General features: G+C 38.1%; 2 protein-coding genes and 1 long non-coding RNA gene across 3 annotated transcripts; all 3 read right to left on the bottom strand.

Annotated features, from left to right (window-relative positions):
* Positions 1-33,853: 33,853 nt before the first annotated feature.
* LOC138875047 (secreted RxLR effector protein 161-like) lies at positions 33,854-34,546 on the bottom strand. Its single transcript, XM_070153855.1, has one exon. It carries the CDS (start codon positions 34,544-34,546, stop codon positions 33,854-33,856), a length of 693 nt encoding a protein of 230 aa, XP_070009956.1.
* An 11,080-nt stretch (positions 34,547-45,626) lies between these two features.
* On the bottom strand, positions 45,627-46,001 carry LOC138875045 (uncharacterized mitochondrial protein AtMg00820-like). Its single transcript, XM_070153854.1, has one exon. It carries the CDS (start codon positions 45,999-46,001, stop codon positions 45,627-45,629), a length of 375 nt encoding a protein of 124 aa, XP_070009955.1.
* Positions 46,002-54,468: 8,467 nt separating this feature from the next.
* Positions 54,469-55,507, bottom strand: LOC104216242 (uncharacterized). Its single transcript, XR_708424.2, has 2 exons — positions 55,225-55,507; positions 54,469-55,145 (listed from the first exon to the last, which is right to left on the bottom strand). It is a non-coding gene; the product is annotated as an uncharacterized lncRNA (long non-coding RNA).
* Positions 55,508-72,089: the final 16,582 nt, after the last annotated feature.

Genomic DNA, 72,089 nt, shown 5'->3' with positions numbered 1-72,089 from the left:
ATGATGAAGATTTCAAACAAAAAAAAAATCCGAAGTCCAAGTTGAGTTCGAGTCAGAATTTAATTAAAGTTCAGAGGTATTTTTCTATTTATTTTTGTGTATTCTACGTGTATTGTTGTCCGTATTAATAGCTTGTTAATTTTTCATCAATTCTGTCATTTCTGTCTATTTGATCCGAATGTAAATTGTTTCTGTTGGTTGCGGTTATTTACAATATGTGTAATCGACTCGATTAAGTTCGTCGATTAGTTATATTACGAATTTTTTCATTTCTGAAAATGTTGACTAAAACAGTCTGCTTCTATTTTAGACTAGTTATTGACAAATGTTGTAAATAGTCAATTGATTAATGCTCGTCAATTAAATCATGATTGTCTGTGAATCAGTGAATTCAAATGTATGTTGTATATGTTATTGTCTGAACATTAAAAGTTTCAGGGCATTGTCAGCATTGACAATGATCCTGTGTGTGTTTGATTTTGGTTTAATGTTAAGTCCAGTCTGAATGATTTTGATAATTTCAGAAATATGCTGTTATGATGTTAGTTCTGAATTCAGTGTTGTAATGTCCAGTTTGAATTCCAGTTTACAAAAGTTGGTCAAATACAATTGTGTTTAGGAGGTTAATAGGATTGATTTAGCTGTAAATCAGAAAGATAACTGAGTCTGTACAGATTTTAGAATATGTTTTGCTGAAGGTTCTGATTTTTCAGTAATAACATTAGGATTTCAGGGGCACTTATGGGAATGAAACAGTAAAAACAGGGTGTTAGTACTAGTATATTATAATGTAATGTTAGTTGCTATTAGTTAATAATACTAATGGGGAACAAGGGATAATGGGCTGCTGAAAATCAGGGAAAAGGTTTTACATAATGGGATTTTCTGTTTTTTTAAAAAAGAAGAAGGGGGTCCAAGAAGCACTTAAATTGCCTAGGACCAGCCCTGTATAAATACAGGAGCTGGACAGACAGTTGAAAAGGGCAGAATTTTTTGAGTGAGAAAAAAGAGAGAATTTTTGAGTGAGAAAGAGAGAATTTTAAAAGAGGAAAAAGAAACAGAAAAGGAACAAAAGAGCATTCACACACACACACACAGATATACAACAACAGAAAAACAGAAATCAGAAACAAACTGAATTTGAAACTGAAAAAAAAACTGAAATCTGAAATGTTGTTCTTTTGTTGAATTTGTTCAACTTTATGTGATTCCACTGTTCAGTTAAAATCTGAAGTGTCTTTCAAAGTATCTTACTGTGAATCTGGGCTCTTCGAATCCTATTCTTGATCAGATTTACTGTGTTATCAGTATATTCTACTGAATTTGTTACTGCTGTAACTGCTGAAACTTACTTCTTCTACCTCCATTTTCAGGTATATGTCTTTTAAATTTTAAGTCGGAAAGAGATTTCAGCATGACCCGTCAATGAAGCTTGAATTGAAATGTTATTTTCCAATTGTCCAAGTTCATTAGTTCTAATTTTCATTTTTATGTTAGTTAACTAATAGTGAATTCAATTTGATAGCTATGAGTTAAATTGTCTTATTTTGAAATTCATATAAAGTTTTGTAATAATGTTAGCTATTCCGAAATCTCATTGGTATAGATATACGTGAATTGTCAAAACAGGGAGTGAGGCATAAAAATGGGCCATTGATTACATCCCATAATACCATTAGTTGAATGTAATGATTAAGAAGTTACATTAGTAGAATATTTTGTAACAAATATGATTTTTTGTTTAGGTTGGTATAAGTTATTATATGGTATGATGACAGGTATAATCATATGAGTAAAGTAAGTTGGTATAGCTCATCATGATGTTAAAACGTTATGAATATTTACGCCAAATAGTTAGGTTATATGTAAGGTAACTTTGTTGAATTAACTTGCATAATAACGCCTTTTCTATAAATTTGATGCTTATCTACTTTCCTAAAATAAAGTGACCAAATAATTAGGTCTATTAAGATTAAAACGAGCATGTGAGAATAAGTTGATTTGTATATACACAAATGGCAACTTCTTAAATCAATGGTAATAAAAAATAGAATTTGCATTAAATAATCATGAAAATTCCCGGAAAATATTTCCTTCCTTTATGAATCATTTATTTTTGGTTTCAAATGCAATTTATTCTTTGGCATATATATATGTCACATTTGTTTTAAAGTTAGTATTAATCATATTTTTATTCTGTCCTTTGACTTTGAATAATTGGAATGAATATGATTTATATTCGGAAATTATAGTCAATGGTCAATATTTAATAAATTGTGGTTTACTTTCCAAAGTTTAAAGAATATCTTAAAACAAGATTTTTCGTGATATAACAAACATTTTTTTAAAAAAATTCCTTAATATCATTGCAAATATTTTTGCGCAATTAGGGATACGTTCGCGTACCCTGATTATATTTTAGAAGCAAAAATTCGGGTTATGCGTACGCGCAATTTCGAACAAATATTTAGTAAAAGGATTTTTCTAAAAGCATTAAATCAATTTCATAAAAACCCAATATGTATGGTTCACCATTTAAGAAAAAAATAAATATTCTTGATTCAACACAATTTCGAAAAAATGTGCTTAATAAATATATTATCAAAAAATTATTGTGTACACGTACGCGTGACACAATTCCGCATTTTTAAATTTGTAACACGAATATACGTACGCGTAATTCGATTCGAATAAGGGTCCTTAATCACGATAAGTATAAGCGGTAGCAAAATCAGATAACATCAATATATTTAATAAAATCAAGATGATTAAGCCAATAATAAAAACAGTTAAGCGACCGTGCTAGAACCACGGAATTCGGAAATGCCTAACACCTTCTTCCGGATTAACAGAATTCCTTACTCAGGATTTTTGGTTCGCAGAAAAATAAACAGAGTCATATTCTCCTCGATTCAGGGATTATAATTGGTGACTTGGGACGCCTCAAAATTCCCAGGTGGCGACTCTGAAACAAATAAACAAATCCCGTTTCGACTGTCCTTTAATTGGAGAAAACTCCCCACGCGCCCCGCGGGCGCGGGAAAAAGGAGGTGCGACAGCTCTGGCGACTCTGCTGGGGATTCAAGTGTTATCTTAACCCAGAACCATTGGTTCAGGGTTTAAAGAATTCGAGCTTAAAATATCTGTTTTATTGGCTTTACTTACTATATAATTTTCAACTGTTTATATGCTAATATGCCAAATGTTTTTTTTTACCGCTTTAATATTATTTGAATTGTGAATATATACAACTGCTACGAAACCCCCTTCTTTCTGAGTCTTCTGAATTTATGGTGTACACGTGCGCATGACCCACCTTTCTGTTAAAGTCATACCAAATAAGACGGAGTTGGGACAAGTAACTAGGCCGGGCAGACTTTCGTGCTCCCTGTACGTTACCCCCACTTCGGCTCAAACTGTCCGTTTGGGTAAGCCAGGTTTAGAACAATCAACCTAAGGTTTTACACTTAGAATAACTCAGCCATGTACCGGATCCCTAGTAGGAACGAATATTTGCATCATATGCATTTGCCCTTGGAGACTCAACACAGGGGTTGGGTCTGTCTAGGACAGGTGAACCAAAAAATTAAAAGACCATCATGATGCATCCTACTTGCTACTTGTGCATTCATTTGCCTCGAACATGCTTGTTGACCAGTTTAAATAAAATCATGGTAAGAAGCAAGGAATAAAATGGGTTGCCTTAAAATTTTCGAAAAAATATAGTTTTAATTTTTTTTTTTTTTAAAAAAAATAAAAGAAAAAATTTCGAAAATGATTTTAGTATAAATTTTGACTTTATTAAAATTAAATTTCAGATACAAAATGAGCACTACACAAAGCCCCTCATCCACAAGTACGGAGGAATTTTTATGTCAGCTTCAAATGTGGTGGTATGATTTGGGCGAAGACGGTCAAAAATGGGTCGTCAAGCATTTGGGAAATCTCACGGACATTATGAAAGTTGAGCCTCGGGATGATCTGATTACGGCATTAGTAACTTTCTGGGACCCTGTTCACAATGTTTTCCGTTTCTCTGACTTCGAGCTTACTCCTACATTAGAGGAGGTAGCTGGCTATGTTGGTTTTGACGGAAGTTTAAGAAATCAAAGCTTGATATTCACAAAGGCTCCTTCAATACATCGATTCTTCGGTCTTCTGAACATCAGCAGTCAAATTAGGAAAAGCAATGTCATCAATGGATGTTGTTCCTTCAACTTTTTGTATTCCAGATTTGGAAAGTCAGATGGGTTCGAAATTCATGAGAAAGGCCTTACTAATAAGCAAAACAAAGACACTTGGCAGATACACCGACGATTTGCTTTCATGGTGGCTTTTCTAGGAGTCATGGTCTTCCCAAATAAAGAGCGAACAATTGATATTCGCACCGCAAAAATTGTGCAAATCCTCACCACTAAAGAAAATCACACCCTTGTCCCCATCATTCTGTCAGATATTTATCGGGCTTTGACTTTATGCAAATCAGGGGCGAAGGTTTTCGAAGGATGCAAAATTTTGTTGCAAATGTGGGTGATTGAACATCTCCAACAACAACCCAAGATCATACAGTATGGGTCGAACAGAGCTAATTGCATCGAGAGCTATGAGGAAAGAACAAAAAATTACCAAGCTCCAGAAGGGATAGAAGCATGGGTATCTCATCTAAAGGCTTTAACGGCAAATCAAATTGAATGGACTCTGGGATGGCTCCCGATGAGAGAAGTAATACATATGTCAACCTCAAATAGTTATCTACTACTATTGGGATTGAGAAGCATTCAGCCATATGCACCACTAAGAGTCCTAAGGCAACTAGGGAGATATCAAATAGTTCCTGATGAGGAAGATTTGAGTATGCAAGTAATCGAATTACACCCAGAAGCCACTATTCCCGAAGCTCTACTTCAGCAGATGTGGAATGGGTGCCGATACTTGAAAAGTGATACTCAAGTCCTAGACGCTACCAAGGGTGAGATAAATCCTGGATATGCAAGGTGGTTCGAAAAGCGGTCCCGCGTGGATGATGCACCGGAACCTGAGCTAAAAAGGCCAACAAAAAGACCCCATGTTCAAAATTTCAATGATAAAATCCAAGAGCGGTTAATCTGGGGAGAAAAAGAAAAAGGGTACAAAGCCACTATCCATGCCCTAAAAGAAAATCTAAGAAGCCTCAGTTTGGAGAAAGATTTGCAAGAACAAGAAGCCAAAGGCGAGAAAAAGAGTCTAGCTTGTGAGAATGAAAATCTTCATGCTCGATTCCAAAAAATGAAAAGAGTCTCTGAAACGCCAAAGAGAAGCTGGAAAGATCAAAAAACCATCGCCAATCTCTTCGAAAAAATGCAAGATTTTGACTCCATTCTTGCAGAAAACGAAAGGGCATTGAGCAAAGCAAAAGAAAGGATCCAACAATTAAATGAAGAAGCCAGATCTAACAAGGAACGCCAGGATAGGCAATCCGAAAAAGACAAGGCTCAATTCAAGAAGGAAAAAGACTATTGGATGCGATCAGAAGACCAGCTTCGTGCACAACTAGAAGAGGCAAGAAGATGCAACAGAGAATACCAACAAGCAGACCTCGACAGGGAAAGATCACAAGCAAGATTAGAGCAGGCCAGACTCCGAGCTCTATTAGAATCAGCTTTAGATCGTGAAAACCGTGTCAGAGACATAGCCACCACTCGTCAGCAGCAATTGCAAGACCAAGACCAACGTCTCCAAGGTTTCAGGGCACAAGTCCACGACTTGGCAGTCTTCACATCTCAAAGTTATGTAAACTGCCAAGGAATGGATTATGAAAGGTTTACAGAGCATGCGCCCACTTTTGCTCGTCATCTAGCAATAGAGTTGGAAAGGATGTATCGTACGCTGGGAGGCCATCCAGGTCAAGCCCCACATTGAGCAGATAATCCAATATTAGAGAACAAAAGTGGAAAGTGGGGCATTTTGTGAGATGTTATGAATTGTATCTTTTATTCTGATTTAAGTGTGTGTGTTTCAAGCTATTTTCTTAAAGTTTTCGAATGTAATTCCATCTTTGTGTAATAAATAAACATGATTGACTTTGGTCCGAACTACGCAAGGTCTGATTCATGTTTGACATAATACATAGGCAATCTCTAAGAGTCGATCACCACGATAAAGATATCTGTAATAAATAAAAGTGAATAACAATAAAAAAAATTCAAAAGCTGGGACGATACAAGCAACCGAGCGAATGCATAATAGAAAGGGATTATTTGTCTAGGAGCATTGCATCTCAACGTGTGATTATATATGTGTTAAACTCTCGAAACTAACAAGTTTGTCCATTTTCAGAATTCAACCAGTTAGTTTCTCTAAAGAGTATACTGGCATATTATCACTATCACACAAGATCAAAAGGACCAATACCCGAAAGTATGTCTATCCCAGATGTTGACACAAGTATGGAGATAGAAGAGATGGATGTCGGGAAAATGAAAGAAGAAATGCTTAAGCTCAAGCAGCAAATGGCAGAAATGTATCAAGCTTGGTCTACAGGACAGTTGCCCCCATCTTACCCAAATAACCCTGCTCCATCAATAATCCAAACTCAGGATAATATCACCACTGAATTATCCCCAAGTTTCCCCATTTATCAGCACTACCGAGGCACCACCTCTCAGACACCACAGTCTCCACCTCCAAAACCAGTTCCGTACCTTCCTCCACCTATGACTCCTGTTTTTGTAGCACCTCCCCCTGCTACATTTCACAAATCTCCTAGTGAGCCTACATTTCAGGCCCAAGACAACCAATATTACCCCCCGGAGCCCACCTTCAAAGCCTCCGAAATCAATTCACCTGCTCCTCAGTTTGATCTCCCAACCGAAATTAACAAGCCAGCCAAAAATGCTGAACAAGAAGAGATGTTCAGGAAGGTCAAAAGTCTAGAACAGTCGTTCCGAGACATGCGAGGATTAGGTGGGCAAGTCAGTGTAGCCTACAAAGATTTATGCTTATTCCCTAATGTACAATTGCCATTTGGCTTCAAGATGCCCAAATTTGACCTATACAGCGGGCACGGCGACCCAGTAGCCCACCTAAGGGGTTTCTGTAGCAAGATGCGAGGAGCTGGGGGAAAGGATGAATTATTGATGGCTTACTTCAGTCAAAGTCTAAGCGGATCAGCTTTGGAGTGGTATACACGCCAAGACCATGGAAGATGGTACACCTGGGATGACCTGGCACAGGCATTCGCATACCATTTCCAATACAATCTGGAAATCATCCCAGATCGATTATCTTTGACCAAATTTGAGAAGAAACACAATGAAAGTTTCAGAGAGTATGGTTTTCGGTGGAGAGAACAGGCGGCAAGAGTGGATCCTCCTATGAAGGAGAGCGAAATGGTAGACTACTTCCTCCAAGCCTTGGAACCAACTTACTACGCCCACTTGGTTTCAGCGGTTGGAAAATCATTCAACGAGGTAGTGAAGATGGGAGGTATGGTAGAAGAAGGCCTCAAGACAAACAAAATCATGAGCTATTCAGCAATTAAAGCAACTACTCAAGCTATTCAAGGCGGGGTAGGAGGAATCGGAAGAAAGAAGAGGGAGGAAGCAACCGTAGTTGATTCAGGAATTTGGCCAGGACCCAGGGGTTCACCGCTTTACTATAATCAGCAACGACCTCGCCAATCAGCTTACCACCATGATTCATCCCAACATTACTATCACCCTTCAGAGCCTCATTTCGCCATTAACCACGCTCAAGCATACAATCAGCCACCTGTTCACACCAATTGGCGTGCTCCTGTCACACCAAATACCTACCCCCGAGCTTATCCCGGACCAGGTTTCAGGCCTAGACCAGCATTCAGGGGAGAAAGGGAACAGAAAAAGAAAACTTACACTCCATTGGGAGAGTCTTACACTAGTCTGTTCCACAGGCTAAGACAGTTAGACATGTTGAGACCAATACAATCCAAGCTACCCAATCCTCCACCAAAGAATCTGGATTACACAATTAGCTGTGAATATTGCTCCGGTACACCAGGCCATGATACAGAGAAATGTTGGCATTTGAAAAATGCAATACAAGAGCTGATTGATACTAATAAAATCGAGGTTCAAACCCCCGAAGCTCCAAATATCAATAGAAATCCAATGCCAGCCCATCAAGAGGCTAATATGATAGAAATCATACAAGCTGATGGGGAGACAAAGAAGCCGTCACAAACTGTCATGATGATCAAGTCTCATGAAACCAAGCCAGATAAGCAGTTAATGGAGGAGAAGCCGGTGTCTAAGCATAACAAGAATGGTGGTGAACCGTCTATGATAGTCGATGAGGGATCATCGAACAAAGTTGCCGCAAAACAAGAGAGGACAAAGGTGATAGTACCAGGGGTTGCTAACAAACCCGTCGTAATTGTGGAAGGAGCACGTACAGATCGGGTTATTATTGCACCTGTAATTCAGCTGCCAATCATCAACAACAAAGCCATCCCATGGAATTATGAACGGGTGACCGTAATGTACAAAGGCAAAGAAATCAAGGAAGAAGTGTGTGAGGTACAAGGTTTGACTCGATCGGGAAGATGTTTTACTCCTGAAGAGTTGAGAAAAACTAAAAACAATCCAATGCCCACGAAGAAAGCTGTGACGGAAGAAGAGGCGGAGGAGTTTTTAAGAAAAATGAAGCTCCATGATTATTCTGTTGTGGATCAATTAAAGAAGACCCCCGCTCAAATTTCATTGTTATCATTACTGATCCATTCAGAGGAACACCGTCTGGCATTGATGAAAATCCTGAATGAAGCTCATGTTCCTGAAAAGATCTCTGTAAATCATTTGGGCAAAATAGCCAACAGAATCTTTGAGACGAACAGGATTACATTTGCTGATGATGAATTACCTGTGGAAGGTACCGAGCACAACAGAGCTCTTTACCTCACCGTGAAATGTGAAAACTCCGTAGTAACCCGAGTATTGGTCGACAATGGGTCCAGTGCAAACATATGCCCTCTCTCCACTTTAAACAAATTAAAAATTAAAGAGGAGAGGATTCAAAAGAACAGTATCTGCGTACGAGGATTTGACGGTGGAAGTAGAGATTCATTTGGCGACATAGTGTTGGAACTAACTATAGGGCCAGTTGAATTCACAATGGAATTCCAAGTTTTGGACATGACTGTTTCTTACAACTTGTTGTTGGGTCGACCATGGATCCATGCTGCTAAAGCAGTCCCGTCAACATTACATCAGGTTGTCAAGTTTGAATGGGACCATCAAGAAATAGTCGTGCATGGAGAAGAAAATTTAAATGCTCACAACAGCACCATTGTACCAGTCGAGGGAGCAGAAATTGACCAAGGACCATGGGTATACCAAGTGTCAGACACAGTGTCGGTAGAGAAAATTCCAGAAGGAAAATACCTTGCGAATCCAAAGGTATCCTCTACATCAGTCATGGTAGCTTATGAAATGCTGAAGAATGGCTTTATACCCGGCAAAGGTCTGGGCTTATCTTTGCAAGGAATTGTACAACCAGTATCTCTCCCCGAGAACTGGGGAACATTCGGTTTAGGATTCACACCAACCGCCAATGACGTGATGAGAGCCAGGAAGTTGAAACACCAAGCATGGGTTCTTCCAAAACCAGTACCACAGCTGTTGAAGTCTTTTGTCAAGACCGGTGCTAAAAATCGCCCGATAACAACAATTCCTAAATCCCAGGTCAATCCTGAGGAGGAATTAATTGAAAGGTTCGAGAAATTGTTTAGTGATGTAAATATGCTGGAAGACGGAGAAGGGTGTAGCAACGCAGAAGTTCAATTCGTTGGACCAAAAACAAAGCTCAATAATTGGAAAGCCACTCCTCTCCCAATTCGAAAGGAGTCTTGGTAGTTTATTTTGATTTTTTTTTCAGTTTGTTTGGGATATTTCAAGGTTGTAATCCCAAAATTTATCTTACAGTTGGTTTGAAGCGTGCAAAACCTTGTTATTTTTCATTATCCAATAAAAAGCAGTTTCCTTTTTATTATCATTCCTAATAGCTTTCTTTTCTTTTTCTTCTTTTTTGTACAGTTCTTTTTATGCTGGCTCTAGTGATATGGCATGCATGAGGAATCTTCAGCCCAGTCTTAAAAATCAATCTGATTCCGAAATATTAATTCAAGAAACATATTGTGATTATGAATCAGAATATGATGAAGATGAGGTTTTTGAAGAGATTAGTAAAGAGTTAATTCACTTTGAGGAAAAAATCAAACCTAACTTGAATGATACCGAGGATGTCAATATAGGGGACACGAGTAATGTCCGAGAAACTAAAATAAGTGTCCATCTCGAGCCAAAAATCCGAGAGGAGTTAATTAAAGCACTCATAGAATTCAAAGATATTTTTGCATGGTCGTATGACGACATGCCGGGCTTGAGCACTGATTTAGTGGTCCACAAATTGCCCACCGATCCAACAGTGCCTCCTGTCAAGCAGAGGTTGAGAAAATTCAAGCCTGATATGAGTGTGAGAATTAAAGAAGAAATCACCAAACAATTGGAAGCAAAGGTCATTCGAGTCACTCGATATCCTGTTTGGTTAGCTAATATCGTTCCTGTGCCAAAGAAAGACGGCAAAATTAGAGTATGCGTCGACTATCGCAATCTCAACAAAGCAAGTCCAAAGGATAATTTCCCATTACCCAATATCCATATCTTGATCGACAATTGTGCCAAGCATGATATAGGATCTTTCGTGGACTGTTATGCCGGATATCATCAAATTCTAATGGATGAAGAAGATGCAGAAAAGACGGCATTCATCACACCATGGGGAACTTATTGCTACAGGGTAATGCCATTCGGTTTGAAGAACGCCGGAGCAACCTATATGAGAGCAATGACCACAGTGTTTCATGATATGATACACAAGGAAATTGAGGTATACGTGGATGATGTAATCATAAAATCAAAGCATCAGACCAACCACGTTGGGGATTTGAGGAAGTTCTTCTTAAGACTTCGCAGGTACAACCTCAAGCTTAACCCTGCCAAGTGCGCATTCGGAGTTCCATCTGGAAAATTGCTGGGATTCATAGTCAGTCGACGAGGCATCGAGCTAGACCCATCAAAGATCAAAGCCATCCAAGAACTGCCACCCCCAAGAAACAAAACTGAAGTAATGAGTTTGTTGGGAAGGTTAAATTATATCAGTAGGTTTATTGCTCAGCTCACAACAACCTGCGAGCCAATTTTCAAATTGTTAAAAAAGGATGCTGCAATCAAATGGACCGATGAGTGTCAGGAAGCGTTCGATAAAATAAAAGGGTACTTATCAAACCCACCCGTGTTGGTCCCGCCAGAGCCAGGAAGACCTTTGATTCTTTACTTGACGGTTTTGGAAAATTCATTTGGTTGTGTATTGGGGCAGCATGACCTCACTGGCAGAAAAGAACAGGCCATCTACTACCTTAGCAAGAAGTTCACAGCTTATGAGGTTAAGTATACTCATCTGGAAAAGACATGTTGCGCCCTAACATGGGTAGCTCAAAAATTAAAACACTATTTGTCATCCTACACTACTTACCTCATTTCTAGGTTGGATCCATTGAAATACATTTTTCAAAAGCCTATGCCAACAGGAAGACTTGCAAAGTGGCAGATATTGCTCACAGAATTCGACATCGTCTATGTGACTCGGACTGCAATGAAGGCTCAAGCACTGGCCGATCATTTAGCCGAAAACCCGGTCGATGAGGAATATGAGCCGCTGAAGACTTATTTTCCTGATGAGGAAACAATGCATATCGACGAGGTGGAGCAAATTGAAAAACCTGGCTGGAAACTTTTCTTTGATGGAGCTGCTAACATGAAAGGAGTCGGAATAGGAGCTGTAATCATTTCTGAAACAGGGCATCACTATCCTGTTACGGCTCAACTACGATTTTATTGCACCAATAATATGGCTGAATATGAAGCTTGCATTTTGGGGTTAAGGCTAGCTGCAGACATGGGTATCCGAGAAATCTTAGTCATGGGAGATTCGGATCTTTTGGTACATCAAATTCAAGGAGAATGGGAAACCCGAGATTTGAAGCTCATACCATACCGACAATGTCTACATGATCTTTGTCAGCGGTTTCAATCAGTGGAATTCCAACATATTCCAAGAATCCATAATGAAGTTGCTGATGCATTGGCTACTCTAGCATCAATGTTGCACCATCCAGACAAAGCTTATGTGGATCCAATACATATTCAAATCCACAATCAGCACGCTTATTGCAATATGGTTGAAGAAGAATTTGATGGAGAACCATGGTTCCACGACATCAAGGAATATATCAGGATGAGCATATATCCCGCACAAGCCACAGGAGATCAAAAGAGGACCATCAGGCGATTAGCAAATGGATTCTTCTTAAGCGGAGGAGTTTTGTATAAAAGAACACCAGATCTTGGATTATTAAGATGCATAGATGCCAGACAAGCTACAACTGTCATGACTGAAGTACATTCAGGAATTTGCGGACCCCACATGAGTGGATATGTGTTGGCAAAGAAAATCCTCCGAGCTGGTTACTATTGGCTTACCATGGAGAGAGATTGTATCAATTTTGTGCGCAAATGTCATCAATGCCAAATACACGGAGATTTGATTCATTCTCCACCATCCGAGTTGCACACAATGTCGGCACCATGGCCTTTCGTCGCTTGGGGCATGGATGTGATTGGACCAATTGAACCGGCAGCATCCAATGGTCACAGATTCATTCTGGTAGCTATTGATTATTTTACCAAATGGGTTGAGGCCAAGACATTCAAATCAGTGACCAAGAAAGCTGTGGTCGATTTTGTCCACTCAAATATCATATGTCGATTCGGAATCCCGAAGGTGATCATCACAGATAACGGTGCTAATCTTAACAGCAACTTAATGAAAGAAGTATGTCAACAGTTTAAGATTACACATCGTAACTCTACCCCATATCGGCCCAAGGCGAATGGAGCAGTAGAAGCAGCCAACAAAAACATAAAGAAGATACTGCGGAAAATGGTAGAAGGTTCAAAACAATGGCATGAAAAATTACCCTTTGCATTATTGGGATACCGCACTACTGTTCGCACTTCAGTAGGAGCAACTCCTTATTTGTTGGTATACGGCACCGAAGCAGTAATTCCTGCAGAAATTGAGATTCCTTCCCTTCGGATCATTGCCGAAGCAAAGATTGATGATGATGAATGGGTCAAAACCCGTCTAGAACAGTTAAATTTGATTGATGAAAAACGATTGACCGCAGTATGCCATGGTCAATTATATCAAAGAAGAATAGAAAGAGCATACAACAAAAAGGTGCGTCCCCGGAAGTTCGAAGTAGGTCAGCATGTGCTGAAACGCATTCTTCCACATCAGGTTGAAGCAAAAGGCAAATTTGCTCCGAATTGGCAAGGACCATTCATTGTGACCAGAGTATTATCGAATGGTGCACTATGTTTAACAGATATTGAAGGCAAATGCATAGATATGGCAATCAATTCTGACGCGGTAAAGAGATATTATGCATAACTTTTGAATGTTTGTATTTAGCACTATTTCAAAGATTGAAATGACAAAGGCAATTTATTCTGCTGTCCAAACACTATACCATTTGCTTCCCCTTTGAGCCATGCTTGTTTCTTTCCTAACCTCTCTTGGAATCAATAATAATAAATAAATAAATAAAAAAGATCTAAATCTTCACTATTATGTAGTGAACTACGTTTGACCTGATTCCTCAAAGAAGGATACGTAGGCGCCTCACGGCTCGGTCATAGGGTGCACAACATGCACAATGTGCACGGAAAAGAAATATCAAGAGACCCCAATCAAGAAACTGGGGCAGGAATTGTATTGGAAATAAGAAAAGATTCCAAGAGTTGTAATTTTAAACCCATACCACAGCTATTTAGCTTTTAATACCTTTTCCATTCCTAACCTTATACCAAAAAGACCTTTCGATCAATCTTAGAAAAATGCTGATGCAAGCAAATGAAGTGGTACAAACAAGGAAAGAAAGTAAAAATGAGAGAGTCTTATAGGTGAAAACCCGCACGGGCACCATAAGGCGACGGAAGTTGAGAGAAAAGTAAAATGAGAGAGTCTTATTGGTGAAAACCTTCGCAGGCACCATAAGGCGAAAGGGAAGTGGAGAAGTGAAAAATGAGGAAAATTGATCAATGAAAACTCCTTGAGACAATTGAAAGGAGATTGATTAAAAGACTGGGTTGATTAATCCGAAATGCATACCCTGATCATTGGTGCCAGTAATTCCAATCAGATAAGTCTTTTATTCCTTTTCCAACAGTCATCCAAAAATTGGATTTTTCTTTTCATTCTATAATTGTCGAAATCAGCGTATTTCGCTACTAATAATCTTACTTTCTCCAAGCTTTGAGATAAATTTTATTCTAAACAAATAAGAAAGAATGTCAAGGTATACTACCAAGATCCAAGGCTACAAAATACGGCCACGAAAGGTGGGAGATAAAATATGGGTGTAAGAAAGAGGAAATCAAAAGTGGATCAGCAAAGTCAGAAGAGGCATTTGATTACAGTTAAAAGGTTTTAAAGGAAAACATACAGAAGGAAATCCTATAGTCAAGGATCAATTACAAAGACAAAATAGTCTTTTCAATCATTCCAAGGCAATAAAGAAAGACGAAGAGAAACATCACCATCGGCAAGAATACCACAACCAGCCACCCTGCTTTAAACTAACGAAGTTTTCTTTGATTTTAAAACAGGGGCAAATACAATATTTGTGTCTGGAAATAACTGGTAAAGAAGAAGAAGTCAGGCGTCCACCTGGAAAATGAGGATGAGAAAAGAAGAAGTCAGGCGTCCACCTGGAGAATGAGGACAAAGAATTGAAGAATTCAGGCGTCCACCTGGAGAATGAGGATGAGAATTGAAGAATTCAGGCGTCCACCTGGAGAATGAGGATGAGAATTGAAAAAATCAGGCGTCCACCTGGAGAATGAGGACAAAGAATTGAAGAAATCAGGCGTCCACCTGGAGAATGAGGATAAGAATTGAAAAATCAGGCGTCCACCTGGAGAATGAGGACAAAGAATTGAAGAAGTCAGGCGTCCACCTGGAGAATGAGGACAAAGAATTGAAGAATTCAGGCGTCCACCTGGAGAATGAGGACAAAGAATTGAAGAATTCAGGCGTCCACCTGGAGAATGAGGACAAAGAATTGAATAAATCAGGCGTCCACCTGGAGAATGAGGATGGAGAATTGAAGAAATCAGGCGTCCACCTGGAGAATGAGGATAAGAATTGAAAAATTTAGGCGTCCACCTGGAGAATGAGGACAAAGAATTGAAGAAATCAGGCATCCACCTGGAGAATGAGGATGAGAATTGAAGAAATCAGGCGTCCACCTGGAGAATGAGGATAAGAATTGAAGAAATCAGGCGTCCACCTGGAGAATGAGGATAAGAATTGAAAAAATCAGGCGTCCACCTGGAGAATGAGGACAAAGAATTGAAGAAATCAGGCATCCACCTGGAGAATGAGGATGAGAATTGAAGAAATCAGGCATCCACCTGGAGAATGAGGATAAGAATTGAAGAAATCAGGCGTCCACCTGAAGAATGAGGATGAGAATTAAAGAAATCAGGCGTCCACCTGGAGAATGAGGACAAAGAATTGAAGAAATCAGGCGTCCACCTGGAGAATAAGGATGAGAATTAAAGAAATCAGGCGTCCACCTGGAGAATGAGGATAAAGAAAAAGAAGAAGTCAGGCGTCCACCTGGAGAATGAGGGCAAAGAATTAAAGCAGTCAAGACACCCACCTGAAGAACGAGGGAATACAATTGAAGTGTTGAAATCAAAAGCCCGCTCATATGATAAAGGAGCACACCTAGAATCAATAAAGCAGAGAAGTCCAACAGAATCCCCAACAAGAAACAACAAGAGTTCCAAAAGGAATACGGAATAAGCCAAATGCCCAAGAGTCACCAAGATATCAAGACAACAAGAAACGCAAGGGCATGATCTAGATAAGATTTTTATAATTCATGTACCATAGTCTAATTTAGCTTTTTGTATTTCCTTTAAAGTAAGGTGTAATAAGGAGGTCAGCAAGCAGTAAAAACAGCACAAAGCAGCAGTAACATCACAGTCCCATGGTAGTCCCAGCTACCAAAAATTCCCGAACTACATTGACCTGATTCCTTTATAGCCAAGGATATGTAGGAAACCTTTGAAGCAGAGGTTCGGTCAAATCTTTCAAAAAATGCTTCCCACGGAGTATTCGAACGGGCAAAAATCGCTCGTGTCCGCTCACTTTATCTTTGTACGAAAACTCTTCAAGTTTCCGCACAAAGAGGGGCAGCTGTGAGCACGTAATTTTTGCCTTACGAAAAACTACTCCAAAATAAATCAAAAAATAAAATAAATTTCTTTTACTGTGTAATTTCTGAATTTTGCGTGGTGTTAAATATTTGTTTATGTCCATAAAATGTTTGTTTTGTTATAATTAAACAAAATAAAAATAAAAGTACATGTCTCATGTATATCTAGGATTTAAGTACGCATTTAATTAAGTTAATTTAAATAAAATCACAAAAATATGCATTAATTCTATTTCAAATGTTTCAGTGTTTGATTGATGTTTTGTCTATGTGTTAAATAATTATTGTAGATTGATTAATATATTTTTGAGAAGTTAAAATTATATTATAGTTAATATTATTGTAATTTTGATTTTTTTTTATTAGGATTTTTTTTTAATAAAATCAGAAAATAAAAAATTGCATACAAGTTATAAGATTTGGACCTGGATTAAAATCCAGGCCCAAATCAATTGAATCCCTTTCACAGCCCAATCCAAAACAGCCCTGTCCGGTCCAATTCAAAGCCAGAACCAAACGACGTCGTTTGGTCATCTCTCATCAAGGGCCGTTGGATTAAATCCAACCAACGGCCAAGATCTCATCACCCGAACCCAAGACCCTTACCCGATCCATTGACCCGGTTCAACCCGTCCCCCAACTTAAACCAAACGACATCGTTTGGTTAAGTGAATAGATCCTAGCCCTCCATTCTAATTGATCCAACGGACGATACTAATCCACCCTACCCCTATATAAATCCCAAACCTTACCCAGCCCCTAACTGAACACCCCCCCCCTCTCCGCTCCTGTTCATCATCGTTCCAAACAGACCCCTAACCCTAGCCGCCCCTATTCCCCTTCGCCTGAAACCCGGCGGCATCAACGCCGCCGGTCACCAACTTAACACCCTAGGACCTCCTGAACCTCCCCTACACTAATCCAACCTTAGTTTCCTTCGAATCAGGCCACAACTCTTCGAATCTTAAATCGAAGGTTGGCCTGAAAACTTGATCTAAACCAATCAGCCCCAAATTAACACCATGGCTTCCCCTAGTCATCCTAAGTATGGATCTGTTGGTTGTTAGGTTCGAATCCGTTCGGAACTTCTCGAATCTTCTTTTGAAGATTCGGACCAAACAAAAATTTACCCAGATCTGTTTCAAACTCACACCAGTTACCCTCCTGGCCTCCCTCGTGCCTAGAATATCTTTGGTTCTTCTCGAATCTGACCAGAAATGGTTAAATCCCAAATCGAGTTTTTAAGAAACCTAAAAAATACCAAACTTCCGGATTCGGTTCAGATTATGATGAAGATTGAGGTTTAATCGACCTTAGTCGAAGTATTTTCAGTGGAAAATACTTCGACTAAGGTCAGTTTGATTTCAAACAAAAAAAGAAAAAATCCGAAGTCCAAGTTGAGTTCGAGTCAGAATTTAATTAAAGTTCAGAGGTATTTTTCTATTTATTTTTGTGTATTCTACGTGTATTGTTGTCCGTATTAATAGCTTGTTAATTTTTCATCAATTCTGTCATTTCTGTCTATTTGATCCGAATGTAAATTGTTTCTGTTGGTTGCGGTTATTTACAATATGTGTAATCGACTCGATTAAGTTCGTCGATTAGTTATATTACGAATTTTTTCATTTCTGAAAATGTTGACTAAAACAGTCTGCTTCTATTTTAGACTAGTTATTGACAAATGTTGTAAATAGTCAATTGATTAATGCTCGTCAATTAAATCATGATTGTCTGTGAATCAGTGAATTCAAATGTATGTTGTATATGTTATTGTCTGAACATTAAAAGTTTCAGGGCATTGTCAGCATTGACAATGATCCTGTGTGTGTTTGATTTTGGTTTAATGTTAAGTCCAGTCTGAATGATTTTGATAATTTCAGAAATATGCTGTTATGATGTTAGTTCTGAATTCAGTGTTGTAATGTCCAGTTTGAATTCCAGTTTACAAAAGTTGGTCAAATACAATTGTGTTTAGGAGGTTAATAGGATTGATTTAGCTGTAAATCAGAAAGATAACTGAGTCTGTACAGATTTTAGAATATGTTTTGCTGAAGGTTCTGATTTTTCAGTAATAACATTAGGATTTCAGGGGCACTTATGGGAATGAAACAGTAAAAACAGGGTGTTAGTACTAGTATATTATAATGTAATGTTAGTTGCTATTAGTTAATAATACTAATGGGGAACAAGGGATAATGGGCTGCTGAAAATCAGGGAAAAGGTTTTACATAATGGGATTTTCTGTTTTTTTAAAAAAGAAGAAGGGGGTCCAAGAAGCACTTAAATTGCCTAGGACCAGCCCTGTATAAATACAGGAGCTGGACAGACAGTTGAAAAGGGCAGAATTTTTTGAGTGAGAAAAAAGAGAGAATTTTTGAGTGAGAAAGAGAGAATTTTAAAAGAGGAAAAAGAAACAGAAAAGGAACAAAAGAGCATTCACATACACACACAGATATACAAAAACAGAAAAACAGAAATCAGAAACAAACTGAATTTGAAACTGAAAAAAAAACTGAAATCTGAAATGTTGTTCTTTTGTTGAATTTGTTCAACTTTATGTGATTCCACTGTTCAGTTAAAATCTGAAGTGTCTTTCAAAGTATCTTACTGTGAATCTGGGCTCTTCGAATCCTATTCTTGATCAGATTTACTGTGTTATCAGTATATTCTACTGAATTTGTTACTGCTGTAACTGCTGAAACTTACTTCTTCTACCTCCATTTTCAGGTATATGTCTTTTAAATTTTAAGTCGGAAAGAGATTTCGGCATGACCCGTCAATGAAGCTTGAATTGAAATGTTATTTTCCAATTGTCCAAGTTCATTAGTTCTAATTTCATTTTTATGTTAGTTAACTAATAGTGAATTCAATTTGATAGCTATGAGTTAAATTGTCTTATTTTGAAATTCATATAAAGTTTTGTAATAATGTTAGCTATTCCGAAATCTCATTGGTATAGATATACGTGAATTGTCAAAACAGGGAGTGAGGCATAAAAATGGGCCATTGATTACATCCCATAATACCATTAGTTGAATGTAATGATTAAGAAGTTACATTAGTAGAATATTTTGTAACAAATATGATTTTTTGTTTAGGTTGTTATAAGTTATTATATGGTATGATGATAGGTATAATCATATGAGTAAAGTAAGTTGGTATAGCTCATCATGATGTTAAAACGTTATGAATATTTACGCCAAATAGTTAGGTTATATGTAAGGTAACTTTGTTGAATTAACTTGCATAATAACGCCTTTTCTATAAATTTGATGCTTATCTACTTTCCTAAAATAAAGTGACCAAATAATTAGGTCTATTAAGATTAAAACGAGCATGTGAGAATAAGTTGATTTGTATATACACAAATGGCAACTTCTTAAATCAATGGTAATAAAAAATAGAATTTGCATTAAATAATCATGAAAATTCCCGGAAAATATTTCCTTCCTTTATGAATCATTTATTTTTGGTTTCAAATGCAATTTATTCTTTGGCATATATATATGTCACATTTGTTTTAAAGTTAGTATTAATCATATTTTTATTCTGTCCTTTGACTTTGAATAATTGGAATGAATATGATTTATATTCGGAAATTATAGTCAATGGTCAATATTTAATAAATTGTGGTTTACTTTCCAAAGTTTAAAGAATATCTTAAAACAAGATTTTTCGTGATATAACAAACATTTTTTTAAAAAATTCCTTAATATCATTGCAAATATTTTTGCGCAATTAGGGATACGTTCGTGTACCCTGATTATATTTTAGAAGCAAAAATTCGGGTTATGCGTACGCGCAATTTCGAACAAATATTTAGTAAAAGGATTTTTCTAAAAGCATTAAATCAATTTCATAAAAACCCAATATGTATGGTTCACCATTTAAGAAAAAAATAAATATTCTTGATTCAACACAATTTCGAAAAAATGTGCTTAATAAATATATTATCAAAAAATTATTGTGTATACGTACGCGTGACACAATTTCGCATTTTTAAATTTGTAACACGAATATACGTACGCGTAATTCGATTCGAAGAAGGGTCCTTAATCACGATAAGTATAAGCGGTAGCAAAATCAGATAACATCAATATATTTAATAAAATCAAGATGATTAAGCCAATAATAAAAACAGTTAAGCGACCGTGCTAGAACCACGGAATTCGGAAATGCCTAACACCTTCTTCCGGATTAACAGAATTCCTTACTCAGGATTTTTGGTTCGCAGAAAAATAAACAGAGTCATATTCTCCTCGATTCAGGGATTATAATTGGTGACTTGGGACGCCTCAAAATTCCCAGGTGGCGACTCTGAAACAAGTAAACATATCCCGTTTCGACTGTCCTTTAATTGGAGAAAACTCCCCACGCGCCCCGCGGGCGCGGGAAAAAGGAGGTGCGACACCAGTATTTTGATTTGCCTCGAATCCGTTTTGATTTGCAACCCCATTATTTGTTTCAAAGCCATCTGGAGTTCCTTCTCGTGACTGACGTTGTGAATCACGCGGTGAGGGAAGTGGTGTCCTATCACCCGCATCATTCTCCTAATGTTGAGGATCTTGTTGGTTGTTGTCATTTTTATTCGACATGGTAAGTTTTTTTATGAAAGAATTGATTAAGAAAGTAAACGATTATCAGATTTCTGGTAACGGAACCAACATGTTTAACCAAAAATATGAATTTCGGTCAAAGCTTTATTTTAGAAGAACTCGGGTTACTGATAATCAAAAAATAAAATGAATAAAGGAAATTGATTTTGATAATAAGAAGATGAACAGAAGAAAGCAAAGTAAATCAGTATATTCCGATGATATTTCGTATCCTTAAAAATGATCAGGCTTCTCCTTTTATAGCTATTTCTAGGTAATACGTTTCGTTTCTACCATAATTGAGTCATTATTGTCTATGAATGGCATTTAATGACATTTAATGTAACATTACAATCAACAATTATATTTTATTCAATACAGATTCCTTAACGTTTTCTGTATTTAATGCCCAATAGTATGTATCTATACCTTATTTACTATCAGATTCATTCCCTTCCATCATAAAGAGGTTCAAGTACCTATCTTCCTTGCTTTTTCTCTGAACATCTGCCCGTGCATGTTGAAGCTCGTGCCTTCTTTGATTATTTTTCATCACTTAATCTTCTTTGACTGGTCCATGTGTCATGATGTGTCATTTTATAATGAATTCCATATATAAACTTAATTTTTTCCAATACAATGTTAAGATCTTAAATACCAGTTAATTATATTAAATCACTAAAAATTTAATTTAATCAACTAATTAAATCCTTTACAATTCCGCTTAAACTATTTCATGTGACGAATACAAAATCCACCGACCAGGTTTTCACATGAAAACTTACAAGCTTACATAAAGGGGTATCATCAAACTCAAAAACCGAGTCATGGATTCTATCAACTAATTATTATTAACAAATGTTATTCATTATTGTCCAATCTGTTAGACATACATTAACTCTAAGTCGTACCTTTTGATAAATCAAAACAATAAACAAATTACACTGATCATAATAATTATATTAAGATTACTAGTATAAACTCATTTAATGAATTAGAGAAAATGTTTTACATATTCAGTACAAAAATATCTTTTCTCTACTTGGTCCCTTCAGTATACACTGAGTATACTAGCACAAGAAGTTGGAGTAAAACTACTCTCTTAATCAAGACAAATTATACTATAATCTTGTGCTACAATCATCAAGATATTTTGTCCAACAATATGTTTGATTGTGAACATAGTTTATTAATTGTGAGAATCAACAATTTAATCTTCTGTGCATGAGCTAAGACTCCATACACTAAGTTGTCTACTACATAACTAAAAGGACACACATGTAACAAATAATCTATTTAAAATAGTACTTTATTGAATTGAATAAATTAAATGAACAAATGTTCCATAAAGAATAAAATATAATACTATGTCTAAACCGCATGGTAAATAGTATATCCCAACATATATCTCACCAGTTAGTTTCCTAGACACAGCTCTCAACAGAAACTAAGGTCACATTTTTTTAATGCCATGGATACCAGAGACAATTAATTTTGACAGCATACGGCGATTAAGCCTGAGACCAACTTCCAATATCCACTAGCTACGCGCTCTCACAGTCCGGAGAACTTGACTGATGGGACGTCTACCGTTACCATGTATTCAAGAGGCAGAATACTCTAGGGGTTTCTAATGGCTAGGGAAAGAGGGTTAGTCTCTATTTATAAAGAGTGTCTACCAATCACAGGCCAATTATTATTGGACCTCACTTATCCACACACATAATATTTAATATTAAGAATTTTATTTATCCACCATTTGGGTCACGTCGCTATCCTTTTAGGCTATAACCAATTAACGTAAGTCCAAATTCCAACATTCTCCCACTTGGACACCAAAGTTAATTGAGAACAAGAGAAACAATTTTAAAACTTTTGAGTTTTAAGAAAAACATTTTAAAAAAAAGATTCTAGACTCTACAGTGGCCATGCTACGCACATAGCCAAGGATAGAATAATCCATATAACAAACAATCCAGTCTCAATAGAGAAGACTAACAATGAATCGTAGCAGGCATCACAACATTTAAAGGTATGAATTCTTTCTACGACCACATATGTTAGAATTTCCATCAACATGAATCAAACATGTGTGCTAAGCATATTATCCTTCTAATCAAGATGAACAAAATTACAACTCTTGAAAATAAATAATCCTCCAAGTGATATAATAACCTCAAGAGCCTCCAAATTAAATGACACTAAAATCATATCACCTTAGGAGGTTTTCCTTGTGCCTTACCCGGGATAATAGAGGCAACAAGCAGCAAAACTCAAAGATATCATGAGTTTATGCAATATCAATTGGAAATAAAAATATTATCACGTTAGTCAATAAGCATAATGAATATAAAATAACACAAGCTTCCATAAAACGAGAATTTATTAGAAGCAATATCTCAGTCAGCAGCTACAAAATAACTCCTATAGACTAAAGATGTAACGACCCGATCGGTCGTTTTGAGCTTTTGCACTTTGCTCTCCAGTTCTCGGGCATGACTTGCCCGTGTGGCATATTATGACTTATGTAAATCGTTGGTGGTGGGTTTCAAGTTAATCAGAATGAATTTGGAAGAACAGTCTCAGTTGAAAGCTTAAAATTTGAAAAGTTTGACCAAGATTTGACTTGTGAGTATTTTATCTCAGATTGGAATTTTTATGGTTTGGTTAGCTCCGTTATGTGATTTGGGACTTAGGAGCGTGATCAGAATGCATTTTGGAAGTCTGTGGAAGGTTTAGGCTTGAATTGGTGAAATTGAGATTTCGGCATTTTCCAGTTGATAGGCGAGATTTTGATATAGGGGTCGGAATGGAATTCCGAGAGTTGCATTAGCTTTGTTGTGTCATTTGGGATGTGTGTGCAAAATTTCAGGTCATTCGCACGAGATTTGATAGGCTTTTTGATCGAAAGCATAATTTAAGAGTTCTTGGAGTTCTTAGGCTTGAAACCTATGTTAAATTGGTGATTTGATGTTGTTGTGAGCGTTCTGAAGTTCTGAACAAGTTTGAACAATGTCATGGGATGTGTTGGTACAATTGGTTTGAAGTTCCGGGAGTTCCGGGTAGGTTCCGGGTAGGTTCGGAGATGTTTTAACCCGAAAATCATAGATGTAGCAGGTCCAGAAGGGTTGCAGGCCTCGGAACCCACCCGCGCGGTCCGCACAAAAAGAAGTGCAGCCGTAGTATGTGTTGTATGGACCGCACAAAAATGAAGTGTGGCCGCGGTAGGTGTTGTGCGGACCACACAAAATGCAGTGCGGCCGCGGTGGGGGACATTTCACTGGTCCTACTTCGGAAGCTCATATCTTTTGATCTACAAGGAATTTTGGGATGATTCAAAATTAAAAGTTGTAGCTCTTCGTGTCTAGTTTTCATAAGAGTAAAGATATCGCAATTTGGAGATCTGTAGCGAAAGTTTTGGCCAAAATACTAAAGCCTATCACTGTAGAGGAAAGCTTGTGCGGCCACGGTCGTTTTTGTGCGGACCGCACTGGTTTTGTGCGGACCGCACTGGTTTTGTGCGGTCCGGGGAGGTGGAAATCTGTGGGGTACTCTATAAATACGAGGTTTTGGGTTTCATTTGATATTTTGACCTAGAGAGCTCGGATGTTTGGCGATTTTTCGAAGGTTTTTCAAGAAATTCATTGGGGTAAGTGTTTCTAACTCAGATTTGGCTAGAGTACATGAATCTATCATTTAACTCATCATTTAATTCGTCATTTGGGATGGAATTTGGGAAGAAAATTGTGAAATCTTTCAAAAATATAAAATAATAATTTGAAGGACCAAATGATATCGGAATTGGATAATTTTTGTATGGTTAAACTCGTGAGAGTATAAGGATTCCAGTTTTATGAATTTTGTCAAATTCCGAGATGTGGGCCCGGGGGTCGGGTTTGACCAATTTCGGGAATTTTGTGGTAATTTGATTATTTTCGAGTGGGCTTTGTTCCCATAGCACATTTTGATGGTTTGGTACTGATTTCGGCTAGATTTGGAGTATTTGGAGGCTGATTCGAGAGGCAAAGGCAACGTGGGCTAGAGTTCGGACCGGATAGAGGTGAGTAATAATTGTAAATGATGTTCTGAGGGTTTGAAACCCCGGATTGCACATCGTAGTGCTATATTGAGGTGAGGCACACGCTTGATGACGAGCGTGGGGTCGTGTACTATTGGGGATTGTGACTTGGTCCATCCCGATTGATGATTTTACCGCGTATTTGATTGAAACTTATTTGTTATCATCATGATTTGGGCTGATTTCCATATTTGGGTTTCGTGCTAACTATTTGAACCCTTCAGGGATTTTTATTACAATTTCCTCACTGCTTTGACTTATTAATTGAACTCAGTCACGCTATTTTCCACTGTTTTACCACTCAGCCATTTTACTCCGTTTTGAGACTTAAATGATATTTTAAATGATGTTTTGGGCTGAGAAATATTGTTTTACTAATGGCCGAGGGGCTTGTGAGTACTTCTGACTGAGTAAGGCCAAGGGCCTAGTTGTGAGGAAACAATGATACTGATTGAGGCCGATGGCCTGAGATATGTACGCCACGAGGTGGCTTGACTGATATAAGGCCGAGGGCCTAGATTTGATGCCACGAGATGGCTTGATATTGCGTCGGGGCTATAAGGGGCCCCTACCGAAGTCTGTACACCCTCAGTGAGCGCGGGTACCCATTGTGATATGAGAGATAGCCGAGGGGCTGATATTGTTCTATGTGATAGCCTGAGGGGCTGGTATTGTTCTATATGATTGCCCGAGGGGCTGGTACCATTCTATGTGATTGCCCGATGGGTTGGTATTGTTCTTAGATATTGCTCGAGGGGTAGAGTTGTTGACATTGTGCCCGAGGGGCGAACCTTTATTTGTTTGTCTTTCATATTTACTTGTCATTTTACCTGTTAAACTATGGTATTTGTGCCCGAGGGGCGAATTTCTGTGCTTCTCTGCACTAACTATTTTGCATTCATTTGCATAACCGTTGAAAAAGCCATTTTCAAAGAAGTTTAAATTGAGCTAAGATATTTTAAGAGGTTTTTACAGCTTCAGTGCTTTCTTACTGGTTTTGAACTGCTTCTATACAGCATCTTGGTATGCTTTACGTGATTTCTTATCTTCAGTATTTATTTACATTTGTTACTTACTGAGTTGGAGTACTTACTTTACTACCTGCACCTTGTGTGCAGATTCAGGTATTTATACACCCGGTAGCGGGTTTTGGCTGATCGGAGGCAATCATCAGATTTTAGCAAGGTAGCTGCCCGTGTTCACAACACTGCTTTTATCTCTCTTCATTTCAGTAGACTTTATTTGTACACTCCAGGCTTTCAGTTGTATTTATACCCTAGTAGATGCTCGTGACTTGCGACACCCCGGTTAGGGCTATGTTGGGTTGTATATCCGCTACTCATTATCATTAATTCATGATTAGACTGCTTTTATATTTGTTTAACTATTTAAAAATTGAATTGGTACTAGCTGGCTGGCCTTGTCTACACGAGAGGCGCCATCACGACCGGGTCCGGGTTTAGGGTCGTGACAAGTTGGTATCAGAGCCTAGGTTACATAGGTCTCACGAGTCATAAGCAGGTTTAATAGAGTCTCGCGGATCCGTACGGAAACGTATGTATTTATCCTTGAGAGGCTGCAGAACCTCTAGGAAAACTTCACATTCTTGAATTCGTATTGTGCGTCCTTTGATTCAGCTTGAAATATAACTCTTTGAATTCCTTCCACGCGTTTGCGTGCGTGTATGAGCGCTCAGTATCAGATGTGCATCAATGGTTTGTGATTCCCCCATCGAGGGGCGAGACATGATCTCTGTGAGTTGATGTTGGGCCAATCTTGAGGACTTGAGACCGGATCTTTGCCTTTAGCTTGAGCACCAAGGTGCTGATTGTGTGAGCAAGTGTCTTCGAACTGATATGTTCGGTAGTGTCCCTATTAGGGGAAGTGACGACTGCATAACTATGTGATGAGTATGTTAGTACTGCGAGATGTATACATATGATTTGGAAGCGACGAGAAGGGTCTGCTAGAGGATAGAAGAACTATTAGGTGCTTGATTTTCATTTTTGATTTGAGGTATAGTCCCGAGTTATGGGTGTGCGAAGAGTCTTTTCATGTGTCCTAGTTGGGAGTGAAGTAAATTTCATGTTGCGGTATGAGTTCAGACTCAGGAAGGCTAAGTGACTGCGTAATGTTTGTGTAATGTTTGTGATGGTGGAAGGTATACAGAAAGGTTATTTGAAGACAAGGCAAGTGGGTTATCTCCTGCGAAGTGTTCCTAGGTTGTGTGATCCTTATGTATCTTTTAGAAGGTCTCATTTACAAGTGAAATATAAGTGTTGAAATTTGAATTTTGAGTCGCTTAAGAGAGTGGGCTTGACTGTTGCAAGGATGAATGCGAGATTTGCTGAAGATTTAAAGTACTAGATGGTCTGTGTTTTCACAAGCTTACAAAGGGATTTGAGTTTAATCTCACTATGGTATTATGGCAGCAAGAGAGTATATGTGTTATGAGTTATTGGGTGTGTGATGATCTATGCCTTCGAGCCAAGTGGGGGAGTCTGTAGTTGATTAGTTGATTGCACGGTTATGTGCTATGTTGATTCCAGTTTGAGGTGTGCTGGTGAATCAGTTATGGCTCGCGAAAATTGAGATCGAGGATGGCTCGAGTAAAGGAAAAATTTTAACAAAGGTTATAAGATGCTTCACAGGCGTGTGAGAATCGCAGAATGTCTTGAGTTGTTGTTGGTAAAGGATGCTCGGTGCATAGAGCAGGAAGTTGTTTGGTTGTAATGGAATGATATTATATTCTGCGGTGTCAGAGTGCCAACGAGGCATGGGTTGTTCGGTTCGTTTGATCAGGCTAATTGCAGTTTGAATAGAGTGAATGACTCTCCAGAATGGTTCCAATGTGTTCAAGATTCTACGTGTAACAATGGGGTATTTTAAAGTCGTATATGTGGTTAAGAACTGAGTTTTCATTTGGAAGATGTCAAGGCTTGTGGTACTTTCTACATTAAATATGGGATTCTATATATCAGTATCAGGAAGGTAAAGGTAACGGATTTAGATTCGCAAGAAGTTTTCTCAAAGTAAAGTATTTTGAATGTGGTGCTTTTGGGAATATTTGAGAGAGTACTCAGCGGCTTGTGAGCCTTAAATAGTGTAGTTTTATGCTTGGGTCTCGTGTGGTAAGTCTGGGTTGAGGAATTGTGGTTCTACAGCAAGAGGGGATATCAAGTTGAAGATAAATCAGAAGGAAACTCGTATAGATGGGATATCTAGGTAGTAGGCCGGATCGGTATGGTAAGGATATGATTAGTTCCTTGGGTATGCAAGGGGTAATGAGTTCCTACAGGTATTTCGCGGCAATGCTCTTAGGTTTTGATGGCTTGCGTAGCTTGGTCGAGTTAGAAGGATTCAGTCCTGGTAGGTCTGGCTTGTGCAAGGGGAACTCGGAGAGTTCTTGATGGTTTCTACTTCGATTGGAGATGTATAATTTCTATGGGCATGAGTAGCATAGGATGCATAGTGATTTTCTTCAAGATGGGATCAATGGAAAGTTCTTGACTAGTTGAGTACGTAGATGTTTGTGGCTCGGAAGGGAGATGAAGTTCTCATGTTATCCAAGGATGGTATGGTATATGCGGTATGTTGTGGAGGATTGAGATTTGCGTGTGTAAGGTTACGGTTCAGTTTTTAACGGAAAGTCATAAAATTCTTAGGCAGCACGGGCAGTTTCAGATGATTAGAGAAATGAACTTCAGATGATTAGGGGATGATCTCCAAGTGATTAAGGAAATGGTATTACTAAATGGGAGTGATTTGACGAGGGTATATGTTTCAGAAAAGGCAATGTGATTAAGTTGATGGTACTTCGGTGGCATTGCGGCGCTTTCTTGTTAGATCAACTACTAATATTCGAGTTTGCTTGGTGACAAAGAGGAATTTTAGAGTATCTTTCGTGGAATGATTGGGTATTCGAGGTGCGGTATGCATTCGGACGACGAAATTGGGGTCAGATGTGTTGAGTCATTTGCCATATGGATTTGGAGGCAGGGAAGTTCTCACATTTAGGCTATATTGTAATTGTGAGTCATGTGTATCGGCACTGTTTAGTGATTATTGGGGGTTTGGTTACCCGAGCGGATCTTTTGTTGCTTGGTATGTTAGAATTTGGATGTGATATTGGGTTCAGACTGGTTGTCTCCGTGTTGCGTCATTTTGGACTATTGCACTAAGGCGGCGCTGTTGGCTATGCTGGAAATGCCATGGATTGAGTGGCGAGGTTCGACGGATTATGTCCTATTGAAGTGGTTTTATATTTTGAAGACCCAGTGGACGGCTGGGAAGAATTATTTTTCTTATGTGGACTTTCGTGATAAATGTCAATGTAGAGGCTCCTACCATTGATTCGGTTCTAGTCGGGATAGACTTTTCGGATGTGTTTCTTGTGGCCGGGCATGTCGTCGGGCAGGGTGGTTGATTTCGGTATTGATTTGATGTCGGGCACCGTATAATATGGCACCGGCAGAGTTAGAGAAGTTGAAGGAATAGCCTCAGGATTTCCTTGATGAGGAGTTCATTGGCAGGCCAATGTGGATGCGTGTTCTAACTTGAGTCGGCTTGGTTGGCTCCGAATTGTATTGCTGAGAGAGGTGTTGTGATTTGTTGGTTATAGGCACCTAGAGTGCGGTTCTATTGGGGTTTCATAGTGGAATTCGAGCGGGAAGAGAAATTGGGTATTACTCGGTGAATGGTGTATTGGTTATGTCCTTTCGGGTTTGTTGGTGTAGGTTATTTGCTCTACCGTGGGTATGATGATTTGTTTTGGTCCCAGATATCAAATTGTGTGTGGTTGTCGATTTCGAGCATAGTAACTTGAGGTGGTTCATGTAGAGTAGTGTTGGATGGGATCGTGCATCGCAGCAAAGTTATGTGGAGGTATGACCTTGAGGGTTAGATTCATGTATTTTGTTCCTATGATGCGAGATGGGTTCTCAGCCTTGTGTTGTGGTGGTACTGGTGAGCTTGAGGTACAGCTCTTTCATTTGAGTCATTTCATGATTGGAGGTATGTTCTGACTGTTGCTTATTGGTGTGCGTATTATGCAAGTGGTGGCTTAGGCCTGTACTGATGTGCCATGTCACCAAAGTAGTGTGTTGGATTAGAGGAGATCGTTGGGATCATTAATGAATATGAACGGATTCGATTTCAGCATGTTGGAAGGATAATATCGAGCTTCGGCTCAGAAATTTGCTATGGTATCTGCCAAAGGAGGAGTGGCTTCTTGAATGATTGATCTGGGAAATGGTTATGGCTTACCGCATGTTTTAGTGATCATTGGCAGTATATGAAAGTGTTGGGGTGAGACTTTAGTTTATAAGAGTTTTTCTATCGGTGTTCGGGCGTTGTGTGCAGCTGCTGTAATTAGAAGTTATCACTACGAGTGTTTGAGTCATGTGGTATATCAAGCAATTGCACCTGAGATTGCAAGTATGAGTGACACAGCTTGTTCGGGCTTATTCTGAATATAGATGTGAGATTCTAATCTTGTGAATGATTTCAGAAGTGGAAATGTGGTTTTAAGGCTTATGGGTTAGATTGGGTTGTGAAATTTCAGTTACTATGTGTTATCAGACCATGTGAGATAGGGTGACGTGGGATCACCCCCAGGTATGTGCATGGTGAGGTTATTCAGCAATTGGTTGGCTTTTGGAACAACTCCAGGCACGTTCGAGGACGAACATATGTTTAAGTAGGGGAGGATGTAACGACAAGACTGGTCGTTTTGAGCTTTGCACTTTGCTCTCCAGTTCTCGGGCATGACTTGCCCTTGTGGTGTATTGTGACTTATGTAAATCATTAGTGTTGGGTTTCAGGTTAATCAGAATGAATTTGGAAGAACAGTCTCAGTTGAAAGCTTAAAATTTGAAAGATTTGACCAAGATTTGACTTGTGTGTATTTGATCTCAGATTGGAATTTTTATGGTTTGGTTAGCTCTGTTAGGTGATTTGGGACTTAGAAGCGTGATCGGAATGCATTTTGGAAGTCCGTGGAAGGTTTAGGCATGAATTGGCGAAATTAAGATTTCGGCATTTTCCGGTTGATAGGCGAGATTCTGATATAGGGGTCGGAATGGAATTCTGATAGTTGCAGTAGCTTCGTTGTGTCATTTGGGATGTATGTGCAAAATTTCAGGTCATTCGCACGAGATTTGATAGGCTTTTTGATCGAAAGCATAATTTAAGAGTTCCTGGAGATCTTAGGCTTGAATCCTATGTTAAATTGGTGATTTGATGTTGTTGTGAGCGTTCCGAAGTTTGGAACAAGTTTGAATAATGTCATGGGATGTGTTGGTACAATTGGTTTGAAGTTCCGGGAGTTCCGGGTAGATTCGGGGATGTTTTAGGCCAAAAATCATAGTTGTAGCAGGTCGAGAAGGGTTGCAGGCCTCGGAACCCACCCACGCGGTCCGCACAAAAAGAAGTTCGGCCACGGTATGTGATGTGAGGACCGCACAAAATGAAGTGCAGCCGCAGTAGGTGTTGTGCGGGCCGCACAAAATGCAGTGCGGTCGCGGTGGAGGACATTTCACTGGTTCTACTTCGGAAGCTCATATCTTTTGATCTACAAGGAATTTTGAGATGATTCAAAAACAAAAGTTGTCCCTTCGTGTCTAGTTTCTAGAAAGGTAAAGATATCGCAATGTAGACATCTGTAGCGAAAGTTATGGCCAAAATACTAAAGTCTATCACTGCAGAGGAAAGCCTGTGCGGCCACGGTCGATTTTGTGCGGTCCGCGGAGGCGAAAATCTGTGGGGTACTCTATAAATACGAGGTTTTGGGTTTCATTTAATATTTTGACCTAGAGAGCTCGGATTTTGGCGATTTTTCGAAGATTTTTCAAGAAATTCATCGGGGTAAGTGATTCTAACTCAGATTTGGCTAGAGTACATGAATCTATCATTGAATTCATCATTTAATTCGTGATTTGGGATGAAATTTGGGAAGAAAATTGTGAAATCTTTCAAAAATATAAAATGATAATTTGAATGACCAAATGGTATCGGAATTGGATAATTTTTGTATGGTTAGACTCGTGAGAGTATAAGGATTCTAATTTTGTGAATTGTCAAATTCCGAGATGTGGGCCCGGGGATCGGGTTTGACTTATTTCGAGAATTTTGTGGTAATTTAATTATTTTCGAGTGGGCTTTGTTCCCTTAGCACATTTTGATGGTTTAGTACTGATTTCGGCTAGATTTGGAGCATCCGGAGGCCGATTCGAGAGGCAAAGGCAGTGGGCTAGAGTTCGGACCGGATAGAGGTGAGTAATGATTGTAAATGATGTTCTGAGGATTTGAAACCCCGGATTGCACATCGTAGTGCTATATTAAGGTGAGGCACACGCTTGATGACGAGCGTGGGGTCGTGTACTATTGGGGATTGTGACTTGGTCTGTCCCGATTGATGATTTAACCGCGTATTTGACTTAAACTTATTTGTTATCATCATGATTTGGGCTGATTGCTATATTTGGACTTCGTGCCAACAATTTGAACCCTTCGGGGATTTTTATTACTATTTCCTCACTGCTTTGACTTATTAATTGAACTCAGTCATGTTATTTTCCACTATTTTACCACTCAGCCATTTTTACTCCGTTTTGAGACTTAAATGATTTTTTAAATGATGTTTTGGACTGAGAAATACTATTTTACTAATGCCTGAGGGGCTTGTGAGTATTTTTGACTGAGTAAGCCGAGGGCCTAGTTGTGAGAAAACATTAATACTGATTGAGGCCGAGGGCCTGAGATATGTACGCCACGAGGTGGCTTGTTGATATTGTTTTTGAGGCCGAGGGCCTGAGATACATATATACGCCACGAGGTGGCTTGACTGATATGAGGCTGAGGGCCTAGATTTGATGCCACGAGATGGCTTGATATTGCGCTTGGGCCGTAAGGGGCTCCTCCCGGAGTCTGTATACCCCCAGTGAGCACGAGTACCCATTGTGATGTGAGAGATAGCCCGAGGGGCTGATATTGTTCTATGTGATAGCCCGAGGGGCTGGTATTGTTCTGTGTGATTGCTTGAGGGGCTGGTACCGTTCTATGTGATTGCCCGATGGGCTGGTATTGTTCTGAGATATTGCCCGAGGGGCGGAGTTGTTGACATTGTGCCCGAGGGGCGAACCTTTATTTGTTTGTCTTTCATATTTACTTGTCATTTTACCTGTTAAACTATGGTATTTGTGCCCAAGGGGCAAATTTCTGTGCTTCTCTGCTCTAACTATTTTGCATTCATTTGCGTAACCGTTGAAAAAGCCATTTTCAAAGAAGTTTAAATTGAGCTAAGATATTTTAAGAGGTTTTTACAGCTTCAGTGCTTTCTTACTGGTTTTGAACTGCTTCTATACAGCATCTTGGTATGCTTTACGTGATTTCTTGCCTTCAGTCTTTATTTACATTTGTTACTCACTAAGTTGGAGTACTCACTTTACTCCCTGCACCTTGTGTGCAGATTCAGGTATTTATACACCCGGTAGCGGGTTTTGGCTGATCGGAGGTAGAGTCATCAAAGTTTAGCAAGGTAGCTGTCGGCATTCGCAGCACTGCTTTTCTCTCTCTTCATTTTAGTAGACTGTATTTGTACACTCCAGGCTTTCAGTTGTATTTATATCCTACTAGATGCTCGTGACTTGTGACACCCCGGTTAGGGCTGTGTTGGGTTGTATATCCGCTACTCATTATCATTAATTCATAGTTAGACTGCTTTTATATTTGTTTGACTATTTTAAAAATTGAATTGGGACTAGTTGGCTGGCCTTGTCTTCACGAGAGGCGCCATCACGACCGGGTCCGGATTTAGAGTCATGACAAAAGCACATCAAAAAACTCTAAAATACCCATATTTTTAGCATGTTCATCAAACACTACAGGCCTAAGACCTTTAGTCAAAGGATCAGCCAACATAGATTTTGTGCTAATATGCTCAATATGTATATCACCTTCCTTTACTATGTCTCTAACCTTAAGAAACTTAAGGCTAACATGCTTAGAGCCTCTTGTTCTCTTGTTATTCTTAGAGAAGAATACAACTGCACTGTTGTCAATGAAAATAATCACCGTCTTAGATATAAAATCTATAATTTGCAATTTAGTAAGGAAATTCTTCATCCAGACAGCATGTGAAACAGTCTCAAAACAAATAATAAACTCAGCTTCCATTGTGGATGTAGCAGTGATACTCTGTTTCTCACTTTTCCAAGAAATAGCACCTCCAGCCAACATAAAAATATGCCCATAAGTTGATTTCATAGTGTCTTGACAACCTGCAAAATCAGAATCCGAATATACTAGCAAGTCCAGATTATCAACTTTTTTGTACACAAGCATGAAGTCTTTGATACTTTGTAGATATCTCATCACTTTCTTTGCAGCCACCCAATGTGCCCACCCAGGATTAGAAGAAAATCTTCCCAACATGTTAACAACAAATGCAATATCAGGCCTTGTACAAACATGTATGTACATCAAACAACCAACAACTTGCATATGGCACATCTTTCCTGGTTCTCATTTCAACTTCATTTTTCGCACATTGATCCTTGCTATGTTTGTCTACTTTTATAACAAGTGCAACACCAGGTCTACAGTCTTGCCTGTTAAAAGTTTTAAGAACACTCTCAATGTAAGAACGTTGTGATGAACCCAATAAACTACGTGACCTATCTCTTTTAATTTTTATCCCAAAAACAAAAGAGGCTTCACCAAGATCTTTCATGTCAAAAGACCTAGACAAAAATTGTTTGATCTCATTCATCAAGCCCAAATCATTTGTGGCAAGCAAAATGTCATCAACATATAGAACCATAATAATAAAATTGTCATTAGTTATTTTGAGATAAACACATGGATCAAGCTTATTTTCCACAAATCCAAATTTTGTAATAATTTTATCAAATTTCAAGTATCACTGCCTGGAGGCTTGTATAAGGCCATATATGGATTTGTTAGGCTTACATACTATATGTTCTTTACCAGCTTCTTTAAACACTTCAGGTTGATATAACGACCCAACCGGCTGTTTTGAGCTCTAGTGCACCGTTTAGCAGTTTGAAGTCATCAGCAGCTTCATTTCAGGTGTTATGACTCGTAGGCGTGGTCGGAGTTGAATTCCGGGAAGTTCAGAGTCAAATTGAAAAGAAAATTCTCATTTCAAAAGCCTTAAGTTGGAAGAATCGACTATGATTGGATTTCAGAGTAAATGACCTTGGAATCGGGATCTGAAGGTTCCAGTAGGTTCGTATAGTGATTTCAGACTTGGGCGTATGTCCGAATCGGATTTTGGAAAACCCGGGAACGTTTTGGCGCCTATTGTGGAAGTTAGCATTTTTGAGGAATTTCATCAGTCTAGGTTGAAGTGCATTTCAGTGATATTGATGTCTGTTTGGGATTCCGAGTCTAGGAATAGATCCGTATGGTGATTCTGGAGTTGGGAGCGTGATGGGAACTGAATTCGAAGGTCCGTAGGTCATTTTGAAGTTATTTGGCTAAAGATAGAAATTTGAATATTTTTGAGAAGTTTGACCGAGAGTTTGACTTTTTGATATCGGGGTCGTATTCCTATTCCAAATTTTGGAGCAGGTCCGTAATGTCGAATATGACTTGTGTGCAAAATTTGAGGTGAATCGGATGTGATTTGACGGGTTTCGGCATCGAATGTAGATGTTTGAAATTTCAAAGTTCATAAAGTTTGGATTGGAGTGCAATTCATGATTTCGACGTTGTTTGATGTGATTTGAGGCCTCGAGCCAGTTTGTATCATGTTTTGGGACATATTGGTATAATTGGTTAAGGTCCCGAGGGCCTCGGGTGGATTTCGGAAGGTTAACGGAATGAATTTCGGACCACAGAGTTGCTGAAATTTTCTGCAGAAAGCTATTTTGACAGCAACTAGGGCAATCACAGAGATGAATTTGGAAGCTTATATCTCGAAATATATAAAGAATTTGAAAATTTTCAAACCATAAAAGTTATTGCCCTTGCATTCTAGTTTCCAGAAAGTTAAATCATTCATGATTTGGACATTTTATTAGAAATTTATGATCGATTGAAGATGGCTGGTGGAGCAGATTCGACAGAATATTCTGATGCATGGAGCCGACTTTAGAAGCTCATATCTCGTAATATATAAAGCATTATATGGTGTACAACCTATCAAATTAAAGATCTTCAAGTCTAGTCTCTAAATCTTCAAACCGTTTGTCATTTGGATATTTCTACAAGGAGTTATAGGCGTTTTAGCAGAGAGGAAAATTGTTATAGGATGTACATCCTGCACAGCGCAAGGTACAACTCGATGAAGCCTGGGCAGAATGTTTTAAAAGGCTATTCCGCGACTTTGAACCTAACTTCCACCATTTTTGAACGGGAAAAGAGCTTTGAGGCGATTTTGAAGAGAAGAAATCATTGTTCTTCATTTAGGTAAGGATTTTGGACCCTAAAACTTGATTATTTGTGATTAAGGAACAAAATATCAGTGTTTAATTCATGAAAATCAGTAAAAAAGGTGGAGTTAGGGCTTGAGATTATGAGACATTCTAGGGATGATTTGAGGGGTCAAACGAACTCCGATTTTTGAGTTCATTATATGTACGGACTCGTGAGATGATGAAGAACATTTTGGTATAAAGTTGTCCAGTTCCGGGACACAAGCCCGGGGGTCGGGTTTTGACTGATTTCGGATTTTGTGCTTAAAATCAATATTTTTCATTTGTAATTTGTTCGTTTAGCATAATTTGATGATAAAAATCTGAACTTGGTAGATTTGGAGCACTCGGAAGTTGGTTCGAGAGGCAAGCGTGTTGCAGAGTAGCTTTTCGCGCTAGTTCAAGGTGAGTAATAATTTTAAATGTTGTTCTAAGGGTATGAAACTCCGGATTACACAACATTCGGCTTTGTTAAGGTGACGTACATGCTAGATGACGAGCGTGGGGTCATGCATCGTTGGGGATAGTGACTTAGTCCATCCCGAATGACTATTTTTCTATATATCTGGTAGCTAATTGTTTGATATTATTATACTTTGGGCTAAATGTCATATTTGGGCTTTGTGCCAACTGTTTGAACCCTTAGGGGATCGCTAATGATATTTTCCTCATTGTTTGATTTCATACTTGTGCTCAGTCATGCCATATCTTTCAATGTTTTGAAAACTCTGCTATGTTAATCTGTTTTAGAAACCTTAAATGATGTTTTAAAGATATTTTGAGTTGAGCTGCATATTTTACTATTGCTCGAGGGGCTTATGAGATTCTGACTGAGTAAGGCCGAGGGACTGTATTGTGAGGATACTTTTGGGTCGGGCTGCACGTAGCAGCAATGATATACTGATTATGATAATGAGGCCAAGGGCCTGAGATTGTACGCCACGAGGTAGCATGATATTTATATGAGGCCGAGAGCCTGTTTATGATGCCACGAGATGGCTTGATATTGCGCTTAGACCGTAAGGGGCCCCTCCAGGAGTCTGCACACCCCCAGTGAGCGCGGGTACCCAGTGTGATATGAGATATAGCCCGAGGGGCTGGTATTGTTCTGTGATATTTCCCGAGGGGCTGATACTGATGATTATTGTACCCGAGGGGCAGTTCTTATGTGTTTAATATTCCTAGTTGTTTTCCCTATATATTGTTTAACTGTTTAAGAAGGTGTTTTATGAGATTTCATTGTTAAATTGTGTTTACTGATTTTTGTTATGCCTATGATAGCTAAATGTTGTGTTTAACATGATTTTACATCGTTCAGTCCTCATTTATTTTTATTACTCACTGAGTTGGAAGTACTCACTTTACTCCCTGCACCTCTGTGTGCAAATTCGGGTGCTACATGTCCTGCTACTATTGAGGGTGGATAGTTCCAGCAGATCTTCGGAGGTTTACTAGGTAGCTGCTTGGCGATTCGCAGCCCAGTGCAACCTCCCTCTATCTTATTTCCTTTCTGATTCAGTTATTTAGTAGTGGAGTGGACTTTCAGATTTGTAGTATTGTTTTAGATGCTCATGACTGGTGATACCCCGATGGCGGGTTGTGTTGGTTTTTATTTCCCCAAATTATACTGTTAAATGCTTATTTTGGGATTTTAATTCTGATTAAAGACTTAGTACTTATTATTTTAATTGCTTAAAGTGAATTGGAGATGTGTCGGCTGGCCTTGTCTTCACGAGAGGCGCCATCACTACCGGGTTGGGTTTAGGGTCGTGACAAGTTGGTATCAGAGCACTAGGTTCCCTTAGGTCTCACGAGTCATGAGCAAGTCTAGTAGAGTCTCGCGGATTAGTACGGAAACGTCAGTACTTATCTTCGGGAGGCTATAGGGCTGTTAGGAGTAATTCCCTTCTTGATTCCTCATCGTGCGATCTGATTCCTTGAAGCTTATGCCCTTGGTTCCTTCCTACTCAATCTTACGCGACGCGAACCGCTGGTTATAAATCGAGAATTGAAGGATTGTAATGGCACTACAGATGTGGTGTGGGATGTTTCTCCCAATATTGTTGATTGAGCTATTGTCGTTGCCTTACGGGAGAATATCTTGTCATTTCAGCTCAGTAACAGTATTCCTAAGAGCTTTGAAACTATGCATAGATCACTATGATTGCTCATGATTGGTTATTGCACAGTGTCAATATGATAGTAGGATACTTGCCTATATGTGGGGCAGTGAATGATTTGGAAGGGAGTTTTCTCAGTGCATGATTCTGAGATTTGGTATTTCATCTCCGAAGGGGGAAAAGCAATTGGCCTATGCATGTCCAAATTTGGATCGATGGAGTAACGAGACTTGGTGTTTTCAAGTGTGGTGGAACTTTCATCTACGACGTGGTATCGTCGTCCTCGATTGAATGTGTTAAGTTCGTCGGTGTTATGGTCTTCTGCTATTCGCCTTTGGGGCAAGATATTGTGAAATAATATTGGAGAAATGGCTGTCAAAGATCGCGGGGTGCGGTGGTTCAAGATTGAATGTGTATTCCTAATACTGACGGCTCAAGAAAGATGATCTTCGGAAAGGTTTAAAAGTGAGTCGTGGTCTATTGGTTCAAATGCTACCGAGATAAATTTCGATCTAAGGCATTAGCTGAGCAGCAAAGGATGAGGAAGGACGTGTGGGGAATTTCATGCAGTGGTTAAACTTCCAGAAGGCCCGATGTAAGAAGTGAAGGTAGAGTAGTTTCTTAAAGAAGTGAGACTGCCCAAGGTGGGAGAGTGAAAAAGCAGTATGTGGATTCAGTGGCTGGGTCTACGGACTTAATTTGAAATATCAACTATTGTACGGCGGGAGACTTGATATGATGGAAAGGAGCTACTTGATATGAAGGAGGGTACAACATAACTTTGAATTAGAGGATATTGTCGCACATCTAGTTGATGTCCACGAGGAGTGAATGGACTTGTGCAGCTGGTGAAGGAGCACGAGCTCAGGAGGGGTTATTGATGCCATAGTGATTGTACCTCATGCAGCGACATTGGAAGATGTCGGAGAGTGATTTCCACAAGGGGTTATTCCCTATGAGCAGGTTAGCGGTCTCGTGGTTGGCGAAGCTTCTGCGAAGAATTCTACTAGCCATACGGTAAAGAGATCGGTCATGTGAATGTGGTTAATGATTCAGAGTATCCGTAAAGAGTTTTACAGAAAGATTTCGAAGGATTTGGCGACTGGTTATGCAAGAGCATGCCAACAATGAAGAAAGAATCTTGGTGGGTCCTAGATTTGTGTAATGGTGGCTTCAAGCTAAGTGGGAGAGTCCCGCCGCCTACGATTGGGTTGTATGGTTATCTTCTTGTGAGGTTTCGGGTTATCGGCGTATTGGTAAGTTATTTTGGCTGAGGGAAAAGAATGTGAGTGGTATCTGAACAAAGGAATTGGCAAAGATGTGTTATAGTTGGCCTTACTGGCTCATGTTCAGGCTTTGGGAAGATTCTGGATTTATACTTTGTACAGAGTGGTTTACAAGGGAAGTGATCCAGCTGAGTGCTTCATTGAGATGGGTGTTCCTGTGCCAGCGGAGCCTGGGAGTTGATTATATTCGGGACCAAGCAAGAGTAGGTGACTCTCAATAACGGTCTTAGTGAATTCAAAGGGGTAAGGTGTGGTGCCTAATGATTTCGAGCCTATAGGTACGGTTAAGAATCGAGCTTTTGTAGCAGCTTATGAGAAGAGGCCCAGAATGTTCTAGGATGTTTGAACTTGTAGTGTAGCATTTGGGAGGAAAAATGAAAAAATGATTCGGATTCGTAGAGGGATTATCAGAATGGGCATGTGGGTGGTAGTGATCAGTTCCTTCAACGTGATCAAGTTATGCAAGTGATTTGTGACGGTACGTGTAAGGCTTGCCGGCTGCCGTAATTGATGTTATTTAGAAGTATTCTACTATTGTAGCCTATTACGTGTAGGCGGATCCCAAAAGGGTTATAGTGGTTTACACCACTACTTGGAGATTTGCATATTCTACGGTTATGAGAATTCACTTGTGTGTTGCTATGGTTCTCCTGAAGTGAGTTAAGTAAAAGGTTTTTATATGATGAAGTATTAATCTATTAGCGGTTCCGGAGTTATGATGAAAATCGTGTTCTATCGTATATTGGCATGATAGGTACAGTGAGTGGTATGGAATTTAAAGTGAGGATCAAGGTTGCAGTTCGGTATTGACAAGGATGTCATGAGCTCGGATGAGCAGGAAAGGGGTTTTGATGTTTAAAGTAAGTGGGTATTGCCTTCAGCGTCACCTGAGATCGGTGTTTTGTGAAAAGTCTTTGCATCCTGGCTAAGGATTCTTGATCGCTTTTTAGCATTAGTGGGGCCGGTGGTTTGGATGTACATACCTGTTATCTGTCACGAAAGGTTGTGGGGGCGTGCCCCACGGGAAATTTGTATAAGTGTGGCATGTGGTCACTGAATTGGTCGAAGAGTTAAACCAAATATGAAGATTGTGGTGATATCGTTGATTTGGGAATTGATGCCTGGAGGGCACTTGATGTATTGGGTTGTGGACTGTGGATGATTACTCCGTGTATGATGGTTGTTCTTATGTGTTATGAGAAAAAAAAAAAGGAGTTATTATGGACCTTTGAAAGGTTATTAGCCTATTTCAGTGCGATTAGAATCAGTTTGAGGTCTGTGGATGGATTCAAATGTGAATATGGGCTCTATATCAGGCTAGATGTGTTCATTTCAGTAATGCGCTCCTTATGGAAGAGTAGTCAGGGTGTTATTTCGTTGTCAGTTATTTCATGCAATGATATATTGCGTCGTGTGAGTTGTGAGACAGCTTGGTGAATTGCTTATGTGTTGAGGTTCCGCGTAGAGATGATGTTATATGAGCAAAATGGCTCTTGAGATTCAGATCGTATATCGCACCTCAGTTGTGCTTGAGTTTTGTAGTTCATAGCGCTATATGTCCCTTTAGAGATGGTATTATGCACTTAGCATGCTTGTGACTGATATTCGGTATTTTGTTGTAATGAGCAATTTGGCTCGATGTGCATCTTCTTAGGTGAATTTTATGTGTGGATTAGGTGGCATGCCACCATGGGTATGTTGTTTGGATCAGGTTGCGCGCCACAACAGTGTGATGTTAAATACAGTTTTCATACTTCATCTTATGTGTGTTTGTTTCCCATTTTCTGAGGAAAGTTCATATTAGTTGTGCGAGTTGAGTAGTCCCTTCCAGAGTTCGTTTTCCTTTTATATCGCGTTCGAATTGGCAGCCTATTGACACATTGTGGCATCATATGAGACTTTTGGTCTTGTCTGGGGTGACTTGTTGCCTGAGCAGTTTGTACTAGGTGAGGCGAGATCATTGGATTTAGGGTCAGTGCAATCTGATTATATGAAGTATATTAATGAGCTAAGACCATTACTTGGTTTAGAATGAGGTGATGGTTTTTGTCAGGAGTATAGACCCAATGATTTGTTGATTCGGCAGTTGGTTATGAATTTCTACACATCTCTTCTGTCGTGGCGGTATTGTAAGAGTTAGAGCAAGACCTATGTAGGTCATGAGGTTCAATGGGAGCATCAGATTCGTGGAATTTCGATTAATTTGATTAGAGAATGTTATTGTGGTCCTGTGAATAAAGTGGTGCAAGTTGTGAATTCAGCTAAGGTACGTGTAATTATTGATTCGGTGAGCGTATGTTGGAACAGGCCTGTCAGAGACTTCTGGATGTTGGAATTGGGCTCTAAGGCTTATTTGCTTAACTAAAAAGGGATATCTTCAGATTGATCGAGCTAGGGTGCCCAGCTGAGTTGTGGTAGCACGGGTAGGGGCTCGAGGTGTTAGACAGTGATTTCGGACAACTCCAGCACAGTTCTTAGCACGTTCGAGGACGAACATATGTTTAAGTGGGAGAGAATGTAACAACCCGACCGGTCGTTTTGAGCTCTAGCACGTCGTTCAGCGGTTTGAAGTCATGAGCAGCTTCATTTCAGGTGTTATGACTCGTAGGAGTGGTCGGAGTTGAATCCGGGGAAGTTCGAAGTCAAATTGAAAAGAAAATTCTCATTTCAGAAACCTTAAGTTGGAAGAATCGACTATGACTAAATTTTAGAGTAAACGACCTCGGAATCGGGATATAAAGGTTCCAGCAGGTTCGTATAGTGATTTCAGACTTGGGCGTATGTCCGAATCGGATTTTGGAAAACCCGAGAACGTTTTGGCGCCTATTGTGGAAGTTAGCATTTTTGAGGAATTTCATCAGTCTAGGTTGAAGTGCATTTCAGTGATATTGATGTCCGTTTGGGATTTCGAGTCTAGAAATAGCTCCGTATGGTGATTCTGGAGTTGGGAGCGTGATGGAAACTGAATTCGAAGGTCCGTAGGTCATTTTGAAGTCATTTAGCTAAAGATAGAAATTTGAAGGTTTTTGAGAAGTTTGACCGAGAGTTTGACTTTTTGATATCGGGGTCGGATTCCAATTCCGAAAGTTGGAGCAGGTCCGTAATGTCGAATATGACTTGTGTGCAAAATTTGAGGTCAATCGGACGTGATTTGACGGGTTTTGGCATCGAATGTAGAAGTTTGAAATTTCAAAGTTCATAAAGTTTGGATTGGAGTGCGATTCATGATTTCGACGTTGTTTAATGTGATTTGAGGCCTCGATCCAGTTTGTATCATGTTTTGGGACATATTGGTATAATTGGTTAAGGTCCCGAGGGCCTCGGGTGGATTTCGGAAGGTTAACGGAATGAATTTCGGACCACAGAGTTGCTGAAATTTTCTGCAGAAAGCTATTTTGACAGCAACTAGGGCAATCACAGAGATGAATTTGGAAGCTTATATCTCGAAATATATAAAGAATTTGAAAATTTGCAAACCATAAAAGTTATTGCCCTTGCATTCTAGTTTCTAGAAAGTTAAATCATTCATGATTTTGACATTTTATCAAATTTATGATCGATTGAAGATGGCTGGTGGAGCAGATTCGACAGAATATTCTGATGCATGGAGCCGACTTTAGAAGCTCATATCTCGTAATATATAAAGCATTATATGGTGTACAACCTATCAAATTAAAGATATTCAAGTCTAGTCTCTAAATCTTCAAACCGTTTGTCATTTGGATATTTCTACAAGGAGTTATAGGCGTTTTAGCAGAAGGTGTACAGCAGAGGAAAATTGTTATAGGATGTACATCCTGCACAGCGCAAGGTACAACTCGATGAAGCCTGGGCAGAATGTTTTAAAAGGCTATTCCGCGACTTTGAACCTAACTTCCACCATTTTTGAACGGGAAAAGAGCTTTGAGGCGATTTTGAAGAGAGGAAATCATTGTTATTCATTTAGGTAAGGATTTTGGACCCTAAAACTTGATTATTTGTGATTAAGGAACAAAATATCAGTGTTTAATTCATGAAAATCAGTAAAAAGGTGGAGTTAGGGCTTGAGATTATGAGACCTTCTAGGGATGATTTGAGGGGTCAAACGAACTCCGATTTTCGAGTTCATTATATGTACGGACTCGTGAGATGATGAAGAACATTTTGGTATAAAGTTTGTCCAGTTCCGGGACGCAAGCCCGGGGGTCGGGTTTTGACTGATTTCGGATTTTGTGCTTAAAATCGATATTTTTCATTTGGAATTCGTTCGTTTAGCATAATTTGATGATAAAAATCTGAACTTGGTAGATTTGGAGAACTCGAAAGTTGGTTCGAGAGGCAAGCATGTTGCAGAGTAGCTTTTCGGGCTAGTTCGAGGTGAGAAATAATTTTAAATGTTGTTCTGAGGGTATGAAACCCCGGATTACACAACGTTCGGCTTTGTTGAGGTGACGTACATGCTAGATGACGAGCATGGGGTCGTGCATCGTTGGGGATTGTGACTTAGTCCATCCCGAATGACTATTTTTCTGTATATCTGGTAGCTAATTGTTTGATATTATTATACTTTAGGCTAAATGTCATATTTGGGCTTTGTGCCAACTGTTTGAACCCTTAGGGGATCGTTAATGATATTTTCCTCATTGTTTGATTTCATTCTTGTGTTCATCCATGCCATATCTTTCAATGTTTTCAAAACTCAGCTATGTTAATCTGTTTTAGAAACCTTAAATGATGTTTTAAAGATATTTTGAGCGGAGCTGCATATTTTACTGTTGCCCGGGGGGCTTATGAGATTCTGACTGAGTAAGGCCGAGAGACTGTATTGTGAGGATTCTTTTGGGTCGGGCTGCACGTCGCAACAATGATATACTGATTAAATAATGAGGCCAAGAGCCTGAGATTGTACGCCACGAGGTAGCATAATATTGATATGAGGCCGAGAGCCTGTTTATGATGCCACGAGATAGCTTGATATTGCGCTTAGGCCGTAAGGGGCCCCTCCAGGAGTCTGCACACCCCCAATGAGTGCGGGTACCCATTGTGATATGAGATATAGCCCGAGGGGCTGATATTGATGATTATTGTGCCCGAAGGGCAGTTCTTATGTGTTTACTATTCCTGGTTGGTTTCCCTATATATTTTTTAACTACTTAAGAAGGTGTTCTATGAGATTTCATAGTTAAATTGTGTTTTTGTTATGCCTCTGATAACTAAATGTTGTGTTTAACGTGATTTTATATCGTTCAGTCCTCATTTATTTTTATTACTCATTGAGTTGGAAGTACTCACTTTACTCCCTGCACCTCTTTGTGCAGATTCGGGCGCTACAGGTCCTGCTACTACTGAGGGTGGATAGTTCCAGCAGATCTTCGGAGGTTTACTAGGTAGCTGCTTGGCGATTCGCAGCCCAGTGCAACCTCCCTCTATCTTATTTCCTTTCTGATTCAGTTATTTAGTAGTAGAGTAGACTTTCAGATTTGTAGTATTGTTTTAGATGCTCATGACTAGTGACACCCCGATGTCGGGTTGTGTTGGTTTTTAGTTCCGCAAATTATACTGGTAAATGCTTATTTTGGGATTTTAATTCTAATTAAAGACTTAGTAGTTATTATTTTAATTTCTTAAGTGAATTGGAGGTGTGTCGGCTGGCCTTGTCTTCACGAGAGGCGCCATCACGACCGGGTTGGGTTTAGGGTAGTGACAGTTGAACCATGTAAACTTCTTCAAGCAGACTATCATTTAGGAAAGTAGTTTTAATATTCATCTAGTGCAACTCTAAATCAAAATGAGTCACAAGAGCCATCATAACTCGAAATGCATCCTTGGATGAAACAGGAGCAAATGTTTCTTTATAATCAATGCCCTCTTTCTGATTGTAACCCTTAGTAACCAACCTTGCTTTATAATGGTCTATGTTTCCCTTGAAGTCTCTTTTAGTTTTAAACACCCATTTGCAACCAATAGGCCTAAAACCTACAGGCAATTCAGCTAACTCCCACACTCTATTATGTTCCATATAGCGCATTTCATCTTTCATTGTCTCACACCATTTATCAACATATAGAGAGGAAATAACTTGAGCATATAATAGAGGATCAGTCAACTCTCCAATATCACTAAGATTTTCAGTCACATACATGATAAAATCATCAGAGATGGCAGACCTTCTTTATCTTTGTGACCTGCGGAGTGTTCATTGTGTACATTTTGCTCAGAAACTATGGGATCAGCGTCGTTGTTCCCTTGATTTCCCCTTTATGAATAGGTTGGTTTACCAACTTTTCATGTACAACAGGTACAGGGACAATGACTTCTTTCTCTTTCAATATAATTTCCTTACCACATGAACAATCACAATCACAAACATCATGCTCAAGAAATTTTGCATTACTGACTCAATGATTCTAGTGCCACACCCAGATTAGAAAAACCTAAAATCTTTAGAGTGATCAGGATAGCCTATAAAGAAACAACTGGTAGTTTTAGGATCAGTTTTCTTTTCTGTGGTGAATAAATACGAACTTCAGCTGGACATCCCCAAATGTGAAAATGATTCAAGCTAGGTTTTGGATTGTCGAAGGTTCAAAGGGAATTTTCAAGACAGATTTTGTAGGAACTCTATTCAGGATATAGCTAGCTGTTTTTAAGGCTTCACCCCAAAGATACTCAGGTAGCCTATTCCTTGACATCATACTTCTCGTCATTTCCATAAGAGTACGATTCCGTCTTTCAACCACACCATTCTGCTCAGGAGTACCTGACATGGTATATTGTGCTACTATCTCACATTCTTGCAAAAATAAATCAAAAAGCCACATGCATTGACCAGACTCATCAAAATTTTCCATAGTACTCACCACCACAGTCAAACTCACTATTTTAATGGACTTCCCAAGCTGTTTTTCAACTTCCGTCTTGTAAATTTTAAACTTATCAAGTGCTTCAGATTTTTCTTTTAAAAGAGATATATAACAGTATCTTGAAAAGTCATCAATAAAAGTAATAAAATACTTATGATTGGTCAAAGTAGGTACATAAGTTCCACTAATATCAGTATGAATAATTTCTAAGAGGTCAGAGCTCCTAGTAGAACCCTTTCTCTTAACTTTGGTCATTTTACCCTTAACACAATCCACACAAGTTTCAAAATCTTTAGGATTAAGAACAGGTAAAATATTTTCCTTTACCAATTGTTCAATTCTTTCTTTAGAAATATGACCAAGACGCTTATGTCATAATATATAAGACGTTTTACTAATAGCAGACCTTTTGTGGGCAATATTTTCAACATGCATTGCAGAAAAAGTTTCATTCAAGCAATATAGACCATCACTTAAAAAGGCATCAGCAACAACTTGTGAATTATAGGAAATTTTAATAATACCATTATTTTGTGAAATGAATAACCAGCTTTGTCCAAAAGGGAAATCGAAACTAATTTCCGTCTCATAGACGGTACAAAAATAGTATTTTCTGAATGAATACTAGAATTATATTTAAAAAATAAAATAGATGTCCCTATAAACTCTACTTTTGCTTTGAGTTCATTGCCCACAACAACACTAGTTTTATCCTTTTTTGGCTTCCGTCTGCTTACAAGGTTCTGCAAGTCATTGGTTACATGAACAATTGTACCACTATCCAACCACTAGGAATTTAAAGGAACATGAACAAGATTAGTTTCAAAGCAAACAAAATCCAAAAGATTATCTGATTTCTTTTTCAGAGGACAACCGGCTTTCTTATGACCTACTTGTTTGCAATTCCAGCACTTGATTTCTTTCTTAATTACAGCTTGAGGACCAAGTGGATTATGAGACTGACCTTGGTTAACACCAGGCTTATTAGTATGACCACTATTACCACCTGGATGATGAGACTGACCATGTTTCTTTTAATGAAATTTGGATTCACTTTTTCTTTTATAAGAGGGATAATTAGCTGATCTAGAGGAACTAACAAAGTTCACTACACCCTCAACTTTCTCCTTTTGGATCCTCCCTTCCTCTACCACAAAAACAGTAATAAGTTCATCAACACTCCACTAATCTTTTTGTGCATTATAAGTTGTCTTAAGATGGTTAAACTGCTCAGGAAGGGACCTTAGAGATTGGTGAACAAGAAAATCATCGGTAATGATTACACCTAAATTATTCAGTTTGGTAGCAATGTTAACCAATTTCATAATATGATCACGAACACTACCTACAAGGTCATACTTTATGGTAGATAGGGAATCAATCAGGCTATCTATCTCAACTTTATCAGATTCTAGGAATTTCTGTCCAATGGCACTCAAAAAATCTTTTGCATTTCCATTATCCTTAATTGCACCTTTTATGTGATCAGAAATAGATCTCTTCATGATCATAAGACTCAATTTGTTAGCCTCCATCCATTTCTCATACTTAACCTTTTCATCAGCAGTGCTAGTAGTTGTGGGTTTAGTAGGTTTCTATTCAATCAATGCAAAGTCCAGGTCCATCAGGCCTAACACTATTTCAACATCCTGTTTCCACTTCTTGTAGTTGCTACTAGTTAGAGTTTCAATGGAATTCAACTGAGTAGTCATGTTGTTAACAGCTGTATAAGCAAACAACACAAAATTAGATAAAATTATGGGCATGAATATATAAATCAAAAGAGTCAAAGACATCTACTACACCCCTCCTTTGGGTAGAAGATGCAACTGTCTCCCCTTTTAAAAAAAATCAACGAGTCCAAGGCATTCATTGCATCCTCACCTTTAGGCAAGAGATACAAAACCTCCCCCCTATTATCCAAGAGTACAAGGCATACATTGTGTCCTTCCTTTAGGTAAGAGACACAAAACCTCCTCTTACAATAACTTATCCTTAGCATTAATTTAGCGTCACTAGTATTAAAAGGAAAATCTCCAACACTAGTGTACACTTGCAAAGGATAATTTGGACATGGTGCATTGAGAATATTTTAATGACTCAAATAAACAAACCACTTTGGTGGAAACTATTTATTAATCATATCTCTCAATCCATGTATTAAATGATCTCACATGTAAATATTATTAAGAACTTTTTAGTGACTCAAAATATATAGACCACTTTGGTGACACTATTTATTAATCATAATTTCTTAGTTATACACATTAATACATGTGATAAAATAACACCCATGTAATTTAAACTTTTCTATCTAGTTATTAATTCCATTCTCCAACTAAAATTATCATAAAAGTTTCCAGCAATTCTTAAGTACTACTTTTGCAGTAAGCTAAAAGGGCATAAACAAATTTGTAATTGTCAAATACAACCAAGATTTTTGATTAACTAACGAATAAAAAATTGATAAACATAGATCAGGACACAAATCCAATAGTGACACATCAACCAAGGTACTCAATCAATTCTCAGTAGCCACTTTAATTATTAATGTTTGCCATAGTCACTGTAACATGAAAATTTTAACTAAGAAAATAACCATATAGATTTACGAGCCGCAAACGTTAATATCATAACTAATGGAATCAAGTCCATCCCTTTAAAACTTAACATAACCGTAGCCTCCAGAAAACCTTTACCGATGTCTCCGCCAACAGCAAACATCAAGGTTTTACCAAAATTTGTTATTATATTTTATATATAAAAATCAATCACAACTTCCAGCATATTCAATCAAACACAGCCGCTAAATACCGATGAAACAGTTTTGGCGAGAAATAGCGTTGTCGTCTAAAATTTTACGATAGTTCTTTTCGTTTGAAAACTAAAGATTATATCTTGATCTTAATCTCGAAACTATGGTGGCTCTGATACCAACTGTTAAATTATTAATTCGCATCCATAGCAGAGATTAAGACACAATCATACAGATATAAAATCATAATCTTGAGTTAGAGTTTAAGGAAGCATACCGTTAAACTCCATAGATTCAGCAGCGACAGCAAACGGCGATTAAGTCTGAGACCAACTTCCACAATCCACTAGCTACGCGCTCTCACAACCCGGAGAACTTGACTGATGGGACGTCTACCGTTACCACGTATTCAAGAGGCAGAATACGCTATGGTTTTCTAATAGCTAGGAAAAGGGGGTTAGCCTCTATTTATAAAGAGTGTATACCCATCACATGCCAACTTTTATTGGGTCTCACTTATCCACACATATAATATTTAATATTAGGCCTTTTATTTATTCACCACTTGGGCCACGTCACTATCCTTTCGGGCTATAACCAATTAACGTAAGTCCAAATTCCAACACCTCAAGCTAAAAAAGAAAAAACAAGCACATTGACAGAGAACTAATGTCGTTCAAGCAACTGTATCACTTGTTTAACTCAACATTAGGTAAAATGTTTCACTTAATAGCATACATGATATATGAAAAAATAAAAAATCAGGTTGGTATTCTCTAGTTTCTCACCAGATCATGATTGATGCCTTTTAATTTCCTCACACCCCTTTGCCCATACAGCTTTCATTACTTCTGGATGAGCTAGAAGAAGAGTACAAAAGCCGGTGAAGGGAGCAAAAGTTTTAGTGTTTGATCGAGAAGAGGTAATTTATTATCACACTAAATTATAAAGTGTGTAATCAATGCTCTATAGAGATACAAAATCAATGATAATAGAGAGTAAGAAATTTGAATTCGTTTATGGCAAATGAAAAGAGCAAAGGAAAGAAGAGGATGAAAAATAGTAGCTTTAAGAAAATAAAAACAAACAATAATGACCCACTATAATAGGAAAAAGAAAAAATTCAATTACCAATTCTCCCTCTGTGATACCCAAAAGGTCATCACTTGTTTTAAAAGTAAATTATGTATTCCGAAGCCTTAAAAACCTCCTTTTATCTCACTTCGATTTGCGTGCGCGGTCTGGGCGTATATCCGGAACGCTTTTATGTGAAAATTCGATAAAAATGCTAATTTGGTCTTTAAAATTATTTCGGTCAATATTTTGGGTAAACGGACCCGGACCTGTGATTTGACAGTCCGGAAGGGTCCATAGAAAAATATGGGACTCAGGCGTATGACCGAAATTGAATCCGAGGTCCCAAGCCCGAAAAATGAATTTTTGAAGAAAATTATTCAACTGAAATTATAAGAGTTATTGGAAATTTAAATGTGTTTGAATTTGATAGTCGGGCCCGTATTTTGGTTCCGGAGCCCTATACAGGTCTTATATGGTATTTAAGTTGAGCATGTAAAATTTGGTAAGAAACGGACTTGATATTACGTGAATCGGACCCTCGGTTGTTAAAATTTGAACTTAAGAGTTCTTGAGATTTTTCTTTGATTTTGATGCTAAATTCGTTGTTAAAGATGTTAATTAGTTTGATCGCACGAGTAAGTCCATATGATATTTTTGAGTTAGTATGCATGTTTGGTTTGGAGCCCCGAGGGCCCGGGTGAATTTCGGATATGTTTCGGGGTGTTTTGGACTTAAGATTTTCTACTGTCTTGCTGCTTCTGGTGTACTGATGTGTTGTTCTTTGCGTTTACGATGCAGCTCAAGTGAACGCGAAGTACAAGCTGGGCTGGGGAGGGTTTTTTCCATCCCGAACGAGTAGCCACAGTCGCGAACGCGGAGTACTAGGGGGTTGCTCATCGCGAACGCGCGGTGTCACACGAACGTGTAGTGTAAAATGGAGGTCAGCTAGGAATTTGTCATTTCTTCTACGCGAACGCGTACTTTTGTCCGCGAACGTGAAGGCCAGGGGGCTTATCCTTTGCAAATGCGTAGGAGATCTCACGATCGCGTAAGCCTAAGGAAGGCTGCTCTTCACGAACGCGGCAGGCTCTTCGCGAACGAGAAGAAGGCATGCCCAGTCTTGTTAAAACATAACCAAAAACGGGCAGAACTCATTTTTATCATATTTTCGAACTACCAAGATCTAGAGGCGATTTTCTTCACACAAATTCATCCCCAAAGTGTTGGTAATCAATTCTAAACTCTACTCTTTCAATTACCCAATGTTTTTCATCACTTTTTAATCAAAAATCAAGAATTTTCATGATAGAAATTGAGAATTTTGGTATAGTTAGGGCTTTTTGAATAATTGGAATTTAGACCTTGTTTTAGGATTGAATTTCGAAACTAATTGCATATTCGGGCTCGTGGGTGAATGGGTGATCGGGTTTCGGTCCGAACCTCTAGTTTTGACCAAGCTGGCCCGGGGTCAATTTTTGACTCTTTGGGGGAAATGATAGAAAACCTATAATTAAGCATTAGGTATGAATTCGTTAGCATTTATTGATGTTGTTAAATTAGTTTGGGCTAGATACAAGTAACTTGGAGGCGAATTCTAAAGGAAAAGCGATGTTTGAGGCTTGAGTTGGTCGTGGGAGTTCGAGGTAAGTGTTTGGTCTAAACTTAGCTTGAGGGAATAGGAATTGTGCTTTATTTGCTATGTTCTAGTGTAAAATATCTATACATCGTTGTCAAGCATGCTCGTGAGTCTTAAATTGTAATCGTTGTGTTTCTTAATAAGTACTACAAATGCCTAAATTGTTGATTCTCCGTATTGGGCAAGAATTATGATTATCTTTGTGGTATTTGTTTATTGTTGAGCATTGGCTCCAGTTGAGGTTTCATCTGTGAAGTTAATTGTTGGTACAAGTTTGGTTATAGCTGATTCCCTTGCCGGAACGTATTTAATTCGTATTGTTGGTTCCCTTGCAGGGATGTATTTATTCTTGTTGTTGATTCACTTGCCAGGATATTGTTGTTTCCTTATTGTTCCCTTGTCGGGATTCTTTTGTGATTGGTGTTGATTTGTATATTGGGATCGGGTTGCACGCCGCAACAATATTATATGGGATCGGGTTGCACGTCGCAACAAGGAGTAATAAGGATGGATAGGAGGGGTCGGGTTGCACGCCGCAATAGTGATATATGATTTGGATCGGGTTGCATGCCACAACAGTATTCTATGATTTGGATCGGGTTGCACGCCGCAACAGTGTTATATGATTTGGATCGGGTTGCGCGCCGCAACAATAAAGAATAAAAGTAAACATTGATTCGTTACTGTTTTCCCTTATTCTTACTAATGCGAATTTTAAGATGTTCTTTATGTTTTTCTCCTGAGATTTTGTTGGTACTTGATATTCCCCGCAGCATGCCCCTTCCCACCCCCACCCCCATTTTTAATTGCTAGTTCTCGTTATTATTACTTGCCGTATATGCTTTAACTGCACAGGTTTATTTGGTAGTCTTGTCCTAGCCTCGTCACTACTTCGCCGAGGCTACGCTCGACACTTACCAGCGCATGGGGTCGGTTGTACTGATACTACACTCTGCACTGTGTGCAGATCTCGGTACCAGAGCTTTTGGACCATAGAGAGGTTGTTGCCTTCAGTCCAGCGGAGACCCGAGGTAGTCCTGCAGACGTCCGCATGCCTTGGCATCCCCTTCTATCCTTTCCATTCTGTTTTTATGTATTTCAGAGACAGATTTGTATTTTTCATTCAGACCACTGTTTGTAGTATTCGTAGATGGTCCGTGACATTATAACACCAAATTCTAGATAGAGTTGCATGTTGGATTCTGTACTAGTACTTAGTTATATTAGCAGCTTTCGTCTTCCGCATTTCTTTTATTATTATGGTTATTCTACTGTTAATCGCATGCTAAGTTGGAAATGTTAAAAGGTTAAGGAAAAAGGATAATAAAATCTATAACACTAAGCTTGCCTAACTTTCACGAGTAGGAGTCATCACGACTCTCGAGGGTAGAAATTCCGGGTCGTGACACCCTCGAATGGTGGAGATAGAGTTAATCATACCTCTGGGAATCCAAACAACCCATCCCAGCAACCCTTTGCTTGGTGAACGGATGGAAAGGAGATATTAAGTTGCCTATATTATATAGTACTTGGTCTTGTAAAGCACATCTAAGTCGTAACCTCAAATACTTGAAAGTTGTATCACCAATAAATATGTATCAAAGAAGAGTGGGAAAAGTCTAGTTTGCTGATGATTATAAGGAGAGCAGTTCAGATTATAAAGTGTAATGGAAGCTTTTTGAATCTCATTTGGCTAATTACAGAAATAACAAAACTACTTGAAATTAAGTTCAAATCATAGTACTATGGTTTGTGCAAACCTTGAGCAACATTTTTTTACATATGGGTGATGTGGCTAATTTGTCCGTTCTTCAAAATAAGTTCTGATTACTAAAGAGATATACATAAAATATACCCCAATTCAACATGAAACATATGTAAATTACAGGTTATATCTTACAATAAAATCTCCCATAAACAAATAGAGTGCTAACTCAGGTCCATGCACAGCAAGATTATTAATGTCTAAATCCAAAGCAATTGACATGTATGGTTTAACAACCTTTTCAATATGACTATTTTTGTCCTCATAGTCATCATCTCTTTCATACAGTTTCATTTTCCAGTACAGTGAAAGCCTCTTGATAGAGCACATATATTAAAAGACATCATTTGCAGTCGATAAGGTTATTTACAATTGATAAAATTCTCATATCGTTCATTGGTATAGTTGTACATGTCCTTTAATAAAGATGACTTTTTCGATTTAACCAAGAGCTAACACGATTCGCTTATCCCAAAGCTAGCAAATTTACCCCACAATGGAACCAAAAATATAACATCAGGAATGAAGAAAAATTTATGCTTCTTGATATTTGAAATACCAAAATGATAACAGGATAAAATATACAAATAAAAACACAGATGAATACCCAAATGAAATATCAAGAGACTGAGAAACAAAGGTTGGTAAGAGGTTTTACTTGAGAAAAAGATGAGTATTGGAGGAGAGAAAATGGGTAGAACTTTCATTTGTAAGCCAATTCTGGACATGCATGTGCTCAGCCAATCGAGTCTACTAATGTGTGCAGTTGCAGAACATATGTCAAAAGAGAAAAACAATTAAAAAAAAATCAATTGATTTAGGCATATTATCAAACACCATCAATACAAATTGGATACAGTCATAAGAAACTATCCAAAAGATTAGAGAAACTGCCATATACCCACCATAATCTCATTAGCAATAATCGGGTGCATTAAAAGAATTATAAGAATATAGTAAAACTCACCACAATTGAGTAGAATAAAGCACACACCAGAGTCAATTTGGAACTCAAATTAAGAAATTAAAAAAAAACTCAATTGCAGATGCATGCGTGTGCAAGATTATCCAACTAAACCAAGCAAGAGGAGGAAATTTAAACGGAACTAACCAGAATGAGCGGAGCAATAGAAGCAACAATGGAAGAGAAACCAAACTAAAAGTATAATCAGAACAGATAGGATAAATGACTGCAGAAAAAACAGTAGAAAGAGAGTGATATAACATGGAATAAGCAAATTCGATTTGTGTATGGCAACTGAAACTCACCAAAGCAAAGAGATTTACACTTTATAGGAGTGAGAGTGAAGCCCAGAAGAAAGTTGAGATAATCTGAAGTCTGAACTTGAGCATAGAACGTAAATGTGGACATGACAGAGCAACAACGTAGTTGTTCTTGAAGGAGCCGGAGAAGAGTGGTAGCAGAAGAAAGAGAAGATTGCCATATTGCTTCTGGGCTGAGAGTAGAGGACGTTGGAGAAATCGTAGATGAACATCAGTGGTACGCGTGGTTTGCTTACAAAAAAGAAACATTACACGTGTTATCACTCCAAAATAGGTCCAAGTGTATAGTACCATTCACATAAATATTGGTACAATAAGTCACTTGCAGTGTTCGTCCTCCTTGTTCATTTATCTACACTACTAGATGAGGCAAGCCCGTGCATTGCATGGGCCCAACACAGCTGACAATGTTTCTATGTTTGTTTTAAAAAAAATTTGATAGGCAAATGCAAAGTTTTATTCATCATAAAAGACTAAAAGAGCACTAAGTGTTGTTGAATATAGAGGGGATACAAATACAAGTAGGAGATCTGAGGAATTCATATTATATACATCTTTCATTTTGGTTCAAATATTTGTGTTCGAGTGCGTGAACTAAGTATTCTTCATTTCTGAAACATATATGTTTCTTTCGTTCTAAATACCTAAAAAATGCAGGCTGAAATTGTATTCGGTACATCCTTGAAATGTTCTTTACTTTTCTTGTTCATCCAACTTATAATAGGTTCTTTTAAAGTACCAGGCATCAGCCATTTGAGTTTAAACAATCTTAGAAACGTCCACTAGTTGAGAAGCAAAGGTAAATGTATTTGCTCGATAAAAATCCAATTACTTCACCGAATGGCTTCAGCTTCCTCTAGGCACATGTAGTATTTTAAGCATATAGTTTCACCAACATGTTTGCTTGAGTTGGTCAGTGCAGTCCACTCAAATAGATTAATGTTGAAGACGCTTTCTCTTTTTAATCAGCCTCCAACTTCAAGTTTCAAATGTGCTTCTACTTTCTGATAAAATAAATAAAAGAAACCATTACAATACATATAAATCAAGCTTTGAGATATAGTTTACACTCTTATTTAGTATCCAAGGTTTACTTCTTTAAAATTGTTGATAACATGCAACGTGAATGAGATTATCGGTAGAACAAATTTTAGTTAGTTCAAGTGACACACGCAGATATATACCTATAACTCAAATAAAGTGTAGCAATTCAACAACTCCATAAGATAAAAGATGCTCTACTGTAAATATCAAAAAGCTGAGAGGAGATAATTTGAAGACAACAAAGTATGAACTTAAATTGATTGTAGTTCATCTTTCCTTTCAAAGGCGCCCTTCTCAACTATATACTTTGCTCAAGAATACGATAAAATAAGGAATCTATGTCCACTCCTATGCTAAACATACATCAACTTAATAATATTATTCTTTGATCTGACTAACCTAAAGCAGTTAATACCTCCATTGCTAATATTAAGGAACAGAAGACCAACAAAAATAAATTTTACTACTAATGCAACAAATCAAGAATAAAAGATAGTAGGGTAGATAAACACTTTCATCTTCCTCACAATTTCCAAGTGTAAAAATCTCTAAATATGGATCGACTAATCCGTGTTTATCAAGATAGATTCACACAAAATGGTATAAGAGTTCATTAATATCAAAGTTTTCTAATAAAATTACTGAAGGTTTCGAATCTTAGACATTCCTATTCTAGCCATCATCGAAAAGGTTTATGCTAGAACTTTAAGATGTGAATGGCTAATTATCAAACCATATAAAAAAAAAAGAGAATAAAATCTATGAACATATTACAACCAATGTGAATTTCTCTTTATTTTTTGTAGCAATATGTTTCTGGCTCCGTTACAAAGTTAAGGGGAAGTTTCTCAATGCATTTTGTATTGCCTGTAGGTGTACTTTGAAGCACGGATTTTTGTACACCCTTATAGCTCAACTTCTTTTGCATAATCATATGTTTCAATCTGGAATTGGACTATGAACATTTCTAAGTACCAAATGAGTTGTTGCTGGAAAAAAATGATCAGTCTTTTCAATTTTAACGATATTAAATGAGTAGTCACTGCAAAAATAATCATCTTTTTAAAACTTGAACGACGCAGCCATAACAATTTCTTAAGGGCTACTGTTTGAGTAGCGGAGCAATTTTATCTTAAATAGCAATATACTGATACACGTATGCACTTATCTTTATTATAATGAGCTTTCATATATATCATTACCGGTAATGTAAAGCTCTTAATCTGGAAGCATGGAAATAATTTGTCGCTCGAAATAGTATGAATTTAGTATTTAGTACTTGTTGCTCAGCAAAATAACTAAGACTCCATAAATATTACTCCCTCCGTTTCAATTTATGTGAACCTATTTCCTTTTTGGTCCGTGCCAAAAAGAATGACTCATTTCCTTATTTGAAAACAATTTACCTTTATACAATTATTTATAGTCACACAAAATATATGTGCCTCATTTTACACCACACGTTCAAAAGTCTTCTCTCTTTTCTTAAACTTCATGCCCAGTCAAATGGGTTCACATAAATTGAAACGGAGGGAGTACTATATATCTAACAAAATATCAATACTAAACTATATGCTCATTAATACCATCATTTTGAACACAGACAGATTTGAGTCCCCCTTAATTTGTCTTGAAAACTATTGAACTTTACATTAATACTAAAGGAAAAGACACGAAGTCGATGAAAAAAAGAATTCGCTGAAAACCTCTATAAAAGACCAATAGCTATAGAATCGGATAATGAAATGGATTCCCCATTGAAGGTTTCGGAACCTTTATTTCCTGCTCATACGGGCAAAGTGAATACGCAGCTACACACAAATAAAAAAATAAATTCACCCTTATCCCAAAAGAAGAAAGAAAGAAAGAAAGAAAGAAAGAAAGAAAGAAAGAAAGAAAGAAAGAACCAGTTGAGCAGCAGTGGATGAGTCCATTAATCCGAATGAGTTAAAAAAATATCTACCTTAATAATATTAGTTGAACTCAGTAAGGCTGATGACCATCACAGGAATATTAAACTCTTCTGCTTTAATCATTTTCTATAAGGATTTTTGTTTTGATCATATAATCAAACACATGATCGATTGTGCCTAATTGGCACATTTCTGAAACAATGTGGTTTCTCCCCAAACTTAATCTCCATTTTCAGACTTATATATAACAAAAAGGTTAGCCGAAACATAGTGTACGCAAGCTGATTAGTCAAATCTCCAAAAAATTTGACACCACCGCAAGAATCAAGTGAGAGAACTTAGTAATTATTTATCAGACCTTCAATAAATTCACCTAGTACTACCACTTCAGGAGTAGTGTCTAGGCATTTTAAAGTGAACTTCTAGTCCCATTTTTAACTGCTTGTCGTTATAATTATTCAAACTTGCAGTAGTCCTCCAAAGAGAAAATATTGAATCAAAGAATAATACTTGTTCACCAATAAGAGGAAAAGGCAATTATGAACAACGCTCAATGAGGGAGAGAAATTACTGAAGAAATGCCACAACTCCATAAGGGTAATAGGATAGAAACTTTTTCGAATTTCACCGTGGCACTGCTTATTCATGCCTCCCTCAAAAGCCTCAAAAAGCAGATATCAAAGTTGTTCAATTTGAAGGGGTAAACACACTGCTCATCCATGAAAAGACCCAATTGTTTTGCATATTCACCTACCTCTTAGCATTACTTTTTTGCAAATTATTCACGTGATTAGCCTCGATGAAACAGAGTGTAAGCTCAACATTTATACAGACCAAAGATACGAAAAATTACAGATAATGAGGAAGAAGAAAGAAGGAAAAAGAGAGAGCTGGAAATTGCACTGTGTGGGCAGACGCAACAAACAATTTTTAGAATTTAGCTAAATGACAGTTTTACCCTTGGTCGACCATCATGGCTTTTCTATATAATAGAAATATTAAGGGGTGGTTTGGTAGGATGTATGAGAATAATGCGGAATAAAGTTTAGTAATGCATGGATTAGTAATACATGTGTTAGTAATGCAAGCATTAATTGTGCATATATTATTTCTTATCTAATGTTTGGTGTGGTGTATTAAAATTATAATACATTGCATAATTTTTAAGAAAAATAGTTGTTTACAAAAATGCCCTCCATATTCTCTAGCTTTAAAGGACTTTAAGGATAATTTTGTCTTTAAACATACTAATGCATGCATATAGCCTTGGTATTACTAATGTCATGGTTTTCTATGCATTACTAATGCATAGGATAATACCAAGTATGATGTATAGCTAAGTATTAGTTATACACATGTTGAAAAAATGTACCAAGCAAGGTATTAGTAATGCATAAAGCTAATGCTTGCATTATTTTTTCTAATATCTCCTACCAAACAACCCCTAAAAGCACGAAGGCCTTTAGCGAAATGTTGTCCGCCTTTTTTACCTTTTAAAATAGAGTTCACAATGAACAAAAAAGTCATTTAATTACTTTACTAATATTTAAGAATAATTTATTTTAATTAGTTTCCTACTATTTAGGAATAATCACCTTTTAGGTTTAGGAGATTTTTTTTAGTTGATAAACTTGTATATGTCAAAATCTGAACAAGAGAATCTTACTTAAGGAAGAACGACCAAGAGTCAAACCAAGTCGAGGTCACGTATGAGAATCAATACACCGACGAGTGATTCAGCTATGGTCGAGGTCGAGCATTCAATTCAGCTTGAACGGCTAGTTCAGCATTAAACATTCTAGATGAAAATTCTATAGGATATTCCAAGAACTTAGGCACTCCTGTTAAGGACCGCTGGGTAAAGAAAGTGTTTTTGCATAAATATCATGAGAGAGAGTAACAAAAAAGGGCTGAGAGGAGAACACACACATACATACATATCTCTGAAGATGAAGATGGACCTTCATCTCAAGCTCTTCGCTGAGAAGAAAGGAGAAAAGAATTTAGAATCCCGGTATTCATCCGTAATTTAACTACGTCAAATGTATGGAGGTCAGCCTTGTTCAAGAACGATGACTATTTTCATTTATGTATTCTTTGCTATCATTTAATATTATGGGAGCAATCATCCTTTTCTTACATTATGAAATTCAATCGTGACTATAACAAAATTTTATGTTCAGTTATGCTTGTTTATTCTTATCTTCTATCTCAGATCTAGGATAAATTATCTTTGGCTAGAATTTGCCTCAAATCTTCTAATTTAACTAGTTTAACAAAAAGGTCTAACACTTTTTTAGTCAAACAATTTGGCGCCGTCTGTAGGAATTTTCTAGCCAAAGTTTTAGTTTCCTCTAGGTCTAAAGTCAGTCGGAGTTCCACTTCCTGTTTTTCGTAGTTTTGCCCTCTCATTACAAACACCAACTTGAGAAATTTGTAGACAAGCTCTTGAAATAGCCAAACCAACCAAGGTTAGATCTTTGCATGAAATCGAAATTATGTTTGATATCTACATGAAAGCCACGTCATGCTATAGGGATGAGTCTAGTATGTCGTGAGCGTGAGTTACCAAAGTAGGATTATGGCCACTACGCACTAAGCACGTCAACAATCTTATTGCTATATTAACGTCAGATACCAATCTATACTTTATGCATATTGCCCTCTCTCTCTTAGGAAGGAATGATAGCTTATTGTGTAATTCTTTAAAATAACAAGCTTTCCCTACCAGTATGTTTGTTGTATGACTTATGTTCCCCTTATTTTTGTGCACCTGGGACTGGATCGGACCGGGACTCGAGCTCGAGATCCCAACGCACGAAGTAAAGTTGTCAGTCCATAATATGCCCATATTCGACTAACGATGAAGCTAAGCACGAGCCGGAATCAGATCTGAAGCCAGCATTCGAGTACGGGTCAAAACGAGTCGTTCTACAGTGCCTCTCTCCCCTCGCCAACCAATCAGGTCGAGGTAACAAACGATTTCGTTTAGTTTAACTTGTTGTCTTTCTTTTAGATAGTGATAAGAACAGGAGCACTCTCCCAGATACGCAAACAAGGAACAAACGCCATCAAAATAGTACACTAAGAAAACGCTCCTCGCCATATCATTCTTCGGGCAACGGTCGAGTGAAACCCCCCTCCAATGAGTTAGTACTTAACGCCATAAAGGGAAAAGTCTGTATAAACTGGGACTGGGACACCAGCCCGGAAAACATACAAATCTCTCCAACAAGTTGGTACTTAACGCCATAATAGGAAAAGTCTGCATAGACTGGGACGGGGTCACCAACCCGGAAAACATACGAATCTCTCCAACATGCAGACTGAACATGCGTGAGAATCTCACCCACATGCTCAACAAAGCAACTATGCAACAACTCAACTAGTTAAAATTTGATTTCGTACACACATTAAGACACCCCAATGCTTGGGCGAAACATTCATCATCTGGTCTATCAACTACCTCTCCAAGTAGGACGATGAAGGGACTAGAGAGACTGGGACTAGAATGTATGTGCGGGGCGTACAACAACATATAGTCTTCTCCAATGAATAAGCAAAGCAACATACAGAATTCTTATGTAACCACCAAGTTTACACATTATGCCAACACAGAAAACGTACTTTCGACCTTGCTCGAATTCACTAAGAGTCAAATTCGACCTCGCTCGAATTAGCACGCCAAATTTCACCTCACTCGAATTAGCAAGTCAAACTCGACCTCGCTCAAACAAGCAGGTCAAATTCGACCTCGATTGAATTAGCAAGATAAATTCGACCTCGCTCGAATTAACAAATCAAAATTCACCTCGCTCGAATTAGCAAGTCAAACTCGACCTCGCTCGAATTAGCAGGTCAAATTCAACCTCGATTGAATTAGCAAGATAAATTTGAACTCGCTCAAATTAATAAATCAAAATTCGACTTCGCTCGAATTAGCAAGTCAAATTCGACCTTGCTCGAATTAGCATGTCAAATTCGATCTCGATCGAATTAGCAAGATAAATTCGACCTCACTCGAATTAACAAATAAAAATTCAACTTCGCTAGAATTAACAAATCAAAATTCGACTTTGCTCGAATTAACAAATCAAAATTTGACTTCGCTCAAATTAGCAAGTCAAATTCGACCTCGCTCAAATTAGCAAGTCAAATTTGACCTCCTCGAATTAGCAAGTCAGGTTCGACCTTGCTCGAATTAGCAGGTCAAATTCGACCCCGCTCGAATTAATTATCAAAAGTCAGGGACTTATTGCGAGAAGATCCAATAAATTCGAAAAGAAAGGAGGAGGAAAGGACAAAGACATACGATAAAGGACGAATCAACTATTTCATTCAAAGGAAAAATAGCATCTTACAAAGGGCCAAAAGGGGCCCCCACCCAACCAACTGAGTACAAAAGGAAAAAACTAAGTACAAAAGTACGAAAGCTTCACTCGACATTATCCCCATCCACATCGTCATCTCTCTCTCGGCTTGGTTCAGCGACTTCACCTTCACCATCGCCATCTCCATTAGAATGTTCATTATCAAAGGCAAGCCCGTCCTCGGCCTTATCATCTCCATCAGCCTCCGGTGTCGCGGGGTCATAGCCGCAGGCAAGCCGGGCCTCACGCGCTTTAACACTGACTTCTTCAAAAGCGACTTCCGAAACATTCCTTGCTGCCAACAAGCTCTTATATATATCCCGCTGAGCCTCAACATGGATCCACATCTTGTACAAATGGCGAGGAACAGGCGCGGGAGGAGTCAAAGCCAACAATCGCCCTCTCAGCCTCAAGAGTGACAATTTGATCACCCAAGCTCGAGACATCTCTTTCAAGCCCACCATCTTCTCATTAAGCCACGCCTCTTTCAGAGCGGCCGTTTCCATTTCAGTTGCCCGTTCAAACCTAAGAATGCGGATAGAATCTTCCAATTCCGCGACCCTTGCCAATGCCTCTATACGCGCTCCCTCAACTCTCTCCAGCTCGTTCGCTTTCCTCTCCAACTCGGTCACCCTCTCTGCCAACTCGACACTCAGACCAGCGACTCTAGTGGAACTCTGCCCAAGCTCCGCCCGCAAGGCCACCACCTTCGCCTTAAGATCAACACATTCACTCGTAACCCTCTTGCCTACCTCGAGCTCCTCTTCTTTAGCCCTAAGCATCCCCTCGAGTTCGCTGCATCTACCAATGGACTGCACCAGGTCGTCGTCCTTCCGCTCCAACTCCTCCCTATGGGACTAAAGATTGCCACCCTCCCTAAGTCGTGCATGCATCTCACGACACTTGTCACAGTATCGGCAGTACTTTGAAACCATCTTCTGGAAAATGGCAGCCCGTATTTCCTCGCGGCGGAGACTCTCAGTCTCCAAAATGAAAGTTTGAAGAAATAAAATAGGACAAAGAAAATTCAGGAAGATTAGAAGACGTAAAATGAAGAAAGCAATAAACAACTCACCCTCAAAGCCATTCCAGCTACTCCCCATGACAAGCCAGCGTTGCTAATTTCCTGAAGGGCCCTATTTTCCATAGCGGAACAAAGAAGGGCAAATTGGAGCACCAGGCTCGTTGTGTCCTCCAATAAATCGCAATCCGGGGAAATCTCGATCACGCGGGAGGAATTGACCGTACCCGCCTCAACCCGAGGGGACCCCGCCTCAAACATTCTTATGTCCTCGGGGTCAATATCTGAATCAGATTCATAGTCATCTACAACCATACCCTTTTCCCTCTCGCTGGTTGAAAAGGGAGCACGGGCCTGTTGCGAAGTAGATAGACCACTCAGAATGATTGCAGCGGCCTCCGAGCTTTGCCCATTCCAAAGAAGCCATCTCCACAATCAGAGGAGGCACAGTTTCAATGCCCAAACCAGTATCCCCGTCTGGTTCGGACACTGCCAATACGGGTTCACCTTTCGAAGGCCCCTCGGTCTCAGCCACTATCCTCCGCCTCTTTAATAGAGCCTCTTCATCTTCGCCCTCCAACGACTCGTCTACCAAATGAACTGCGGGAGCCGGAAACCCCGCATGGGAAGAAGTAGCTGGGCGGCCAAGCCTGCATGAAGTTGTAGTCTTTGAGACAGTGGCGTCCTGAGTAGGCTCACTTGCGGCCACGGCGAGTACGAGCTCGGTTAAGATACCCAACTGGCGAAAAGTAGGTGTAGGAGCCATCGCCCTCCTTGCTACCCTCCGACCTGTAAACAAAGAAGAGAGATAAGAGGATGGAAATAACGGTATAGAAGTCAACAATTAAAGCCAAAGGTGACTCACTGGCCACAAGTCTACGCCTAAACCTCTCATTAAAGTGTGACCACTCGCGAATCCCCACAGTATGGGGCAAGACCTGACTTACCCAGTCGCGAATGTCAACAACTGGTAAAGGAGGGTCCCTCTCGGCTGCAAAGGTAGAAAGAGAACGATCAGATTACCCCAAAATAAACAATGGTCATTTTAGAAGGGAAACACTTACGATCAAAGTTCCAATCCTCGGGGAATCTGTCGAGATTCGATACCACGTGCGATGTCTTCACGTAGCAGAAATTTTCCTAAAAACCGATGATTAGTTTTATCGTCCATCTTCACTACCAACCCCTTGTTCCCCCGATGGCGCATATGAATCATCATGCCTGTGAAAACTTTGGGCGAAGAGATGAGGCACATGGCATAGAGAAATACCATGGCTGGACAGATTCGCGTATTTGATAAGCATGAGGAAAAGCTTGTATATGTATGGAGAGAGCTGAGCCGGGCACACATTGTAAAAATGGCAAAAATCCTCTGCCAAGGAAGGAAGAGGAGGTGTGTAGCTGATGACAAATGGGTACGCATAAAATGTGCAGTACCCCGGGCGATGTATTTTTACTACATCACTACCAGCGGGAACGATTTCAACATTGGCCGGGATTCCCCACTTAGTCCTAAATGCAGTAATCATCGCCGTATCCATCGTAAAAATGACGGGTTCAGGTTCATCCTCAGGAAGGTTTTGAAGTCTGACCTAGCCTTCCCGGAGCATGGGATTATCTCGTCCACTGTGGGGAAGTTTTCATCTTTCACCATGGCCACCCCATCCTTATGAGGAGGCGCATCTGCAACCAACATCAGGGGGTTAGAAGATGAACGAGATGGCAGTAGCAAAAGATACTGAAGGGAGAAAGAAAATATAGGAGCTGAAAACTCGAAGAAGAAAAGAATTCGGGCTTCAAAGGCTCTCAAAATACAACAATTCAAATGAGGAGTACCAATCCCTATTTATAAGAATATAGGCACCCCAATCGAGAAAACCCAAACGCCGCCTCATTAATATCAAAACGGAAGAAGTGAGAGAAACGATTTAACATATGGGGAGCATGCACCATAATGACACATGAAGAAAAGGTCATTTCAAACTGACGTAACGGTCAGGTGCGGCTCTTGAAGTGTCACCTCACCACCTCGCCAACAAAGGGGAATCACTCTTCGGCCAACGTTCTCAGATTTCTCAAAAAGCGCGACTGGCAAAGTCCGTCCGCCGAGCTCGTCCAAAGGCAACCCCGACGGAGGGAGGGACTAACTGTATATGTCAAAAGCTGAACAAGAGAATCTTACTTTAGGAAGAACGACCAAGAGTCAACCAAGCCGAGGTCACGTATGAGAAGCAATACACCGACGAGTGATTCAGCTACGGTCGAGGTCGAGCATTCAATTCGGCCTGAACGGCTAGTTCAACACTTAGACATTCTAGAGGAATATTCTACAGGATATTTCAAGAACTTAGGCACTTCAGTTAAGGACCGCTGGGTAAAGAAAGTATTTTTGTATAAATATCATGAGAGAGAGTAACAAAAAGGGGGCTGAGAGGAACACACATACATACATATCTCTAAAGATGAAGAAGGACCTTCACTCAAGCTCCTTGCCGAAAAGAAAGGAGAAAAGAATTTAGAATCTCGGTATTCATCTGTAATTTAATTGTGTCAAATGTATGGAGGCCAGCCTTGTTCAAGAACGATAACTCTTTTCATTTATGTATTCTTCGCTATCATTTAATATTATGGGAGCAATCATCATTTTCTTACATTATGGAATTCAATCGTGACTATAACCAAAATTTATGTTCAGTTTGCTTGTTTATTCTTATCTTTTATCTCAGATCTAGGATAAATTATCTTTGGCTAAGATTTGCCTCAAATCTTCTTATTTAACTAGTTTAACAAAAATGTCTAACACTTTTTTAGTCAAACAAAACTAGGAAACTTCGTATATTTTGAAGCAACTAGGTTTGGTTTACTTTCTAACTTCATTTATATTTAGGAGTATGAAAATTTTCCTATTAGGTTTAGGAGGGGTATTTTAGTTAATAAAATCTGTAGCTCTTTTTAGTTAATAAAATTTGACAGATTATTCTTTATAATTTTATATTAGGTAATTTGAACTCCTTTTCGATTTACGAGTCTTTATTTTTTAATAATTAATTTTTTTGATCTATTTGAACTATACACAATTTTGACGTTATATAATTTCTTCTTTTTATTTCGAATTATATATGAGTACTTCTAAAAAAGTTGCTACTATTCCACGTTTTCATCATAACTTTGTTGTTTGAGCAACATCAACAAAATTAAGCGTTTTTAGAGGTATTTTTTTGTATTTTTATTAATAGTTAAAATTTTAATTAATGTTCGACTAATCCTTAATTTGGTGTTCTTGATTGTAAACTTTTGTTGAACATGACAATCGCCATATGGCATTAGGCTTTATGCATCAATCTTTTATCAAGCTATTTCTTCTACTATTTTGTCGTGCTTGCATATAATAAATATTATAAAATTTATATATTTTACAGGGCATATGCAATGTACGTATACTAATGAGCACATTAATTGTCATTTAATTATTTCTTCAATATTTAAGATTTTGAAATCAACTAAACTTTTACTTATTAAATTTTTCCTTATTTGAATTATATTAAAAGTTCTAATATTTAGGACAATTAAATCAATTAATATTTTACCTTATTTTAAATTTTAACTTATATGAACTAGGTAACATAAATACTATAATACCTTTACTACTACTTTTCCTGATGTTGAGAAATCTAGGCACGAAGAGAAACCGCATCGAGGACGTCCATTCTCGAGGTCCGATTATATTCACCGTTCTTTAAGTTATGACATATCAATAAAAATTCATCGTGTGATGAATTGCATATTCTTGTGTGCTTTTTATGATGAGTAATAAAAATAAAAAATTGAAAGAGGGAAAGAAGGCACTGTGCTGCTACTGAATTCACTATAATTTTTTTTTTCAAGAAGGTATCATCAATCCTCTATTTTGTTTTAATTTTCTTCTTTTAGTTGGTTTTATGTTAATTTCTCCTTCTTTTTTCCCTTTAATATGTCTTCTTCCAATATTCTTATTAATAGAGAAAGAATCACACTGATTCGTCAATATATATCTACTTTGTCTATTTGCAACAAAGGAAAAAAGAAAACGAAAAACAATGCAAATAATCAAATACATAGAAGATCGAAGAACTAACAATAAAGAAAGAATGCGCTCAAAGTATAACAATATTCTTAACATATCTCAAGTAAATAAAAAAAATATATCTTTTTCAAGAAAGAATCAAATTATGTTGAGTGTATAGAAATCCTTTAGATGAATAAAAGTCTACATCTACATGGTAAATTGTATGATTTCTACCAAAAATTACGAATCCAACACTAAAACAATAAATGGAGTTTAAATACATAGTTCAATGTAATAAAGAATGATCCATGATTATATACATAACTCAAATATAAAAAGAAATTATTTATATAGGTAAAAGATTTTTTTAATTATATATTTTTGGTTAGACACAACATGTGAAAAGATAATAGCTTAGAATTTTATGAGGTTTAGGCGCTTATGCTTTGATTATCTTCTAGTTTCGTTCAACTTCATATTTCTCTTTCTCCTATTGCACTTATCTGCATCATCTAAACGAACATAGGTGTACTATTTGATATTTAAATATAGTTCAAAAGTATTTTGTTTCACAAATGACTTGTTCGCTCGAATTTAATGATTCAGCCTTTCAACTTTTTGTATGAATTTGATTAGCTTGGTTGGTTTTAAAATGATTTTGTTTGTGGAATTTTTTAACTTCACTTGCAGATTTTGTTAATTTTCTACTTGCAAACTGTAGGGTAAGAGAAATTTGTGTGCAATCCCAAAATATTTCGTTCTTAGTTTAATATCTCTGTATTTTAGTTGTTCGTGGTAGATTGTTGGCTCAACATTAGTGTAACTTTAGACTATAAATTGTCAAAAATAGTTTGAAGATTCTTATTTTCTCTTGAGTTAAAAGTTATATCATATTTTAAGAGTGATGCAATCTCTTTCACTTACCAAAGGATTCAATTTTTCAATTTATCATATTACACTTTATTTTATTAATAAACGTAATATTTATGAGATTTTAAAAACTAACGAGGGTATCACAACACCCACATTAAAAATATACTCTGTGTTATTTTATAAAGACTATAATGTAAAGACAAGTATAGAGAGAAACTGATATATTATTCGAATTCAAACTCATGTACATAATGAACTGAAATCTCTTCTATTTATAGAAGAAAGGAAGTTGCTACTACAAGCTGCTGTGCAAGCTGCTATTACAAGCTGTTGTGCAAGCTGCTACGCAAGCTGTTGTGTAAGCTGCTACTGCAAGTTGCTGTGTAAGTTGTTACTGCAAGTTGCTGTGTAAGTTGCTACTATACCAGCTATGGATAATCTTCTACCTAGGGTAATGTTTATCCATAACCGGGAATCGAAGTGATAAACTTCTTCAGGAAGCTTATTTCCAATAGAGTACTAAATAGATAAACATATTTACGGTGGAGTCCCATATGGATAAGCTTCTTCAGGAAGCTTATTTACAACGGAGTACTAAATGAACATCCATAATATAATATATTTATAACACTCCCCCTTGGATGTTCATTAAAAGATAATGTGTCTCATTAAAACCTTACTGGAAAAAACCACGTGGGAAAAAAAATCCTAGTGAAGGAAAAAGAATACACATATTTAGTAATACGCATTGCTAGGTGCCTCATTAAAAATCTTATAAGGAAAACCCCATGGGAAAAAATCTTAGTAAGGGAAAAAGAGTGCATCGCGTATTTTACTCCCCCTGATGAAAACCTTGTTTCAAATATTTGAGTCTCCGCATTCCAATCTTGTATATCATCTTCTCAAAAGTTGAAGTTGGCAAAGATTTAGTGAATAAATCTGCTGGATTATCACTTGAACGGATTTGTTGCACATCAATGTCACCACTTTTCTGAAGATCGTGTGTGTAGAATAATTTTGGTGAAATGTGCTTCGTTCTATCTCCTTTTATAAATCCTCCCTTCAATTGGGTTATGCATGCAGCATTGTCTTCGTATAAAATTGTGGGTCTTTTCTCACATTTCAAACCACATTTTTCTCGAATAAAATGAATTATTGATCTCAACCATACGCATTCCCTACTTGCTTCATGAATAGCTATTATCTCAGCGTGATTTGAAGAAGTAGCAACAATAGATTGCTTTGTGGAGCGCCATGATATGATAGTACCTCCATATGTAAATATGTAGCCAGTTTGAGATCGAGCTTTATGGGGATCAGATAAATAACCTGCATCTGCATTACCAATACGATCTGCACCACTTTTGTTAGCATTAGCAAGATAAATAAGTGCACCATCTACACCGAGATAGAGTATTTCAGGACCAAGGAGCTCCTCATCCTCTTCTAGAGGTTGGAACGGATCCTTATTCACTTCAAGTGATTGAATATTCATTGGTGTACTTAATGGGTACACTTTGTCCATGTAAAAGTATTTTTAAGACCCTCTTGGAGCTCTTCCGGAGTTCCAATAAGATTTATGTCACCAACATAAATAGCAAGTGTAACAAATTTTGATGATATTTTCTTTATAAAAATACATGAACAAATAACATAATTTATGTAACTTTCTTTCAGCAAATATTTACTGAGGCGATTATACCACACACGCACAGATTGCTTTAAACCGTACAAAGATCTTTATAATTTGATCGAGTACATTTTTCAAGACTTTGAATTATATGCTTCGGGCATTTTCAATCCTTCAAGGATCTTCATATAGATTTAGCCAAATAAGTCATATAGGTTAAGACTTGTATCTAAATAGTATGACATCTTCAAGTGTCTGGACTGCTAGTCCGATCCTCACAATCGTTTACAATATTGTGCACTATATTGTATTAAATATATCGTCGACGATCATTTTGTGTCAGTTCCGAAGCGACATAACTTGTGGAGATCTCATCACTTTCTTTATTTTCAGGTACCTGAACTTTTTCGGGAGTTTCATGAAATGTTATGTCGTGGGCTCTTCTAGAGCTTATTTCCTCCTCATTTTGATCATTAGCTCCTACTATTTTTCAAGGATTGTTACCTTTGGAACCGATTGGTCTACCACGCTTCATGCGTACAGTAAACTCTATCCTTCAGGGACTTTAATTTTAATAGGAGCATTTGCAGCTGAAATATGATATTTAATTTTGGATCAGCAAATGCTTCTGGCATTCGACTTGAATTATCTTCTAAGTGAGGATCATGATAATTCGATTCATATAGCATATTTTTCAACTGTTTATTCCATCCCCCAAATGTTAGAAAAACTAACATATATCCCCAATCATCTTTGGGAAACATATCTTTGTGTATTATGGTAGAGAAATTAATCATATACCACACAACAAAAGATAGTAAAAATATTTGGTTTCTGATCCTAAACCAATTGTGAAGGGAGGACTTATCATATATTGTTGATCTGATGCATACAAGTGCTGCTATATGCAATTTAGAAAATCTTAGACCAACACATGAAGCTTTGTTCTCATAAGCAATGGTTTAGCCATTAATAGGAGGTATTCAATGCTAAACCAGCTTGGATATAAACCAGCATTATCAAGATGAACTGTCTTGATTTCATAATCTGAAAATTATGCTCTTAATCGAGAAAAGCAATTCCAAATGCCAAACTGCAGGTTGACAATAATTACACATGTAACCATCTCATATATGCACCTATAAGTGGTTCACATGATAGGTGAACGGGCCCATATTCACCTTTTATATATTTCAGAATCAGGGGTCTTAGTCCCAACTTTAGCTGGTATAATCAATTCATTATGAGAACAAGCAACACATGAGAATTCCTGAAGAATCTTCTAGTTCTTTAGTATATGCTTATCTGAATTCTCAAATAGCTCATTTAAAAATGGCAAATGAAAACTTCAAGTTTATCATGTCATGTGCTATCTCTTAGTAAACTTCTGGTTTACTATGGCATAAACTTTTGCTTTAGTAAACTTCTGGTTTACTGTGATACATGATATAGTACAAATTAAAGAATAAGGCGGGTAACTTCTCACATACATATTATTTTACCCCCTATGATTGTGGAAACATGAAGATTATCAATCTTCCAATCATTTGTAGTCTCAATATGATAGTCATTTGTATTAGTAAACTTCAGGTTTACTACAACATATGTTTTGACCATAATCATATAATATGAATGACATATTTGTATATAAGCTCTTCGAGAGCCTTCATTTATTATCCACAATCTAATATTTATCTGGCACTACTGGTGTCATGTATTCTTTAGGCAAACATTTAGCTCTTCAGGAGTTGTTGATACATTTTGTACTATCAAATATTGCTCAGACACTGCTGGTGTCATGAGAGAAAATCACAATCAAATAAACAATGTAAAACAATTGTTTAAGCACACGAAAACTCCTCTTCATAATATTTTTCCACTTCAGGAGGCAATTTCAATTGTGTTACTTCTTCAGGAGCAAATTTAAAATACGAAATATTGTATATCAAAGCGG

The sequence above is a fragment of the Nicotiana sylvestris genome, chromosome 8, assembly GCF_000393655.2.
Source record: "Nicotiana sylvestris chromosome 8, ASM39365v2, whole genome shotgun sequence".
Lineage (NCBI taxonomy): Eukaryota > Viridiplantae > Streptophyta > Magnoliopsida > Solanales > Solanaceae > Nicotiana > Nicotiana sylvestris.
Note: the sequence above shows the minus strand (reverse complement) of the source record. Positions and strands in the feature narration are given on the sequence as shown.

What these genes read in the sequence shown, in the direction of transcription:
- LOC138875047 (XM_070153855.1), bottom strand. Translation starts at nt 34,546, where the DNA reads ATGTGCCATATGCAAGTTGTTGGTTGTTTGATGTACATACATGTTTGT.
- LOC138875045 (XM_070153854.1), bottom strand. Translation starts at nt 46,001, where the DNA reads ATGTATGTGACTGAAAATCTTAGTGATATTGGAGAGTTGACTGATCCT.